The sequence below is a fragment of the Condylostylus longicornis genome, unplaced genomic scaffold (assembly GCF_029603195.1).
Source record: "Condylostylus longicornis isolate FDR11 unplaced genomic scaffold, ASM2960319v2 ptg000072l, whole genome shotgun sequence".
Classification (NCBI taxonomy): Eukaryota; Metazoa; Arthropoda; class Insecta; order Diptera; family Dolichopodidae; genus Condylostylus; species Condylostylus longicornis.
In genome coordinates, this window is record NW_026578040.1 from 1191041 (window position 1) to 1253024 (window position 61984).

Genomic DNA, 61984 nt, shown 5'->3' on the forward strand with positions numbered 1-61984 from the left:
GTAGTTTCGTTAAGAATTTTTTCTAGTTGCCCCCATTCTTCATTGACGTCGATATTTGCGCTTTCGTATTGTGACAATCTTCTGTTTATGGCCTCAGCAAACATAGTCCTTGTATCACCTTCTTTGAATTTTTCTGTGTTCCATTTTTTTTTTCGAATTCCTTTGTGTTTCGCTACATTCGAGATTCTTTGCCTCAGCCTAGTCTTTATAAGAAAGTGGTCACTATCGCAATTTGCTCCTCTACATGTATGTACGTCCATGATTGACGACATCCTTCTTTTATTTATCAACACATGGTCAATTTGGTTTACCATATCACTGCCAGGTATCTTCCACGTCCCTTTATGTATGTTTTTGTGAGGAAAATTAGTACTTGCTATGTATAACGAGGAGTTTGCTGCCAATTGACATAGTCTTGATCCATTTCCCGAGGTCTCTTGATGTAGAGAATGTTGTCCAGCAACTTCCGTCGTAAATGATTCAGTGCCAATTTTGGCATTAAAGTCACCCAAGACTATAATTGTTTCATAAGTCCCTATTTTGTCAATTATTCTTCCTAGTTCATCATAAAATTCATCTTTATCGTCATCTGATGCTTCTTCTGTTGGGGCATATGCACACACTAAAGATATATTGTTGAATTTCCCTTTAAGTCTAAGTGTGCATATTCTCTCGCTGATAGGTGTGAAGCCCAATATTGCTGACCTTGCCCTTTTTGACACCATGAAGCCCGTTCCAGCGTATCCGCTTCTATTTTGTCCGCTGTAGTATAAGGTGAAATTTTTCTTTTCTATTTTGCCAGCCTTCTTCCATCTTATTTCCTGCAGAGCAAGAATATATAGATTATAACGTTCCATTTCAGCAGCTATTTCTTGCATTTTTCCTGCCTGTAGCATCGTTCTTACGTTCCAAGATCCTATGTCCATATCATGTTTCCTAAAATCGTTAGCCTTATTTCGTTGCCTGGGTCTTGTACCATTTGGATAATATCCTATCCGATCATCCTGAAGTTCATCTTGCAAACTTTCCGTAGTAAGAAGTTTTTACAGAGTGGATTACTAGTCCAACGTCTAACCCCCATCTTTGGAGGACCGTGATGGTGCTCCTAAGTATTTAGTTTAGGGCGTTGTTGCTTATGGTTATCCCGCCAATACTCGGTCGTCATAGCCCCATCTGTTTTGAACAGGTCTTGCCACGAGAAGGCTGGGGTTGACATTTGGTCGTGAGAGGCTATATATTTCGCTTCGTAGACCCTTAAGTTTTTCATGTACATTTTATATGTACGGATTGATCAACTTTTGGGATAAATTAGGTCTCTGGAACTGCACTTTTTAGCGGGACCGATTTACATTTTTGACCATTTTAAAGAAAATATTCACCCGATTTGTTTGAAATTTCATATATAGGCTTCGCTTGCCAATCCGCGAAACCTTCTAACTTACTAAGGGCCTAATATACATTTTTTGCGTATAAAAAGAGAAATAATCAACCAATTTCATTTAAATTTAATATTTAAATTCTTCGTACTTCTTTTTTATTATGTCTACGGAACGGATTGATGGAATTTCTTGAAATTTGATATTTGAGTTGTGGTTGTTACCGAAACTAACTGGCGAGCATTTCAGGGAATTCGGGAAGCACAATTTACTTTTTTCTAGGTGTGTTAACTATAATCTTACTAATGTCCAAAAAATTGGGAAGAAGTATTGAACAGACATTTTTATAATATTCTGTAAGGTTTTCACTTAACTAGAACTAGACAATACACATTCCGGTCAGTTATGTGCTTTAAGCACATAAGTTTCCGTTCTACTATGCAAACTATTAGTTTGGTTTATTTGTGCCATGTTTTTTAGGGATGAATGTCAAAATTGATTTTATATTTTTACTTAAATTAATTTTTATAGGGACTCAATAATTTGCTGTTACAAATATTCAAAAATACTTAGTAATAAGATGTTATAAAAAGAAAATTAATTTGCCGGTGTGTGCTGGGAGTGAAAGATTGATATTTGTCTATGTTTTACCACAAACTTTTACTATTAAATGTGCAATGGAAGACTTGTAAAATGAAACAGTTTTTATAGAATTGATATGGCATGAAATGAAATTGTATATGGTATTATTTAAAATAACAGGAAAACACTTTTTTTTTTATATGAGTAAAGAATTTTATTCACATAAAATTTAAAATTACAAAGCATATAAAACGTTTAAATTGCTATAAACGTTTAATAGTAAATTTAGTTCAATATTTATTCTATATTTTGTTTTAATTTTTTTTACACATTACTTAAACGTGTTTAACGTGTTTTACTTTTAAAATTGGGATCTTAAGGAAATACAATATGAAGAACTGCATTTATGTGAACTCCCACACAAAATTTTTGAAAAGCATTAGACCAAAATATTACCAAATCAAACCGGGTTCAAACCATTTTCAATGAGTATAAAAACTGTATTTATTATTATATAGCTTAATATTTAATACTATAAATTAAAAAATTAATATTAAAGAAATCACAATTATATGTACATATAATCTATAATATGCATAACTAAAACAAAAATAATTATAGGAATATGTCGATAATTTTCAATATACAGTGTGTCAGCGGTCTGCGAGCAGATGGTACTTCTGAAACTGTAGAATGCGCTCTGGCAAATAAAAGCACCAAGTCACATTTTTGGACCCAACTTCTTGAATTATCAGGCCTCAGAGTAAAGTTTTCTGTAAATGTTGTAGGTCTTATATTAAATCCTATATATGAACTTCAACCTATTTATGAAATCCTTTGAAATATAATCTCAGTGTCAAAGACATTGATGACTGTTTTATTTTTAAAATCTTAATTTTATATGTAAAATTAAGATTTTAAAAAATTTTTTCCAATAAATTTTTCTTTAATCGTCATTTACTCATAATTGCATCTTACTAACTTATCATTCTTTTTACGGGAAGTGATGTCTGCTATTCTGGCCTTCATTTCCCAAAAAAATACATAAAAATTGCAAAAAGTTTCAGGAATAACATATTACATTTTTGTTTTAATAATATAATAGGCTGAATTGTCAACATAACTTTGATCATAATCAAATTGTTGAGTTATTTTTGTTTACATTTTCTATTGAATATTAAATTTTCGTGAGGACATTCTATTACCTGCCTGCGGAGGTACCCCTGAATCGCGAAAATTCTGTATAGTGTAAAGAAAAAACTACGGCTTATTATGATGTCATGGAACAGTATTCTCCACCTGTATTAAATAAATAGTTAAATAAAAAGTACTATACTGCAAAGTAATTTATTGGAGAAAATGTCCTTCCTATATTACAAACAGTTGGTTTAATTGTTGGTAATTTTTTGGAAAATGCTTAAATCTGGAAAAATGCTAAAAAGATAAGTTGTTTTCAATCATGTCTAATACTGTAAAACTAATTTTTAAATTTTGATGTTAAGAATAGGGTGTCAATGTCAAGGCCTAGATTTCTATTGTGTCAAAGTTTTTGTTCTTGTATAAAAGGAAAGTTTTTCTTCATGTACAAAAGGAATAAGCGTGAATGAGCATAGACTGTAAATAATTTTTCTCTTTCATTTTCCAAATGGAATAAGAAAGCTTTATATTTTCTTATTTATTTCCAATTTTCAAGCTGTTTTTTCCACCAAAGCTTTTTTAGATTCTTCACAATTCTGGCTTTTTAAGTTTATTTCTTATAACATAACATGTATACATAATGTATTTACAAGTGCACATCAAATTGTTGTAATAAATATGTATATATATAAATACATACATATGTATGTATATATATATCTATACATATTATGGCGTATTATTTATTACTCTTTTTAGATTATGCAGGTAACTGTAATAAGCTAAATTTAATTATCGCATTTTTTTAATAAAATGAATTTCAATTTTACCATAATTACTTATTTTACATAATGCTAAAGTTATATATGAATATATATAATTATAAAAGTATACATATGAATATATAATTGAGACATATGTACATTGTACATAATAAACTTATGTACGTATTTTATTTACTATTTTAATTCTTTAAAAGTTTTATATAAAAACTTTTAAAGAATTGAATTAGTGTGCTTAAACACGAGCATATTTTATATAAAATAAAAAGCATCTTTTACACTTATCCTTTAAAAAAAAGTTAAGGTGGATTGCAGAACTGCAAATGCTATCTTTTTTTTCCATGCCTATATGTAAATATATTATATATGCATATGTGCATGTCTATATAATTATGGAGAAAGATGCCTTGCAAATGAACGTTGCTATTTACAGAGGTGCTAGTAGTACAATTTTAGGGACTTTTTAGCCTTGATAAAACTTTTTAGAACGATTTCACCGATCGCATTGCATACAATATGATAGTATCAAATTTCGAATGTCGAATTTTCGGGACGAATGCCCTTCAATGGCATGGAAGCGTAAACAAACTATATTTCCCGAGATGTCGGTCTGTGTATATACGATCGTCTATCCTAAGGCATATTGAAAATGTAACTTTTAGAAAATGTCAGGTTTCGGGAACTTGACCATTACTATTTGCCGATTTGCAATTTTTATTATCTTTAAGAAAATATTCAATATAATTTATAACTTTTTGAATAAGCTTTTTTTACAATATGGCAAACTTTTCGAAACTAGCTTTTCGAAGATATCAGGCATTACGAGCTCGACTTCTATTATTTAGAATGCAAATTTTTCGCAAATTCTAAAAAAAATTTGAAAAAGTTAAGTATAAGTTTCACGTTTAAGCGTAAATATATCTAAGTAAATATATTTTTCCTATAGAACAAGATTTTGATGTATCATGAACTTTGTATATTTCTTTGACCTTACATGAACTCTGTCGAATCTCTATAAAGCAGTTTGCTTATATAGCAAGGTACACACTCTTGTGTATAATAAGAGTGTGTATTATTATATAATTAGGCAATTATTTAAAATAATAGTATTATATAATAAGGCAATAAAAGAATTAAGTGCAATTATTTCAACAAAACATATTTTTCATATTTTTAAATTAAATAAGATTGAAAATTAAATAAGAATTAAATTGCTAAAGGCAAATGTGCTTCTTTTAAAAAAATTTTTCTAAACGGATGCTATTTATTCTCATGCTTTAATATTTTTGTATGAGTACAAAAAAGTTTGTAAGTATATGTAATTGTGGTGTTGTGTCACATCTATGTAATTTTACTAGATATCAGTATTAAGTGGTTATATTTATATTATTCATAATATTATGTCTGCATAAATTGTTGCAGAAATATCAAATACTACAGTGGCTTTCTAGAACTTTATAGGGTGCAAAAGAGTTTGTTATATTTTCCTCTTTATTAAATTAACAAAAATAATAACTATTGATATATTTATATTTTACAGATATATTCACCCATATGCATCTGAAACACATCAATAATTGTGGTGGGACACCTATATCAAAAGCCTGGAGATTTATATTAGATTATGGAAAAGACAGAATTTATATTGTTTATATTGGAGATGAAATAGAGGTATTGGTTGGTCGGTTGGTTGACGTGCCCAAAAATGGCACAAATGTAACGATTTGCTACCATCCCGTGATTAACATGCCTTTTTGAGGAATCTGTCGAAATTCTCGATGCTAATTATAAATTATATTTTGTATAATTTTGCTTATACTAAGCATAATATGAAAGGACCCTGCAACAAATAGAATAAAAACACAATTTGGTTTATTTTGATACTCATTGAATTGATTAATGTGAATTTATCGGAGCAATGTCTACTTTCAAATATCTGCAGCTACCTAAAATTTTTTTAATAATTTTTTCTAATTAGTCAATTGGCATTCTAAACGAATTAATCTAAGTTAAATGTTATGATAAACTAAAAGCATTTTGCTTTTTTAGTTCTGTTTTAGTTTATGTACTTGTGTTCGTGGAGGAAAAGCTTTCAAATATTTCCCTGCAGTTTTCTTTTAACTTTTCTATAAACAACATCATTTTAAAAAAAATTCTCTGTTCAACAAATCAACTGATATAAAATAAAAAAAAGTAAATAAAATATAAAAGAATCAGGCATATTTTTTTAATATTTTAATTAAAAAAAATAAATTAAATAAAAAAAATATTCATCGATTTCAAAAAAACTTTTTTTTTGAAATTTTTTCTTCTATTTTCGAATTTTTATTTAAATGACAAAATTTAATCATTTAAAAAGATAAAAAAAGTAATAATTTAAACTGTAAAATTTTGTGCAAAAAAATTAAAAAAAATTATTTCAAATATCTTGTTTTCACTTTTTTATTTTCATTTTCTAACTTTTCTCGTTAAAAAGGAAAATTAGTGGAAATTTTTTGAACTTATAAAAATCAGTTTCCGCATAGAAAATGATTTTTTATGATTTTTCTTTTTTGTAGCTTTTTACTTTTTGAATTTCTAGTTGAAAATCGATTTGAAAGTGTTTCTTGAGTTCAAGGTTGGTTTTTTTTGTTCTATACGATTCTGTAGAAATCTGGTATTGTGTATATATAAGTTATTTTTGTACGAATTGTTAGAAATAAAATATACATATATGAATATATCCACATAAAGGCAAGGATATACAGTGTATGTATTTTTTTAAATCAATTATTCACTTTAATATACTTATTAATTATATTTACTTATTACGAATGTATGTGTACAGTTTTAATTCTGAAAACAAAAAAAAAACTTATGAATGGGGAAAAGCACTAAAAATTAGACTAAAAATTTAGTTTATTAGATATTTTAGAAGTAAACCCAAAAAAAAATAAATACTAAATAATTTTTCATGCTTTTCTAATCAATTTTTATTTTGAAATAGTTAAAAAAAAATAACAAAAAAATTCACACTTCGTTATAACTTTCATTATTTTTGTTATACTACTACTCGGTTTGGACTTTTCAAGATTTTTTACTCTCACTTTTAATATTCTACACTTTAATATTAAAGAATGACAGTAAAAAATGAGTAAAAATTCAGTTAAATTAAATAGTTTATAAGTGATGTTTTTGAATAATGTCTTATAACAGGAAATAAAAAATATTTACAAAAAGTTCGCAAGTCAAAACGATACATAATCAATATATACATACCTATTGCAATATCCTATTGTGTCCTTAACATTATAACATATATGTAGACTTGTATATTAATGTATAGTATTTATTATGTATATGTACAATATTACGTACAATATAGTAGTACAGTGGCTATACACATATCTGAGATTGAATATTTTATTTTCATGTTGATTTTAATTACACTGTTACTTACTATACGGTGGAAAGGTTAAATATAATTACAATAATATGAATTATTTAACAATACATTAAATATACCCAATGTATATACAATATGTATATTATTTTGAACACATTGTGTAAAGTTATTTTATAGTATTATAGTTAGGAATTTTACGTTTTATTACATACTTATTTTTCCATACAAAATATGTAGGTATCATACATAATATATACTTATTATACTCTATTATATTGTTTCTTGAATTTTTTTTTAATCAACATTCAAAATTAGTACAAAATAAAAGATATAGAATTTTTTTGGATTTATTTTTTAACACAAATTTTATTCCGTTATTCAAGTGTTTTCGAAAATTTAACTTTTTATTTTAAACGAATAAGTATTGGTTTGTATGGTTTAAATGAATAAGTATATTGAAATTTATCGAAATATGTGTACTCGTACATAAAAAAAAGTTAAAAAATTCAGGTTTTAATTAACACAAAGTATAATTTGCATTTTATTGCAAGTTTTTTTATTCTATGTATATAATTTTATTACATCTAAGATAATTTACAAAAGTATATCACACTATTATTTGAAAGAATGTTCTTTAACGAAAATATATTTTAGTAAGTAATTTTTGTCCTAGTTTATATGAGTTTCATTGAGTTTATAATTTGAATTAAGGTGAAATATTTCTAAAAAAAATTAATTAATTAAATAAATTTTGAAATGTGACATGTGCAAAATACATATACATATATAAGCACGATGGTAGTAATTAAATTAGATTTCATCTTATCTCTACAGTTAGTCAAATGAGAAAAATTATGAATATAATAAACAACAGAAGGTAGAAATTTATCTATAGACGGGAAGCCTCATTAAATTCACTACTAAGAGCCAATATATTCCAAACTAATAATCATATTGAAATTATAATTTTCGTTTTTAAGCCAATTATTTTAGATTCATTATAGAGTTTCAGCTTTATATTATTACACCCATTAGCATTGCATTACGAGTACAATAAAATTTATCACATAACTGTACACCTACACACATATATAACTGTAATAGTTTGCATAAGAAATCAATTTGCCCAAGAAATAATTGTTTAAAAGAAAATTACAAAATACATTTATAAATTTTTACGGTAAGGTCTTTTTGAGATAATCATATTAGAAATAGTTTAAGTACAAAATCGGGTGTATAGTTGTTTAACATTATACGAGCGGTTTTTAAGAAAATTTAATGAAGAAAATAAGATATTTGAAATTTCCTTTTACTATTTTTTTTACATAAAAATAAATTTTATTTCATAACTTTTAATATCAATAATTTTATTTTTCTTTTTATATATGACGTTTCTACAACAATCCATAATATCAATAATTATAAAGACCAACTTATTAAGCGCACACTAATGGTTTAAATTCCATGTATCATAAGAGAGAAAAAAAAACTTAAATAAAATTTACTTTAAGAAAATGTGGAATAGTAGTTTTGCTATATAAATTGATTTATGGATTTAGTAGCTCAATCTGATCACAATTTGATATATGCATTTTGAATCGCATATGTATACCGTCACAAAAGGAAATTTTTGATAAGAGAAAATGTTATTTTTGGAATGATTTTTTATTTCGTCAAAGAAAAAGGATAAACAATTATTCATAATTACACCCTATTTAGATAACTAACTACCTAAATATATAAACATATACTTATATTTAGTATATTATTAAAGTATATATAAATTAATTTAATAAAAAACCAAAGAATATCATGGTTGATTTACCAGCAGTATCATCAACAGCTCCCGCAGAAGGTGAAAGTTCAAAATTTAGGAAATTAATGTCAAGCGGTAAACCTGCAGGAATATTAAAATCGAAATTTTTAACAGTTTTGGGAAATAGCAATGAACTGCTTAATAGAATTTCTAATAAGGTATAATGAAACAAATAATTCTTTTTAAAATTACTAAATTTAATATATACATATACATACATACATATATAATTAGGCTTTGTATGTTAATGTCGTCCTCACAATTGTAAGATCTTGCAAAATAGTAGCTGTAAAAACAAATATTAACTAGTATCATTTAATTTAAAATATGTAAGTACATATGTGTTTCCGCGGATAGGGCCATAACTTTGTTTTGGTTTTGAATACATACACGGGACTTTGTCTGAATGAATAGTTTATGTACACAAATATTCCTACACTATTAGAACGATTTAACTTATTTTATAGTTTCGTGAATTTGTTAGTGTGGGAGCGACATTATCTTGTTCTATGTTAAGCAAATTTTTATTTTTAAAATAAATAAATGAGCGTTTTTGAATATTTTCTTTTAAATGTCGTATGAAACTGAAGGAAAGTCTTAAAATTTTTATATTTTAATCGGATTTTCCCACTTTTGTACAACCTGTATGACAAAAACAAAATGCAAAATTTCAAAATTCTAATAGCAACTCCTTGAAAATTCGTCAACTAAAACCCCATAACGTCTTATCTGGCCATTTTGAAAAAGAGTATTAACTATCAAATTTTTGTTAAGCCAAAATCGGGTGTGATTAGTTTGAAAACAAAATTAACAATAACGAATAAAAAAGTTAATTTTGGCCTTTGGCAAAATTTAATATTTCTTATTTTAAGTTAACTTTATCTTATGCTATTCAGCTAAAATTTTAAAATTTAAGTCAACTTTATATTAACTCAAAACTTTAAAACTTTTACACTCGATCTATAACTTCACGGGATCTTTTTTCAAAAACCTTGTTGAACAAAAGCTATATAGTTTTTCAACACTTTTTTAACCAAATGCGCGCATGAAAACTATATAACATTAATATTTTAAAAGACCTTTCTTCGGAACTGAGCCCATGGACTACCGATGTCAAAAACAAATTATCAAACAAAAATTTTGTTTTACAGAACTGTTCGATGATAAGCCGGATGAATACATTTTATGAATTTCCTACCAGAATCTTGTATGAGGTTCAATATTGGTTTGTGTGCAAAAAAAATATCCATATGTAGCAAAATTCAGATTTCTAGCTCTTCAGATTTCTAGTTCTAAAATGGGTAAAACTGATTTCTCAAATTGATGAAGGAACACGAATAAATCGAAATAGAATTTGATTGTGAACAAAAATATTTATTTATATTTCATGGGGTCCCAAATGTTTTCTTTTTGGTGTTACAAACGTCGTCGCAAAATGAATATAACTAATATTTAATATACAGACGAGTAAAAAAAATGCATTCGATTAAACAATAAAAAGATCAAATAATAAAAAGGATATCAACTAAAAATTTACTTACTTAGAGTAATTATTGTTAGAATTCTAAAAAGATCTCTGTACTGTACTTCTGTATATGTTCCATGCCACAATAATATTATGCTGTTCAAATTGGAAAAAGCATTAATATAATGGTGTTTTAGTAAGTTTTTTAAGATTAAATCTACAATCTAAAAGTGAGTTAAAACAGAGTTTGTCGTTATCTTTTCACTTTTATGGAAATTTTGAAAATTTGTAGTTTTGCAAATATAAGATGCCAAAATCGAAATTTCGTTAATTTAAAGCACCATTTTGCCTTCTTAATATTTAATTATGTTGTGCCGAAGTAGAAGAAGCATGTCCCTTAATGTCCGTTAATTCAGCGGTAATTTCTACCGGTTTGGCGGAGTTTAATAAGTGTGTATGGTTTCTATGCAATAAATAATCAAAAAATGGCATTTTTAAGACTTTTATGGTCTATAACTTTTAGAAAGGGCCTTCTTTATCCTCCTTCTAAAATTTTGTAAAAAATTTTTTCTACAGAAACAAGTTTTTACTAAACATCTGTTTAATAATTTGTTTAAATAATTTCTAATAAAACTGGTATTTTAGTGCGAAAAGTCACATTCAATAGAAATTGTCTGTTATTTATATTGAATATTCTTCTTAAATTTCTATGTACTATTTTTATTTTAAAAAATAGAAAATCACTTTTCTATTTTTTAAAATAAAAATAAAACGCCGTCTATTGTTCAAAAATATATTTTTAATTTTAAAATGCATTTTATATTATTGCCTTAAATTGTTAGCACGATTATAAGTAATGCGAATTTATACGGTTGCGAATATTGTTAAATAAGAAAGACAAATTTCGAAAAAGTCCTTGAAAACATTCATAATCAACATAATGGAAAAAGTACACAATATTATAATAGTAATATAGGCACACGATACTCGAATTATTGCACTTTTTACCAAAAGTTTATCAATTCTATTGTTTATTGAATTCATGGTCAATGTAACATTTATTATCTTGTATTTTTTGTCTTGAACTTAACCTTGGTAGAAATAACCTAGATAAAAATGCTAGTTTGATGTGTCCTTAATATTAACATTGAATCGGATTTCATGTACCTATACATACATACATACATATGTGTGTACGTAACATACATAAGACAACATGTGCATATGTACATAATAATGTCAAGGTTTAAAAGGCGCAGCAAAAATTTATAATTTCAGGGACAAAAATTGCAAATTAAAATGCAGATTTTGCTCGTTTATTGTTATGAAATTATAAATATCTTATTATATTTTTTATCTGACATTTCTCCATAGTTGCGTTTGTGTATACATAAAATAATTTCTATTTACGTTTTATTTTAAATAAAGTTGGGTCAAACTAGTGGTTTGTAATGTTGCACTTTTGCCTTCAACAAGTAAAAATACTGCTTTTAGAAACCATCTATGTACATACATATACCTACTGCACCATTAAAATTACTTTCATTCCTATACGAAACTATTTCAAGGACTGCATATGAACAATCAGAATGAACAATTTTTGCAGCCTTTGAAATAAAGCAAAAAAAGGTTAAGGCCCTTATTATGATCGGCGAAGTGGGTAAAGTAAAAATATAAATTTTTGGTATTATGATTAGGGAATTTTAGGCGAATGAGCATTCAAATTTGCCGAATGTAACAATTCTGTTTGACAAGCTTGGCGAATGAAACCAAAAATCAAAATAATACATGTTTTTTCTTTACTGGATATTATAGCGTGTATAGTGATTTAATGGAAAAATTAAAACTATCTGCAAAGTAAGTTCATAGAATTCTACAAATTATTGTAAAAAATATTGATTGTTTAATATTATATTAAGCGTGAAAAAAAGCGAACCAAAAACAATTCGAGCATTTAAATAAATTAATGGACAACAATCCCGATATTGCTAAATAGGAAAATTCAATAATTGTTTTTGCAAAAACACAAAAACAATGTAGATACGTTATGTGTGGTGTTAACCTCATTATTTTCGGTAGATTTTCTGATGTCTTGCGGTAGCAACATTTTGGATCTGGCAAATGAAAGCATTCGCTAATCATAATTTAAAATGCCATTCGCTTCGCCTAATCCACTCGACTCGCCTGGCCATTCGCTTCGCCGATCATAATAAGGGTATTAAAGAGGTGTTAATATAATGCTCGATTTTAAGGGTTAATTGTGCAATTATTTATTATTAGCTTTCTACATTTATAGAAATTTGAAAAAGCTTGCCGTTAAAATTTCAGACATTTACTAGTCTAAAAGAAAAATGGCATCAAAAATTTGGAAAAAACAGATTTTAGATAACGGTAAATTTTAACGGCGATTTTGTTTTTTAAAGTACAAATATGGTATGCCATGGTAAAAGAAGACGACCATTATAAGCAGTTATAAAATGCCGTTTTTAGGGTTTTAGGGGAGTATAAGTTCTAGAGGAGGGCAGATAGATAATAATTTTCTTCTACGGAAATAAGTTTCTAGCAAAGATCTATGTAGATATTAAATTCCAACTTTCTATCTCCAAAGGTGTAGAAGTTTTGTTAACATGCCCAAAGGCGAACAGACGGACAGAGTGAATTGAATAAGCACTTTTTTCAAAATTTTAGAAAAGTGCTTAAAAATTTGTTCATACCACATAGTTAAGGAAATCAGAATTAGTATGTTTTGCAAGCACTAACGTGGACTACAGTAAAGAATTATAAGATATAATACTGCAAAGACTACAGTACAAAATTATAATATAATGTATGGATTATATTATAGTTATACATATAGTTATAACCATATTTGTGCGGTACATATACATATACATATATGTGACTCTTATGTACGAAAACATTCTAAGAGTAAAAAAATTCGGCTAATCATTAAGTAATAAAAAATAAATTCCGTAATAAAAATATAAAATTAAATTAGTCATGTGTCGCACCACATCTTATAATTAAAGTTTTAAAACTATAAAAAGGAAAAATAATTTCTAATTTAAACAAAGCACAAAATCGTTGAAATAAATTTCAAGATAACTATTTTAAATTTCAGCTTGAAGAAACTTTAGATTTAAGTTCTGATTCAGATTATTGTGATGATGACGAAGAAGAAGTGCCTGGTAAGCAGTTTTATTTAGAAAATTTTAACATTTTGAATAATATAAAACTTTTATAATAGAGGATGAATCAGTTGATATGGCTACAATAGACTTTGACGCAAGACGAGTTAAGGCTAGAAGAGCTCATGAAGAAATAATATCAGGACGGTATCGTGTTCCGAACTTAATTCCAAGTAATTTCTTTTGTATAATATTTGATTTAATGTTACACTCTTTATTATTTATTAATACAATAAGTAATCATAATTTGTAGGAAAAACAAATAATAAAATAATTCCTAATGGCAAAAATCCAAAATCATCTTCTAGTAGTGATACAAGTATTAACAACTCAAGACGAAGCAGTTCATATAGCAATTCAATTGATTCAAAATCATCGATTGATGAAAATTTAATTCACGGAGAAAATATTCAATGCCTCACGAGATCTCTCAACCAAGAGGACGTAGGCCCAGGGGCTATGAATTTAAACGAAGCTCCTTCGATTGATGTTGTTGCAGCTGAACCAATAATTCCTTCTGTTGGAGATGATGAAGATTTGGAAATGAAGTTTGCTAAATCAGCTGCTATTGTGAATGTTTTTAATCAAAATTCACCAGTTACAGCAGAAGAATTTCAGAGAACTCTAAAAAAAACTTCAAATAGTAGCACATTAACAAGTCTTAATGATCCCTTACCAATGAGCGGTAGTATGGAATCATCAGATTTAAAAAATTGGGTACGTTCTGATTCACTTAATTCGGATCCATCCTGGGCGTCTTCAATTAGTTTAGACGGTGAAACGGAAGAAAGTTGCAAGAAATTTATGAAACAATTTGTGGAAATATTGTTTACTAATAGTTCAACAATAACGGCAGAGCTTAAATCAGAATTTGGCATTCATGCGAGAACAGAAACTGGTAGACTCTGGTTTTCAAGATATTTAAATGCCCAACGTGTAAAATCAAAAAGAGTGGATGAGACCACATTTTACTCGTTGGTACAATATTTTGCGATTATTCTGTTTGAATGCCATGAAAGCGAAGATTATTCACCTGCTAAGAGTCTTATGAATATGTGCTTTACATTTTATCATGATAGTAAGTAATTGCAGTAGTAGAAATTGGGTAAATCTTATAGTTTTAAAGAAATGAGTTCCTGAAAATATAATTTTTGCTAACTTTAATAGTGACTGGAGTGAAAGATGAGGTGGAGAAACAATTTTCTCTGCTATTAAAATTTCATACTCTCACTGCTTACTGTCTAAGAAAAAGATGAAGACAAAAATAAAAAAAAAAGGATTTAAAAAACCTTTACTTTCATCAGTGATTTGTTCATTTTAATATTATCTTTACTGTTTTTTATCTTTACTGTTAGTAAAATAAGCAAATTCCTATTTCGTTACGTTTATGGAGTTTAAGAAATGTTTGTAGTTTTGACATATTATGTAATGGTTGGAAGGAATGTAGTAGTAACAGTTAGTTACATAATATAAATTCATAAGCTAAAATACTCAACTTTAAAGTATCAAAAAGAACAAATGAAAAAACAAAATTGCAAAACTTTGCAGCATTTCATTCCTTTTAATTTCACTCAAAGGTTTTCGCGTTGAAAATTTTTCATAAGCACGGTGTATAGCGATATGCAGTGAAAATTGTGCTAGTGTATATGAAATTTTTAAATATAGATGTTACAAATATAGTTTGGTCGCATAAATTCAATGAAAAATTGTTTTGAATACTGCAGTTAAATCATATGAATTATTTTGTTTTCAAAGAATTATTAAAAATATATTACGTTTCTATCACCTTATGCTATTGTAGCATTAATGGAAATCTCGAATATTCTCATTTGGTATTTTTTTCTAGTTGAAGTTCCTGGCTGTGAACCGTATAGAGAATATTTGTTCACATATTTGCGCCAGCAGCCAATATGGCATACGTTACGTTTTTGGAATGCTGCCTTTTTTGATGCTTTACAGTGCGAACGAGCACATCGTCCAGTGCCTAAAAATAGTAAAAATAAGAGAAAACTAAAAAATCAAGCAAATAAAAAAAACGATGATGAGAAGTTTGATAAAAATAATTTAAAAAACATTGATGATACAAATAAAGAAGAAAGTGAAAACGAAAGTTCATCTGCATCGGAACATAATCAAGATGCAATTTTGCAAAATGAATACAAGGAAGATGCAATTTTTCAACAAAACATAACATTTGGGCAGCTCGGGTAGGAAAACTTATATTTTCTTATACATATTCTGTTTTATTTTTTACTCAATTTGCATTTGAAATTTTACATTTTTAGAACATTTACTTGTAATATGCACGCATTCGGTTTAAGTAGAGATTTATCATTGGAGTTCTTAAGAAAACAAGCAACTATAGCCAACTTAAGTAAAGGTAGTTTTATTTTAATTAATTGCGTTCTTTCATTATGTTTTGGTTTGGTTTTATTTAAACTTAATTTATTGAAAATGTTTTATATTTTAGATCAAATAAAATTGATTAGAGATAACATAAATCGTATGTACCTGGAAACTGAAAAATGGGGTGCTTAGAATTCTATATATAAGCTGCTTAAAATTTGTTAGTAAAATAAATTGAAATAATTTTTTTAGAAGAGAAAACTAAGGTGGAAATGCAGAAAATATTGTTGAAACATTGTTATATTTTATAAAAAAAAATAATTATTTTATTTATAACCTAGTTAGATCATGATTTTGCGATACTTTAAGAAACATTAAAATAAGTTTTTTTTCGCAAATTTTTAATGCTGATCTAAAGAAATTTTAATATTATTTAGGTAAACCAAAATATGAAATATCTATTTTTTCTGTTTTTCAATATTTTATTTAAATATTTCTATAAGGTTTCCAAAAATATAACTTTTATTATATACATATTCATAGACATATAATTTTTCAATTATCCAATTTAGTTAGAAAAGGTTTGTATTTAGAAGTTAAACTGTTGGAGTGTTTTACTTTTAAATTCGCAATTCTAAACCTATTATCATACCGTAATAATTATATGAAGATTCTAAGAAACCTACGAGTGTATGTAACTAGTTTCTAAACAATTTAAAGAAGAAATAGAGAATAAGTTTATGAATATTTGGAATTTATTTTGAAAACGCAAAAATTAAAATTTTAGGATTCGTTTTTTGTTTCTAAGCTAGGAATTTTTGACAACTGATTATTAAATTTTATAAAAATAAGTATATGTATATGAATTTTATGCATATGCGTGTCCATAAAAATTTATTAATATTGAATTTTAGAAATATTTTAATTAATTTTAAAATAACTACATATTTTGGAAAATATTTTGTTAGTACGCCTTTATAGGTATTAGTTTTTATAAAGGAAACAGAAAAATTGCGCATTTGGGATTGAGATTTAAAAAAGGTATGTGAAATTTTCTTTTAGCAAAATGAGTTTGTATATAGAATAGGTTTTTAAATTTAGTTAGATTAGTAAATTTAATAATAAAAAAGAAGAAAAGAGAACTTTATTATTTTCGTAATTGTTTTTGTAAAAAAGTTTATTGTAAATATTATTTATTTATAACATTGCAAAGCGATTTTTCAGGCTACGTTTTGACGTAACATTAAGTTCTAGGTATGCCAAAAATATCATATGCTACAAATATACATATTTCTGTAATAGTTAAGCTTTACTAAAATTTACTTTTACTGTAAATAAAAATAAGGAGTTCTTGCATTAAATGCTTTAAAATTATCAAAAAATATGGAAAAAAAATATGTAAGACAAATGAATATTTGTAAAGTTTAAGTGGGTACTATTCCCAAACTTACTTTTCGTTTGTTTTAGAATTATCATGCTTCTTACAAAATTTAAATTAATGAAGGTGAAGTGAATTCAGTCCCTAGACGGCGCAACAGGTACTCGCTTAAGTCCACTTCTTTAATTCATTTTAATATGAAAATGGTTTAATTTAATCCAAAAACGCTTTATGTATAATACCATTTTATATTTTTCGAATATTTAATAATTCAGGTTGATATTTTTATTCTTTCACTTGCAAACCAGTTAAAAATGGTAGATTTTACATATTTTTTACTAATAAATTGCTAAATACAGTATAATATAATTTAAAATAAACTGCAATTTGCAATAAATGAATAACAACATTTAGAATGTTATATTTTTTTCCCCAAATTTTTTTAACAGAAATCAAATTACCTACGTTCAATAAATAGGTTTCCTAAAATAGTCAGATACATTATATACCTACATCAGGAGCATATACATACAAAAACAAACTACGTATATCAATTTTTTTCAAAAATGGAATATTGTATAACAAAAAATAGAAAAAAACAAATTAAATAAAAATACACATATAATACAAAAATTTCAAAATTTAAAAAATAAACAAAAAAAATAAACGTTTTTAATGCTTTTAACTTCGATTATTAACATGTGTATGTACATATAATAAGAAAGTTGAAAAAATTCAATTTTATATTCATCGAAATTAAAAAATTTTCAAATTCTTAATTAATTATTAATTAGTAATTAAAATAATAAAAAAACAAATTTGCTTTAATATTTAACAAAACTGTTATTGTGATAAGATAAATAAAAAAAATTGTGTGATTTTTAAGAAAAGAAACAAATGATACCAAAAAAGACAAACAACACATATAAATAGAAAAGAAAAAATGAACATATTTTAAATAATAATTATATGAATTAACTTAAGAAACAAAAAATTATAAATTTGGATATATTTAATTAATATAAATATAAACTTAAAAATATTTATTTCATTTAAATAATTTAAGTTAATTCTGAATAAAACAAATAGGTACATATTTAAAAATTGAATGAGAAACAAAGTTATTAAGAAAGTAATACTACCTTTACATACATACAAGTGCATTTACTTACATATTATTACAACCTATATTAAGAATTTAATATAAACTTTTTATAATATAAATATTGTATATCTCGCTTTTTATTCACATTCAAAACGCAATTTTCTTCAGGTAATTCTCTTAATTAGATTTTCAAAACATAATTTTTCAATTGAATTTTCGCACTCTGCCGAAGGGGTAGTGGTGTTTTAAAATCAGAAAAGTTCTTAGAAAAATGTAAAAAAAAATACAACTGACAATTTTTTCATGCAAGTACTTCGTACTAATGAAGTTAGAACTGTATTTTCTAAAAACGGTTGGTTAGCCACTCACTTTCTTTTCACTTGGCGAATAAAATAGCGAGATACAGATACATAATCACACCCTTTTTCTCAGTTTTATCTATTATATATTTTGGCAAATTACAAATAATAGATTATACACAAATTACTTTAGAGAAAAAATTTTCCATTAATAACAATTAGTGTAATTTAATAATTAGGTATGTAATCTATTACATACTTAATTATTCAATTACGTGGATGAACTTTTGTTTTTGGAGCCAGTTCATAATATACATAGTTTGCTGAAGATCTATTGTACACATCAAATCTATAAATACGTGCATATTTTTATACTTTCTACGTCCAAGAAATTATTTGTGTAAATGTAGTATTGAAATTTAAAAAAGTAAGTATAAATGCTTTATATCTAGTATCTATGTATCATTAAACACAGAACAATTTAAAAGAAATGTTATTATTGGCAATAACACCACAAAAAAAAAAAGAATAAGCAAATATTACTTAGATTTCGACAATAAGTAAAATGAAATATAAAAAACTATTATACAAATATATTATTCAAAAAAAAGCCACGAAAATGGTACAAAACTAAATGACTAAAAATGAAAAAAAAAAAAAAACAAAAATGAAATTCGAAACAATTATACTAATTGAAGACTTGCACATTACTTGAAAAAAACAGTTTTATTGCTAATTCATAAGATTAACTTTCCCAAAAATTATTTCTTGAAGATTTTCTTGACTTTGTTTTTTAAGGAAATTTGTACAATATTGAATATTTCATGGTAATAATATTAACGAGTAATTGCCATTATATTTAAATTATAAAATCAAATTTTAATTAAATATGGATTAGATTTTAATTGAATAAATAATTGAATTAATTGAATAAATTTAAATTAATTGAATTAGTTTTTTTTAGTACAAGTACTTTTAAGTATAGTCGAAATACATTTCTAGTGGCCGCATTTTCTTCTCGCCTAGTAAGTAAATAGATAGCGTGAGAAAAAAGAATAAGCTCTTTTATTGCGCTAGTCATCAAAATTTCACAACTATATTATGACATAAATGTTTTTGAATTGAATTGAGTTGCAATATTTGTTTATGAACATTGTTGCGGTTCAATTTTGACTACATATATCAAGTATATATGTCTTGTTTTCAAAATTTTCTAATTTATTACCAAAAAAATCAGTTAAAAAATGAATTTGTTTTTTTTATAGATTAGAAATCTATAAAAACATTTACATTTATATAAATTAGGGGTTTTCATATATGCACAGAGTACTTAAAGTTCTACATTGGAACTTAAATTTCTATTAAAATTTAAACTAGATATCTTCACTACATTTCTGACATTTTTTTATTACAGAAAGTATTTCTGAACGATCCATATTCTCAGTGTGTGCTGCATACAACTTTCGAACGTGCTACAAGTTAGAACTATTCTAGAACTAAGTTGACGAAAATCCCCTTACTCTATTTCATTTCTATTTTCAAAAAGAGAACATAAATAGTATTCCTTTGCTCACAAAGAGAAAATTTTCAAAGTTGCAAAAAATTTCAACATTTACGAGAAACAATTATTATTCTATTAATATATTAGCATATCTTTTTGAGAATAATAATTTTCTAATTAATATTATGCAAAAATTAATTAATACAAACGATGATGTTTTTTATATAATAACCTACAGAAATATTTTTTGAAAATTTTTAATAATTAAATTAAAATTATATAAGATACATATATAATGTATACATATATTATATACATATATTATTACATATACATATATAATACAATCTTATTTATATTTATGTATATAAATGAGATTGTATATAATATAAATATGTACACATGACAATTTTTATTGCATTTGTTCTATTAAAAAATTAGCAATATAGTATTTAATTTTTTTTTATTATAGTGTGGCTAATTATTAATACTGTATTATATGTACCTACATAATATGTACATGAATTTAAAATAAATATTTATATGTCAAATATATGGTATATAATTATGTATGCCTATAAGCAGGTACATACACAACTTAAATATATTATTATATAATTATAATAGTAATTATAATTAAAATACTTCTGAAAAGCATTTGCTCCATTACTAAAAATCAGTATTTAAAAAAAATATATACACTATCTTGATTGCTAATAAAATATATTTTTAGTCATTAGATATCGATTTGACCAAAATAATGTTTTGTTCGGATGCTGAATTATCATATTCAAATATTTTGTATTAAAAATTCAAAATGTTCTACTAGTATTTAAGTCGTGATTTTCATTTTGTACACGCAGTATTGTACTCGTATAAATAGTCACAAAAGTTTTTAAATTAATCATTAAATTATAAATACAATTTCACTTTTATTTGTAATTTTTAATTTATTTATCTACTTTAAACAGTTAAAATTATATATTAAATTAAATTTTAAATAAAATAAGTACATTACTTATAAAAAATATCTACAGATATATTTAAAAATAAAAGAAGAAACAATTTATATATTTAATGAAAAGAAAGTGGAATTTTCCAGAATTTAGATTGATCTTTTATTTTCCAATTTTATTGAACTCTAAAAATCGAAATTGAGAACACACTTTTAAATTCGAAATTTAAAAAAAATTGCTTCTTATAAAAGAACCTTTTAGATTTTTTTTTAGAAAATCTTCAAAAGTTTTGGCATATTTTGTTAATGAAAACAAAGAAATTTAAAAATACAAAAGAAAAAAAATTGTTAACAAATTAAGACTATCAAATTTGAAATTAATTTCAGAATTTTTATTTTTGCTCTTTTTCTTTCTTGGATGACGCTAATTTAATGACTATTTGTTTAATTTCTGAATAAGTAACAAATTTCACTTTAAATGGATTTGTTGTAGTAAAATCCTTATGCTGAAGCTGTACTATTTAAGTTATTATCGGCTGGTTTGTCAATATTTATTTGAAAGGTTACTGAACCCATGCGATCGCGTATACTGCCACTGTAAATTATATTTCTTGCCCAAGCTCTGCATTCTATGCTAATTAATTGATTATAAGTTGCTGGTTCAATTTGTATTGCAACTAATGGACTTAAATAGTCGGGGACATTTTTATATGGATAATAAAAAGATGGGAAACCACGAGTTGGATAGTATGAAATATTTTTAATTAGTTCGTTATCAACGGAGTGTTGCCCCTTACATGAAATCCAAATTTGCTTTTGCTACAAAATAAAAAAGAAAAGAAAATATTAGTTTGAAAAAATTTGTGTATTCAAATTTTAGAATATAATAACAAACCTGACTTAATGGAAGTGATTTGATATGTTCTGCTAAATCTTTTGACATTTCTGAAGGTAAATCAGCAGCATCGTAATAGCTCGGTTCCCAACCGTAAATTTTATTTAATTTTAAGAAAACACATGGTTTTTGATTTTTATAGCCATAATGTTGTTTTGGAGAACATGGCCCAAAATTATCTATATCGACAGAGCATGATTTTCCTTCTGCTACTTTTGTATTAAAATCGCAGTGCTGTTGATTCAAGCCACCGTTTGGTAAATGTGTTTTATTTTTGTATTCTTAATGAGAAAAAATCATATTTTACAAAACAAACAAAAAAAAAAAACTTTTTCTTACGTTCTAAAAAATCATCTAATAATTCAATCCAATATTCAGATTCTTTTGGATTTTGTATATTTAATTTAATAATAGAACCACGTTCTGTTTCTTCAGATAATGGACGATAACCCATTCCAGGATTTTCACCAATTAATGAGTCGCCTAATTTATATTTAGGTTCATGATCACTTATTGTTTTGAAGAGGATCTGCAAACATATCGCAAACAGAGCGGCCAGTACTGCATAAAAAATGGCGTAAAATATTAAAATTTTAGCTGAAAGAAGACAAAAGAAAATGAAAATTAAAAATAAAACTAGAATCAAATTGGGTTATGATTTAAAGTAATAAAAAATTATGTGAAGGAACTTATTAAGTATTTTTTGTTAAGAAATTATTGAGAACTTCAAAATTTACCTTACTAGGCGTCAGATTTTCTTACTATAGGTTTTCTCACGAGAACGTATTAAAATTAAACTCAGCAATCTTAGTAAAAAACAATAAGCTCTGTTTTGTGAGTATTTACTTTTTGACCATGATTGTTATTTAATTTTTTAACAACTTGTATTAATTTTAAAAAATAACTCAGTTATTGAACATAGAAATATTTCTATTTTTCAAAAAACATAAGATATTCAAAAATATTACTAAATTATTTATTTTAAAAATTTCCAAATTTTTACAGAAACTAACATGGAATTTTTCCCAATAACCGATTATATTCACATAACAGCAGAACTTATTATCTTCTACTAAGAAAACAAGTTTTCTGTCTGAAAATACGGGGAATCATGAATAAATTCATGGAAATCAAAAGACACTAATTTTTGCCAATCGCCAATTTTACATTTTTCATCAGATTTAAAAAGTTAATCATATAGGAATTTTTCAAACTTAAATGTTTTTGCTAAACACACTAATCTTTTTGTTGACATTCTTTTCAGGCAAATCGGACTTTACAAAATTAAGCTCTACTGCGATTCACTTTCAAATTCAAAGTCTTCGACGTATAGAAAATATAGGACGGACATATATACATATTTAGTTTTGAAACACATTTTTAAGTTAATATGAAAAAATCTGTGTATAAAATATGAATTTTCTGCACGTTTTGAAAACACATTTTGACACATTTTACTGGAAAAATTATGAGAGATAGAGGAAAATTTTATATGGGTTAACTTTTAGATCTAATTGAAGCGCATTGAAAAAACCAAAAAAAGAAAATAATAACACAAATTTTCGAAAAATATCGAATTTTTAAGTCAATTAATCAAAATTCTATGAAACCAGCTGCCGATGGTTACTCTATGTCGCAGGGTTCCGACAACTGACTGTAACTCGGATACTAGTATAACAAGAATCATCCCTGAAATTATTTGCCAACTTATGCGAAACATCCTGTATAATCGTTTATTTGATAAAATTAAGTTTAATAATGTTTTAATGAATAAATGTTACATTTGCTATTGTTATATTTTACTTGTAAGTATGCATTCACATATTTTTAATTACTGCTCTTAAAAAATATCATATGCAAGTCAAGTATGGAAACAAATTTTCTCATTTGAAATTGATTTTGTTTAATTTCAAATAAAGTAACACAATTTCCAAATCTTTAATAAAGAATTAAGAGTATAAATAAAAAATATTAATGCAGGGATTCAACTAAAGTGAAACGTTAAAAACGATATATAATTTGAGCATGGAGAAAAGAATTTTTCATGAGAACAAATTACTTAGATATAAATCAACTCATATACTTCGAAAAAAACAAATTTTTATTCACGATTATAAACAAGAAGATGAAAGCTATCTTATCAATTACAATAAGAGGCACCGTGCATAGTTACAACACACAGAATAAGAATATGTACGTATTAAGAATATACAAGAATAAGAATATATAAGAATATTCACCTTACCAGATGAAACAAAAAACCGGTAAAGATTAAATTAGTTCAAAAGCTACTTTAAAAATACTTAAAACTTTTTAGAAATTAATGTATTTGTATACTCGTAAGCAATAATATAAAAAAGAGAATATGAATACTGAGTTTAGAAAAATCTGTTCACAAGATGTTGTTTACAATTATCCTTAACTCAAATAATTACAATTGCATTATGAATAGGGACAAAAGCAGAAATTTTAAAGCATGTGAATCTGTTTCAAAAAACCTAACTATGAATTGAAAAAAGTTGCTAATTGTTAGAAGAAAAGAATAAAATGATATTTTTATTTGCAATTTCTTGAAACTTTTAAGTTTCTTTCAAAAAATAAAAAATTGCCATGATAAAAAAAATAATAGCTTTTAATTGCTTTTTTTTTAATTTAGTTGCTATTGTTTGAATTAGATTGAAATTTAACTAAAATCAATAAAATAAAAGAAAAAAAAATTCCAGTTGGATGTAAAAACAACAAAGTCAAAAGATAGGTTTACATACGTTTGCTTTCGTAGTTGCTTGTTTTAATTTTGTAATGTTAAAATATTAATTTTTAAATATTTGTGATTTTAAACAGCAAGTATAATTTTTAAAAAATAAAATATTTTAACAGGTACTTAACAATTTTTTGTGAACGATTTTTCAAAACAACTTCAAAATGATTTTTTGCATTTTAATTAAATATAATTTTAGATTTATCAGTAGTAATCGATAATGCAAAAAAAAAAAACAAAAGCATTGTAACTTTTAATGTTATCAAAAGATGTCCTTTTTATACGAACGAATGTTTGAAGGGTATACTAAATTTGCCTTACCGTGTGTAACGCTAAGAAATAATGGTCTGAAATATAGACTCAAGTGTGTTTTTGATCAGTGTCGAATTGTGAGTCAAAAACCAAGTAAGCTTAGTTCACCAAATTTTCACAAATGGTTTACTATAGTAAATGTCAGAAGCCTATTTAAATTGGATATGATCGGATTCGAGTACCTGCCATAGAACTTCAAAGTTTATTTGACTATATCTTAGAAACCATAAAAATTAAAACCATTTTATAAATAGTTGTCCGTAATTTGTTAACAACATTGATTAGTTTTAAAATCTTTTGATTAAATACCGTCCGTTGACATTTTTACAAAACTTCTACACTATTCAAGATAGATATCTGAAATTTCATTCGTATACATAGATCTTTACTAAAAAATTATTTCTATAGAAAAAAATTTTTACCTATCTTCCCCCCTCTAAAAATTGAAGCCCTTAAAACCTTGAAAATGCTATTTGTCAACTATTTATTCCAGCTAAACTATAAGCAAAATTTCAAATTTTGCACACGCAGAAAAGTAGGGGCTGGCTTCTTCTACCGCGGCATACCATACTTGAATATAAAAAAAACAAAATGGCATTAAAAAATATAATATTTTTCAATTGTTTTTTTCTTTTATTTCAAAGATTGCATACAGTGCTCATCCTAAATGTATGTAATCTTTGAAATATATTCGTATATGAATAAAAATAATTTTAATATTGTAGTACATCGCTAGATTGTTTTTAAAAGCGCTATTTTTATTTGTTGATACATAGATCTTTACTAAAAAATTATTTCTATAGAAAAAAATTTTTACCTATCTTCCCCCCTCTAAAAATTGAAGCCCCTAAAACCTTGAAAATGCTATTTGTCAACTATTTATTCCAGCTAAACTATAAGCAAAATTTCAAATTTTGCACACGCAGAAAAGTAGGGGCTGGCTTCTTCTACCGCGGCATACCATACTTGAATATAAAAAAAACAAAATGGCATTAAAAAATATAATATTTTTCAATTGTTTTTTTCTTTTATTTCAAAGATTGCATACAGTGCTCATCCTAAATGTATGTAATCTTTGAAATATATTCGTATATGAATAAAAATAATTTTAATATTGTAGTACATCGCTAGATTGTTTTTAAAAGCGCTATTTTTATTTGTTGATACATAGATCTTTACTAAAAAATTATTTCTATAGAAAAAAATTTTTACCTATCTTCCCCCCTCTAAAAATTGAAGCCCCTAAAACCTTGAAAATGCTATTTGTCAACTATTTATTCCAGCTAAACTATAAGCAAAATTTCAAATTTTGCACACGCAGAAAAGTAGGGGCTGGCTTCTTCTACCGCGGCATACCATACTTGAATATAAAAAAAACAAAATGGCATTAAAAAATATAATATTTTTCAATTGTTCTTTTCTTTTATTTCAAAGATTGCATACAGTGCTCATCCTAAATGTATGTAATCTTTGAAATATATTCGTATATGAATAAAAATAATTTTAATATTGTAGTACATCGCTAGATTGTTTTTAAAAGCGCTATTTTTATTTGTTGATACATAGATCTTTACTAAAAAATTATTTCTATAGAAAAAAATTTTTACCTATCTTCCCCCCTCTAAAAATTGAAGCCCCTAAAACCTTGAAAATGCTATTTGTCAACTATTTATTCCAGCTAAACTATAAGCAAAATTTCAAATTTTGCACACGCAGAAAAGTAGGGGCTGGCTTCTTCTACCGCGGCATACCATACTTGAATATAAAAAAAACAAAATGGCATTAAAAAATATAATATTTTTCAATTGTTTTTTTCTTTTATTTCAAAGATTGCATACAGTGCTCATCCTAAATGTATGCAATCTTTGAAATATATTCGTATATGAATAAAAATAATTTTAATATTGTAGTACATCGCTAGATTGTTTTTAAAAGCGCTATTTTTATTTGTTGAAGGAAAAAGTGCTACATTACAAACCATTGGTTTGACCCAACTTTATTTTTAATTATTTCTACAAAATTCAAATATTCAATTTCAAGTGCAATTATTGGCAATGAAATATTAAAAAAAAACAATAAGTATTGAGGTAATAAAGTTATTTTTATTAAACTTTATATTCAATTATTACGCTTTGGTGATTGATTTTTCGTTTTTAATACAATATAGTTAAGGTAAACTTAAATTTTTATAATCATAAAATAAATTAAAATAAAATTTATAATATGTATAGTTTTTTTTTAGATTTAATAAACAATCTGGTGAAATACAGCTCTATCAATTGTGTTTTTGCTGAGAATATGTGGATTTAATTAAATATTCAATTTTTAGAATATATTTAATCAATATATAGTAGCTATTATTTCAGAATTTTGCAAACAATTACAGGAAGTTAAATTATTGTCGAATCAGATATTCTAATTTTATGTTATAAAATCAAACACCATTATTGAAAGGTAGAGCTTATAGATTAATTCAATTTTCTACACCTTTTTCTATTTTATACATACATACATACATATATATGCAGGACCATAATTAAAATTAGTTTATTTAAAATGTTGTATGGCGGGGCTAACGGGGGAAAGAAATTTAAAATTTATTTCATTGCTGAATTCAATAATTCTATAACCACACCATACTCATAGAAAATTTGAATTTGATCAAAACAATTACATGTTACTATTATACAAGTACAAATTATATACGTACTTTGTATACTTATTTCCAGATATGCGTGCACAGAGAAATTTCTAGCCAATGTTGTATAAGGCATTGGAAGACTCAAAAAAAATTTAATTTACTAGTTGCTTGATGATTTTTAAGCGTAGGATAAAATTTTTATTCGGCCATTTAAATAAATAATTGCAAATAATTGAAAAAAATGAGTTTTAATTGAACCTGTAAACATATACATAAGTATACATTATATATATAACTGGAAATTATTTTAATTAAAACTTTTACGCACATAAGAACTTTTTCATGTTCCAATATTGTTCATAGCGAATATATATGACAATCTTACCCGTATAAACTTTAACTTAAACTTTTAAAAATCGTATTTTTACTTTAATTTTTTTAACGTATTAATGTGCTATAAGTAAATTAAAAAAATTGTCGTATAATGGCAGTTAGGTACTATGTAACATACTTCCCTTAGGTACATTCTGTAACATACGTAATTTGTTTTTTTTTTATTTTAAAAGTATATGATAAGACTGAAATAATATAAAATTTGCGCAGATACACATCGCTTGCACAATTCAAATGCGATGTAAGATAGTCATCCTGCCGTAAAAAAATTTTTGCAGAATAATGAAGCCTTGAGACCATACTAAAGGCTAAACGATGATCTTACAGAATGACTGTGTTTGTGTTAAGTAAAAAATCTTTTATTTTTTTCAATGTCAACATTGCAACATAATCGTTGCAATGTTGACATTTAGAAAAAAATTTGTTCATTGTCTGAACTTTGTGTCAAACTCGAAAAAATATGTACATAACTACTGAAATTCTCAAAAGCGAATTTATAATAAGTGTTTTTACACACCATATAATAAACCCGCTTGATTAAAAGTTTATCAAATTCGAACAGAATTTTGGAAATTCAACTAAAATTTGTGTTATGGCGAATAGCAACATCGTTAATATTTAAGTAATGTAGAATTTTATATTTATAGTTATGTTTACACGACTACTCTTGCATGAAAGTCTTAATTAACGTTTGATTGTGCTTTTATCAATTTTGAGAAAAATGTGCCTTAGTATCTAAAGTATCTAACTTTTTTTTGCTAAAATATACCTTTTTGGCTGTGATTGTATGCAAGTGGTCAGTGTAGGTAAATTATTTGTAATTTTATTGGTAAATTTATTGTAATTTTTTAATTAAGCGAACGATATTGTTAATTACAATGAAAATATTTTTAAAATAAAAATTGAAAGTTTATTGAAAATTAATTTATGATAATAAAGTATTATTATATATATACAATATTATATCTAAAGTTTATTAAAAAAATAGTAAATCTACATTTTGACTTTTTTTTTTGAATTTTCAAGTTTAAATTATTTGTGCTTATAAAAAATTGATTTGAAAACAATATAATTATAACTATGGCATTAAATCCAGAACTAAACACAGTGAATACTGCATTGTCAAACAAAAACAAATTTCTTTTTACAATGCGGGATACAAATTTTGATTTTTTAATGCCTTTTAAATTAACGCTACAAATAAAATTATTAATGTCTTATCACCATCCCTCTTGAAATAATCAGTCTATTGATAATTTTCTAATCAAAGTTAATAACATCAAAGTTAACACAAAAATTAAAAAATCGGCTTATAAAAATGTCAATTTAAATGACTAACTAATGCACTCTGGCAATACTTGTAGTCAAAAGTTTACAAAAAACATCCAGAATTTTTTGGAAGCACGATTTATTGTTCTCTGCCTTTCGAAAACGCATTTTATTCAATTTGGAATACGTAATATTGTAATTATTAAGAATTAAATTAAAAATTGCCAATTATTTTTTTTTAAGAATCAAAATGAAGCATGATATATCGTCAAAGTCTACGCTTTTTCTTACAATACATAATACTGCCTGTACGTATACCTGAACATAATTAACATTCAGTAAAGGTGTTGAAATAAATAGAAACAACCAGGTAATTGCTTTTTCTGTATTGAAAATTATTATTAAAATTCAATAAAAAAATAAAGCTTTAACCACTTTAACATTGTCTAGGTTACAATTTAATGTAGTATCTACATACATTTATATAAACATATTATAAAAGGAACATATTCTCAATGAAATTATGTAAAAATCGGAAATTATTGAAAAATTATTAATTACAAAAGTTATTTTTTACAAAAACATTTTTTTATTCTTTTTTGTGGGATTTAAAATACAGTAATGTTCCAACATAACGAACGATATAACATCAAGGCCGTTCGTTATATACATCGAATCCATCTTTCCAAATGAGGGCATAAGTACATACTACAATCAAAAGAAAGTTTTTTTTTTAAATCACAAATATGTAACAAAAAATTAATGATTATTTTTTTTTGAAAATAATTAAAGTTTAGGCCGCAGAAAAAATGAATAATGCTGACCAAAAAATATCCAAACATGAATACATACGCCAATTTCGTTATTTTTGAGTCAAAAACACTTTTACAGGTTTTTACGGATGACCTCTCAGAATATTTAATCCGTTTTTCGACATCTCGTTTAGTTTTATAGATATTCAAATGTTACTTTGATTCACCTCCATTTTTAAATCTATTTGGGATGCAAATTGAACTATATCCAAAATTGTTGGCGTATGGATTAAATTTTCAAAAAATTTTTTTAGAATTTTTTTTACTGCTGTAATGATCTATGTCATGGATTTTTTTTAGTGCTGTAATGATCCATGTCATTGTGTATCGGCATAAATTATTTTTTGATTTATCCACATTATTTTTTATATTCATTACCGTATAGTGTATACAATAGGTAGGTTATGTGATGGCAACAAATTTTGCATATCGAGTTTTCGGTGGGAACACGCACCTCTCTATGGCAGGAAAGTGTAAATAAACTATTTTTTGCAACTTGTCGGCCTGTCAGTCTGTCGGTCTGTCGTACTGTGTATGTACGCGTGTATCTCAAGTTCGGCGGAACCGATTTTGATGAAATTAGATATGTAAGTTTATTTCGACTATGGCACGGATTGATTAATTATTGGAATACCTTAGTCCTCGGGAGCTGCACTTTTTAGCGGGCCTGTTTTACATTTTTGACCATTTTGAAGAAAATATTCAACCGATTTACTTGAAATTTCACATATAAGCTTCGCTCGAACGTCCGCGAAATCTCCTTACTTTTGGAAGGAATCAGCCATCAGCAACTGGACGTTTACTACGGACCAAACATATATTTTTGCGTATATAAAGAGAAATAATCAACCGATTTCATTGAAATTTAATATGTACTTAAATTTCTCGTATTAAAACAATGAACTTTTTCGAAAGAACAGGGCTCGAAAACTGATCTGTGGGCTGATTTTACATTTTTTACCATATCTACGGAACGAATTGATGGAATTTCTTGAAATTTGAGTTTTGAGTTCTGGTAGCACAGAACGAAACTCTACTAAGAGCCACATTTACATTTTTCTGGGTATATTTACTATAAACTTACTAATGCCTTATTAAGAAGTATTTAACAGACATTTTTATAATATTTTCTAACACTTTCACTTAACTAGACAATACATCTCGGACGGACTTAATCGACATGTCTGTCCGTCCGTCTGATTGCACGATAACTCAAAAACGAATAATTAAATCGACACCAAACTTTCACAAGTTTTTTCCTTTGTGCCAACGACGGCTGGTATTGTAATTTACGACGCGTTCGAATCAATTAGCTGCAATACAACTCAAAGAGGTTCTTTTAAATATTTCAAAAAGCTATAGAGATATTAATATCTAATGGGAAGATGTGTCCAATTATACTTCACATATTTTCTGAAAATTTTTAATGGAATTGTAAATTATTATTAATATTAAATATTTTTAATGGAATGGTTCGGCTAGTTGCCATACAACTATGAAAGGTAATTTTAAATTTATGGAAAAATAATAAACCTAAATTCATGAAATTCGGCAGTCGTGTGTCCAATTATAGGTCAGATATATTTCTCAAGTTTTGGTGGAATTGCTTGACAGGTTCGGGTAGCTGATATACAACTTCGAAAGTTAATTTTAAATATTTGGAAAAATATATTAAGGCTAGATTCATGAAACTCGGCAGTCATGTGTCCACTTACAGGTCAGACATAATATCTGTGAAGTTTCTATGAAGTGGTTTGACAAGTTCAAGTTAGTTATTTCCAATCAAAGTTATTCCCAAATATTTCAAAAACAAATTTTTAAACTCAGATTGTCAAAGTGCAGGGTATTATTCAGTCGATTTATACCGACTGAAACGTTTTTACTTGTTAATCATTTTAAACAAATCAGATTTATTTACGATTACGATTAAATTGTTTGATTTTATTTATCACACTTAATTTATGATTGAAGTTTTACTTAATATTTTTACCACTTCTTAAAAAACTCTAAAAAAGCTTTAAACACTGTTTTAAAAGTTTTTGAACAGAGAGAAATTAGTATCATATTTTAAAGTAATTCTTTCGCTGACAAATTCAAAACATTCATAGATTTCGTTAAAATACTTTTTAAAACGCCTGAGCAATGCAATAATTTAATTGCCGAGTCTTTTAATAACAAATAAAAATGTTTAAGTCATTCTTAGCTGAATGAATTATACCCTATACCTTGTTATATTTATGTCTAACAAAATTAAGTAATTTGTCTGTTCGTTAAAAATAGTTATCTAATCTATTTTATTTTGGTTTTTTAGTTTTCTTGTTTTTTTTTTAAATATTTGTTGATCACAACGATTTGATTTGGTAAATTTGTCTATTAATTATAATATTAGAAACAAATTTTTTGATATTTATTACATAGAGAGTACTTAATTCAAAAAATTTACCGGTTTGTTTTATATTGGAATGTTCGTAATATTGACGCACCGCTGTCATGCTAACAAAAATTTTTTTACTCATCTAACAACCCTGCTAAATCTGTATTAGTCGTTTAGCTTTTTGCACTTTTTTATTGAATTTATTTAAATTAATTTCAGTCAAGCTGACGATCTAAGGATAATTTAGTCAAAAAGTTTTGTTTTTTATGATTTTACATTGACGAAAGCAGTGCGCATTCCAATTCGTTTGGTTTTTTAGTTTTGTTGTTTTTTTTTTAATATTTGTTGATCAAAACGATTTGATTTTATATTATTGCAAGCACATAACCAGTTAACTATAGTTTAATATAACTGTTACTAGCTTTTTCTGGTTTTTTGTAAATTTTTTTTATAAATTTATATAGAAACATAACTATTTACGATATATATATACATATTTACATGTATATGAATGTATATATAAGTATATGTATATATTTTTTTTATTTCGTTTTTGTTTAATTTTCGGAATATTTTTATTAATCACGAGGTAAAATATTCGTGATTTTTACTTTATAATATTGAATTTTTATTCTATATACTTAAGCAAATTACAAAAAACAAAAATTATTTGAACTGTCTGTCGTCTATTGAAATTTCATGTCTGATAAATTTTTATTAAAAATAATGTCGCAATATATAAAATGTGCTATTCAGACAATATTAATAATAGTAGTACTCATATACGCACATATTCATATATATTATGTACATATACGTATATACTTATATGTAGATATTATGCTTTTATGTAGATGTTTTACAAGGTAATTAATTAGAGCAGAAAAATGTATTAAGAATAATAATTGAATTAATTTAAAAATTAAACATGAGCGTTTAAATAGATTTTTTTATAAATCAAACTAATTATTTTATGTTTGCATTGGAAAATAAAAACTGAGTAAATAATAGGTCCATATATACGTAGACAAGATACTTTTATACTAACAACCTAACGTTATAATTTTTTATTTCACATCAATATAATTTTGTATATTCACTGGCGGATTCAAAGAAGGGGCTTATTTGAATAAGCTTAATATTGAGTAAGAATATTTAAGTGGTCATATCAATAATATAAATATATAGTGGTCATAATAATAATATAAATATAAATATAAATGATTGGATCACTAAAAATTTGGTGATGAAACAAATGATTGCTGGCCTCTATATAGGTATTACTTATAAGTTTAATATAGGTATCACTTATAAGTTTTATAAAAATTTTTGATTCTTTTTGAAAAGTTACACCTAACTTTATGAGAGGGGTTACTGGAAAAGTATTGGTAAGCAATAATGGAAAAATACCAAATGTTATAAGTGAAGTTTTAAAAGAAGCGAGTAAAATGTATTCACTTCAGATAAGTTTTATAAATCCTTTTATATGTATATCTTTTTATAAAGATTGTTTTGGATGGAAACTTGTAAATTGTTGTTAATTGTACTGCAACATGAAATAATTAAATTTTTATGAACACTATCTTAATTTTTTATAGTTTAAGAATAAAAAAAATAACATAATTTAAACGAAGAAACAAGCATATTTTCAATTAATTTATAATAAGAGTTGATATTAATAGGCAATATCCTACTAATATAATGTTCTTGTGATTGTTTGGTTCAAAGACGATTGAATCGATCGCATGCAACCAATACATGTAATCATGACGATTACTGCATAAAGCAGTGAGGAGAACTATTTGCCGATAATTTCTTTATACCTCTTTAGCTTAGTTGGTGGAGCATCTGCTTAGAAACCAGTGGGTCATTGGTTCGAGTCCACTTCAAAAATGTTTTAATTTTTGGCTCAATTTTTTATCGACATCATTTACCTGTTCTGAAGTTGTGCGAAGGAAAATAGTAAAACAAAATAGTAAAATTGAAAGTTTTTTAAATCATTGAACGCGTTTCACTTTTCCTCTTATTTTTAAATTAGAATTTTTATTATTTTAATACGATTTTTTAATTTTTCATGGATTTTCTTCTATTTTTCCAAAATTTTGGCTGAACTTTTCATTTTAAAAAACCAATTGATTAAATGGTGTTTAAATTTGGTATAAAAAATGGGATACTTACTCAGTTTCTTCTTATCTGGTGAGATAAGCAAACAAGTTCTATGTATATTAAATCCAAAAATTTTTTGTTTTAAATTATATTACTTAAATTAGATAATCAAATTGTAAGGTATATAATATTTTTAAAGTTTATTTCTTTTTTTAAAGAAACCACTACAAAGTAACATTTCACATAAAGCAGTTAAAACTTTTTTTTCCAAATGAGATGATATGTGAACAAAATAAAAAAAACACAAAAATCCGGATAAGTTTATATTATCTGTTTACATAATTTTGTACTCGAGTTGCTAAGTACAATAAAAGTCGAAAATAAATTATTCGTATTATTTGGTTACTGAACTTCGGATAATATAAAAATAATCAATAAAAAAAATAACCAAAAAAACTAATAAAAAATAGTGTGTATATGTAATTGTAAATTATAAATATTGTACTTTCAATTACCTCAATTTCAATGTTATGAGAAGTTTTACGATACGATAATTTAAAATGTAAATAATTTTCAGTAATAATTATAAATAAAATGAGTTTCAATAATTTTAAAAACGTGCTTTTTAAGTATTGTTATTATTTACGTGCAGTTATAAACTTATTTTGAGTCGATTTTAAAATTGGCGAAACATAAATTTTTATTAAACGTGTTCACGTTTAATAAAAATTGCCCTCAAATGTTTTTTTAATAAATACATATATTTTAAAATGTATGCATGAAAAATTCATACTTTAATTTTTTTCCAAAATTTATTTTCTTGCTCTGCGGTTTGCTTACTCACGTACTTACTTAAAGTAGTAAAATTTTAATTCGCTTAGCATTAGTATCGAAACAAAAGTTTTTGTTGATGATCGTTTTCTACACAATAATAATGACTCCTGCGTCTTTTAAAGGGAATCTATACAATTCAATAGGTGCATTTGATAATGTCTTCAATAATCGGTCGACAACAATTGCATATGACAGTCACCGACTGGCAATTAACAATTTATGCTTAAAAAACTTTTGCACTTTCGTGCACAATTTTTATATACATATATAACCGGTTGACAACTGGCTTAGCAAATTGTTTTTGAGAAATATTCAATTCTTGACCCAAGTGTCATTAAATAAAATTACTTGTATTTTTCAAAATTATCCATTACTTATGCACAAAAAAACAAAATCAGCAGTTGAAATTTTTTTGACAAAATTAACAATATGCCAGGTTATTTATATGCCAATTAATAATATGACAGGTAATTCACACTACTAATTATGTGACATTTGTTTTTTGCATTATCGCTTGCAATAAAAATGTAGACATCTGTTGACAACATTAAAACTTACAATTCTTTTGTTAACCTCAATGTGCGAAACATTTATTTATATTTGATTTATTGAAATTATATAATAATAGGATGAAAAATTCTTGAAATTTAATTTCAATTAAAAATTAAAATTTCAATTTTAATGCTTATTTTATATTGTATGTTCAAAGAAATAATTAAAGTTTTATCAAAGGTCATTAAATTTTCAAGTTAAATAAGCTATTTTGAAAAAAAAAAAAAAACAATTAAAATCTTGTAGCTAAAGAACATTATTTTTTCATTTTTCTTTTTTTAAAGGTTATTTTTTTTTCAATAATGTTTATGTAAATACGAACACTAAAGCATGACATAATGTGTCTGTAAATACGCATACATATTTAAATTTGTTTACACACCCGCAACTTTAAAATTGGTTGGCTAAAATATCCTAAATTTTTTGGTAAGTAATCGACCGCAAGGCATTGTCTAGTTTAGCGAAAATGTTGCACAAAATATTCTTCAAATACTTTTTCCAAATTTTAATGATGTTACTACCTAATCTTTGTTTTAAAGACCTAGAAAAACGTTAATTTGTCAATTTTAGTTGATTTTTCGTACCATCCGAATTCGCTATAATCATATTATCCCAAATTTTAATCGCTAAAATATTTAACATATGAATACCAAAAGTTGATCAAATCGCCTCATCCTTGAAGAGATATTTTCGTAAAATAGCCGAAGTGCGGTTTCACCAAAAATTCAATGCCATACATTAAACTGCCTTGTAGTTTAATGTATGACATTGAAATAAGTTCCTTTTGGTAAGATTATATTACGTTAGTTATGCGCATACACATAATGTGCATCATAAGTAGTGTTACCCTCATAATTTCTTCTGCTAAAATTTTTGTTTCGTGAAATAATGTTGTCGTAAGTTAATCAAGCAGGAATTTTCACAAAACACTGCTTTTTTACGACTGAAAAATATAAAACTTAAAAGATATTAATTTTTGAAGTCTGCTGGTATGGTACTAAAAATACGAAATTGAAAAAATTTTTGCAAATTTAGAAATTTGAGTTGTTTTAAAAACTTTGAAAAAAACCATTTTGTGAATACTTTGAAATTACTAAAGTTCGTTAGTGTTTTGGCTCTTGTTACAACACAAATTATGAAAATTTTTTAATAGTTTGATTAAAAAAAAGTAAAAAGTGGTAGGTGTAATGTAGATTTTTTCTTCTTTTGAAGGTTTTGTCAAAAGAAGAGTTGAAAAATCTTCATTTTGCAGGTAAATTTCATTTTTGATAGGTTTATTTACACATAATTTTTTCGAAAACAATGACGATTATTGTTGAGAGCTAGGCTACATAATGAAAATTTAATGAAACTATGCAATAAAATTTTATATTAGTATGTTGACACCTTTTATTTTTAAAACTATTTTTATCCAGGAATATTTCGTGGTATATTTAAAGACAATAAGCCTCAATAATCTCAATAGTGATCCTGATTTCAGAACAGTAAAGCGACAAATTAATTTGTTTAAACTAAGACTAAAAAACTGCAAAATTATACTCTCAAGTGCATTTTAAATCGAAACTGGCGTATAAAAAATCACCTCGTATATTTTTTAAACTGAAAAAAAAGTAATAAAACCAGTTTTGTATTTTTTGTTATGAATTAATTGGAATTTTTATTTACGTTTTTTCCCTTATTTTTATTTTTTGTCTCTTTTAAGCATGATGAAAAAAATAAAAAGGAAAAAAAAATAACTTAAAAAAATCTGATGTGAACAGCACATCACCGTTCGCATTCTTGCATAAGAACATTAAAATGTTTTTTAAGCATTTATTTCAAATTATATGAGATGTAGAATGAACACTTTGGTTCCTGTACCTAGAAAAATGGAGATTTGAATATTAGTAGAGGTTAGTTTTCAGTGATCCGATTTCCCGTACGCAGTTAATGTTACACTATTAATCAGAACTCAAATATAATCTCAAATATTAATCAGAACTCAAAAAATTTGTTCCCGAAATATTTAATTAAATTAATACTTTAAATTAAGTTGATTAATCAAATTAGTTTTAATGAAAAAATATTTCTGAAAAGTTTACTGGTTCATTCTTTTAATAACCAGGTCCAATTTTATGGAAATTGGTTGATAATTTCTCTGTATATAAGCTCAGTCTCATTTTCGAAGTAAATTCAGATATAAATTTTCGTAAAAATTGGTTCAGTTTAACTTCAGCTATAAGAGAGCACCGACAGGCTGACACACACTAAGATAAACAGAGAGACATCTCTCAGAAAATAATAACGATTTCCTATCATGGAGAAACACGAACACGACATGTGGGATTTGGTGCCATCACATCACCTCTTTTATTGTATTCAAAGCGGTCGGTAAAAAGTGAATAATTTTTTATTATTACTTGTACTTCTAGAGAAAAAATAAAGTTAAGATTTTTTTATAAAAGTTATTTTAAATTCTTTTTTGAGTTTTATAAAATTCTTAATAAGAACCTTGAAAAATCTTTATTATTAATTTTTATTTAAATAAAAATTCTGGCATTTCAAATATTATTGTTAATTGCTGAATACATATTAGGTGTTTTAAATTATTTAAAACTGAATTATTTTCTTACTTTTTTTTGTTAAATAGTGTTTGATGTACATATGCAGTAATTTTTCTCTTTTGAATAATAGTTGAATTCGCATATACAGACATATATATGAGTACATCTGTACATAATATCTACACCTATACATTGCTTTTGAGTCATTTAGTTTTGTAATATTGAATTGATTTCTAATGAAACTTAAATAAACCGGTAAAATAATTAGGTACGCAAAAATGATTTTAAAAAAAAGTTCATTAATAGTCATAATTATAAAAACAAGAAGAGAAAATGTGGTTATGTGTGTGCAAGTATATACTTATATACGCACATAAGATATTTATTAGGTAGGTATGAAATGGAAATCAAGACGTAATTATGACACCTTTGAAACTTCTGAGTAGAAGTAGTGGTGAGTTTCTTTTCTGTGTCGAAACGTATAGGTATAATATGTAAGTATAATCAAATATGTGAATATATAAAGAAGACAAGGTAAGCCCCAAAATTTAAAAGAAGCCTTGTCTTAATAAAGAAGTTTTCATATAGGTTACATAATTCATGAATGAATTGTGAAGATCATCAAAGTATGAAGTAGGAAAACGACATTTTAAATATTTTGTTATTAAAAATTTCATAAAATTCTTAAGTTTTTAAGGTTATTTCTGAACTTTTAAACGTAAGTTGTTCTTGTATGAAGTTAGAAACAATATCATACAAATGTTAGCAGTGTACATAAATATGTAATTTCAAATGCGTGATACAACTTTAGACCTACTCTATTTCAAAAAATTTATAGTAAATTTTTCGCAAAATTTTTAACTTTGTCATAATATATGTACATATTTTTGTCTCCCCTATAAATAAATTTATTAATATCCCATTTTTTTGTTCTATCAAATACATATAATTATATTTATAACTTATAGGTGGCCTTAAGTAGAAATTTTCTTATGACGCAAATTTTTGTATTCGAAATGTTTATGTCATTCCTGCTTTATGGATAAAACACATAAGCCTAATAAAATCTAATAAAAACTCTAATTCTTCTTTTTATCTTTAGTACGTATGAGTAAGTATATATAAATTTACAAACACAACCATTTATTGAAAATATTTTATAAGTAAATGCTCAGCATGCGGCTAAAAATATTGGAAAAAAATTAGATTAGTAAAGGAAAATTGAAAAGAGAGACATTTTCCCCAAAAATGTTGTCTCTCATTATCTATGTATATGCTACAAATAATGTACGAAAAATTTATATGTGTGTATATAAATATACATAATAATAGCAGGTTGTATAACTAGTAATGAGTAAATTTTAATTAAATTTTATATTTAAATTAGGCTCTTTATAAGTGGGATATTTTTTTTATTTATTTATGCATACAATCAAAAATTAGTCAGAATATTGAAGGAGTTGAGAGGGGTGTTAATGAAAAATTGTAAAAGAAAAAAATAAAATTAAGTAGGAACACATATGTGAGTTTTGGTAGAAGCATATGGGGGTGTTTATTTAAAATTATAAGAAAAAATAATAATTTGCTTTGTCTAGTCTTTGGCAATAATAACAAAGATGTTTTCTACATGAACTTTAAAATAGTTACATACGTATACATATATATAAAATATACATATACGTTTTAATATTTATATTTTTCTTAATGATTGCTTCGACTGTAATCGGGTCATTAACGTTATAATGTATGTATGTACAAATATTGTAGTTATAAAATACCAATCAATGCTACTTACTAAAACTAAACTCTACATAATAACAGAAAACAAATCATTTTCACTTCAAATTTTTTTCAAAACCTTTAATTTTTCTATACTAAAAATTATAGAAAAGATATTTAATTCGAATTAGCATTTACATTTGAATGGGCATATTTACTTTGACATATAAAAATAAAAAAACGGGGAACGGGGTGATATAGTAAGAAACAGTAGAAAAATGAGACGCAGTGTAAATATCCGTAATTATCCAAAATCCGCAAAAAAAATCTAGTTTTTCTATTTGATTTTTAAACATGCGTGGTAAGCCTCACGTTATAATCATATATAGCGTTATGCGCCGAAGAATCTAAATGAAAAACTTTTCGAAATTAACTCTCTGGTCCCGAATCAAAACTCTGTTAAAAATTGCTTCATATAAAAGTCCTCATCATTCAGTTTATGAAAAAAATTTCAAAAGTGTACCTACTCGTATTAATATATATCGCAAAATTTGAACATTTTTTTAAATATTTTAGAAAAACTTATTACGGTTATAGATGATCCAAAATAAAAAGTGAGAAATTATGTGTATTTGTAAATGTTCCGATTATGAAAAAATGTAGTCGATTCATGATCTGCAAAATAAAACATTTCAGTAATTTAAGTTGACAATGTGTTACTGTTTAACTAAGAATAATGAGTAAAAAGAAGAACCATGATCGTATACATAAGGTAAACGTTTATAATTCGGTCCAATGGATATAATTCGGTTCTATTGCGGTTTTTCTATAATAACTTAAAATATTTTTTTTGTAATTAAATTTATTTGTTGTTATTAAGTTGATTTATTTTTTCTAATCTTAAACGGTCTTATATCCAGAGACAATTTAAAAATTTTTAAGCAAATGCGCTGCTAAAATTGTTTGAATATTTATTAAAACTAGAATTTTGAAAGATTTTTTATTGTATAACGTTAGGAACACCGGAATTGAAACTGTATTCAACTAAAAAAAAAAATTTATTTTTTAAAAATGTTCACATTGGAATTCAACATAAGGTTTTTCCGTGCTCATCGTTGTGGCTGATTCATTGGGAGTCAACCTGTTAAAATATCAATGGGTATACATTACTTATGTTTATAAATATATAATTTAATGAAGAAAGGAAAGTTGAAAATTAGATCAGGTAATAAGTCGTTAACTTGCTAAATATAAAAAATTACATCCAGCAGTAATCAATCAATAACAGTTTTATATGTCATGTCGTTTTACTCTAGCACATGTACATTTTGGCATGAATATACTAACGTTCTGCAAAAATATATTCTTATTGATGTAAAACACTCGTGATATGCAACCAAAGCGGGGTTGTTAGTCCAGAAGAACAACGGATCGTCAACACTAAGTGTTCAGTATTTTGCATGTAAAACCGAACGCACATGGAAATAGATAATGCCAAAAAAATGGCCAGCAGTAAAACGGGATTTCAGGCTATTTCAACGAAAATAGTAAACTCTGCGGTAGTATTTTCGCTTCATTCTGGGCAGTCTTATTTATACATGTAAATATTATACTCTATATGACTTAGGACATTTCGCCGGTAAAAATCGCTATTTTCAATTAAGAGTTTAATAACTTGTTATAGATAATATCGTACTTCGCAAGCATTATGTATACCAAAAAAAAAAAAGGAAAATGGAACTAAAACCTAATAATGCAGGAACAGCATATTAGGTACGTATTTAAGGTAGTACCAATCAATTTGTAATACTGATGTACTATAGAAATTGGTTGGTACTACCTTAACATTTTCCGAATACGAAAATCGTTTCGCGAAAATCGAATTACTTAATACGGTCCCAGTAGGTAAGAAGGAGCTCTCGGTCCTTACTATGTAATTCTATTTCCGTGTCCGCCAAAGAAAATAATTATTAGATTGGTGCGAGAAAGGATTTAAGTTAGCCAGGCCTGATTCAGGCTTTCATTATCGAATTCATAAATTTTCTTAATAATATAATTTTACGAAGTCGATATCCATACTCCATATCATGTTGTATAATTTTTTTTTAAACAACCATTTTTTTGTGGCCATAAATTAAATAATGACTAACATAATATTATGATAATTTTACGCACCTTGATTATCTACTACTTAATTTTTTTTGTTTTATTTACACATAAGTATCGTTAAATTATTCCTTTGACACAGCAAGACACGCAATTAAAATGTCCTTTTTAAGTATTAAATTTAGAAACATACAAGTTAAGAATGTCATATTGTGTTTTATTAAAAAAATTAAAATGGAAAATTCCTCTTAGAAATAATCATTTAAAAAAAATAAAAAAAAATTTATTGCTTCAGACAGTTTTGTAACTTGTGTAATTTTTTATGTCTTTTGAAATTTTACAAACTAGATTGGAACAAAGAGAGTAATATTAGAAGTATACATTTCCATTTCAAGGGGTGAATCATTTAAAAGTATGAAAGAGCTCATACTTCGCAGATTCAACTGTTGGTGTTACAAGCTTTTTGTTGCTTGTCACTTAAAAAGTAATATGGAAAAAAAGTTAAAACTTTCGTAAATAGAGTTATCTAAGAGAACAAATATAATATAAAATTAAATACAATAAACTTTACGTTGATATGAAAATTCTATTTAATGAGTAAATAGGTTTACTAAGCAAAAAAACACCACATCAAATATTTGAAATTCCTCCCTTGAATAGCTCCAATTCAACTTTCTTTTCAACTTTCTTTTACAGAACAGTGTTGTTAATAAAAATCTTAAAATTTTATTTGTTTACTAAAATAACGTTTCATAAAAATAATAAAGTCTACTTTTCAGAGTGACTATTGTGGTTAAAAATTAGTAAAAGTTGATAATAACAGCACTTTTTACATTTTTTTAGGGCCACTAAAATTTTGACATAGAAAAGGTTTTTATGCTATATCGCCTTTACCGTAAAAGGTAAAAAGCTTGAGGACTTAAATTAAAACTTAGGAAAGTGAAAAAATTCTGTAACAAAAAAAATTTAAATTTCTAAAGCTTTCACACAAAATTGTGAGGATGAAGAAAATTAAAAAAATACAAAATGGAAAAAGTTAGTGTTTTTCCAAAGTTGGAATGTTTGGTAATCCGATAGTATACAAAATACAAAATTAAATAAAAAGTTGCATTCAATCTGTTACTAGTCCTTTCAAAAACTGGAAGTTATAAGTAAAAAAGCTTGAGCAAGTAGAAATTTCGTGAAAATTTGTTAAAACCGCCGTATCTCGGAAACCGTTTTTGAGTTTTGACAACTAGCTTCAAACAACAATTTTACCCATTTTTGATGCCCTAAACAATGATATGTAATATTGTACTCTTAACTGAATCACCCTGTATATGGGTTGGTTTATGTAAATGATGATGATTTAACAGTGATGTTTTATCAAAATTTTCTGAATGCATTGAAAACCTCTACAGATAGTTAAAATTATTTACATCACCTTTTTCCTTTGTTAAGAATGAGTAGTAGTAAAATTCTCTTACGTCACTAGGCGTATTGTATTATTTTTTGCAACCGCAAAAAGAAAATTTCAAACAAAAACAGAACTTTGTTTATTTATAGTGTTTATTATATTGGATTATACATACACAGCTTTATTTAAGATAAAACTCAAACTTATTTGTATTATTCGTAAAACAATTTCAATATCAAAGTTAAGGTGGTTTCATTTGAAACTTTGTAATGGAGATGCATAGGTTATCTCAGTTGATAGATTTGCACCGTTGCACTTATGTAATCTTTTATGTTGAAAAGGATTCAAAACGTTAGAGTTTTATTGTAATTAACCTTTTCGAACCCAAATTAAAATTTATGTAGAAAAAATTTCTTTTAATTTTTAATGAAAATTGTTTTTTCAATTTAAAAAAATTTGTTTTTGTTAAATATACGCGTAACACGAGTTGCTAAGCTCATATTGTAATTATTTGCGTTCGATTTACGTGTTCAACACATAGAACACTTTCTTCTATCTCTCATAGTTTTGCCAGTAAAACGTGTTTATTTGTTATTTATTTTTGTATGAAGTGGCGCAACAAAAAAAAAATAGATAACATAAAATTTCGAGAAATTTCGGATTAAAAAGAAAAATTGATCAAAAAATCAAGCTTGAAATTTTTTGCCACCTTATATGAAACACCCTGTATGTGTTTATATGTGTATGCAGTACACAGTTGTAACTAAAACCTTTTAAAAAACCATACTTTAAATTTGGGGAACATAAATTGAATCGTATTGTTTGCTTGTACAAGAAATTAGGGACTTGAAATAGTTAAATGAGGAGAATCCTTTCTCTTTTAAAAAAGTAACTACATAATACGAGTATGTACATATGTATATATGACTGTATACGTTTTTAATTGAGTTCTTTCTTTATTTTTTAGAATATAAAGTTCAAACTAAAATGGGATTCATAAGCTTCTTTCAAAAAAAAACAAAAGGGTAAAAAAGGTATTAAAAAATAAAACAAAAACAAGAGTTGAGAGAGGAACCAGTTGATATTGTCGCGTATTATTTGAACAGAATTTTATTTTTTATAATTTTGAATATTCCAAAGCATATATTATAATATGTGCATGAATATTTGTGTCTCCATGTGTGTCCACATATGATTGTATACGATTATATTATACGAGTATCTGATATACCAGGGATTATTTTTATGCACGTGATTTCAACGTGATCGTAATTTTATCAAAACTGAAAGTAGAAATTCTGCTGTACATCAATTTCCTTTATGACTGTTATGATAACGAAAAATGACTCCTCGTTTTGAAATATTTATAGAAGGACATAGTTAAATAGCATGCATACAATAAAACTGAATTATAAGTAATATACTCTATTTATATGCAGGAAAAAGACATCTAGATCAAGTGTATTAAATAAGACATCTATATTATCCACATTTTATGAAATTAGAAACGCAAATGTTATCAATAGTATAATATGCATATGTATGTACATATGCAATTAAATACTTTTAAAAATTGCAATTGTGTGAGTGCAAATTAATAAGTCAAACGATCTAACCAACGGGTGCTTATAAATATTAGTTGATATAATTATTTAATATAAATAGAAGTGTTTATTTAAGTGAATCTACGTAATATGTATGTATGTACTTATGTATGTTTATAAAAATATATTTTAGTAATTACATAAAGTACTAAAATATATTTTTATAAACATACTCGTGCTCTGTTTAATAATGGAGACATTCTGATCATGTGAAATACGCAACATGTCGGCTTCGTCAGATAGAAATGTATATGTAGTTCCGTTTTCGAGAAGTCGACTCAACTCCTTTTTAGTCATTTTGTGCATTTTATTGTATATTTTGGTTATGTGATGAATTTATCAATTTTCGGGTACACTAAGTTTTAGTAATTGGATGTTAACTGCTCGAACTCTAATAACATTTTTAATCTTTTTAAAAAAATAATAATCAGATTTTTTTGAAATTTGACAAATTTATGAGCTCTGACTGACAATATAATGAACAAAGTTTTCATAAAACTCCGGGATCTACAGAAGGAGCCTTTATCAAATCAAATATCAACTGAATACAGTAAAATTTAATAATCTGGCAAAAAAATAAATGTGCCAAGAATATAAGACGAAGTTAATAAATTTGCTTTTTAAAGGTAGATTTTTTGGATTTATTAACCTTTTTTTCCACTGGATTAGGATAAGTATATTTCAATTATCCATTATTATGTAATTCAAATTTTTCATCTATTGATGTCATAAGTAAATTTATTCTAAACAATATTTTTTTTTTGTTTTTTATGCTTATTATAATTGGGATTTTTCCTAGAAGAGATGAATAATGAGTAATCCAAAATGAAAAATAAGAGAAAAAAATATTCATGAATAAAAGGCAAATTAAAAAACTCTCTTTAATTAACAAATATGAGACATACATACATATGTATGAATCTACGTATAAATATATAAGTATATATTGTATATAATTGTTGTATAAACATGTAGTCAAATTGAAATCCGAAGCGTCTGTTGTGTTTTCACTTATAGTGTTATATTCACTTATGTAAATCAGTTGCTTCAAAATGATCGCATAAAAGCTTGAAGTACATACCTCGTATGTAATTCAAACTTAACCTAATTGAAAATGAAAATTCAAACCTAACCTGCAAATGTATTGCATTATTAGTATGTTTTTGTCCTTAATTTTGATCCGTTATACTTAAACATGATCGCTAATGAAGTACAATTTTTTACTATTTCCTTCGATAAAAACTAATTTACTTATTTATTAATAAGTATACAAAATAAAAAAAAAATAAAACACAGTGGCACAGTGGAGACAGAAAGAAATCGTTATTTAATTAGTTAATTTAATTATTTAGTTTAAGTATTTAGTTTATGTAATTTTTACCTAGATTAAAATAACGATTTTTCCTGTATACTGTCTAGTTTACAAGCAAATTATTTACGAAACGGGACATCGCGCAAAAATAATTATTAGGAGGTAATTTGAAGACTAACTCAAAGGCTTTCAAATTATGACAAAAAAATGGATAAGGTAAGGTTTTTTTAGAGAAAAATTTGTATTTGTAGATTTTTTTCCTCAATATCTTTTTAAGTCTAAAACAAATGCCTCAAACGACACACTGTTGATTTTTTAAATAAAGAACTACATTTTAGCTTTCAATTGCATATTATTTTTTTTAAATTGATTAATAATTATAGAAGTTATAAACATTTAAGTCAATACATTTTCTTGTTGAAACTAATAATTTTCAACTGGGATTTTGGGGTTAAATACTCATTTATAGCTCCCCAGGAGCAATTTTTTTCATTAAATTGTCTCAAATTTGCGTCCCCGAGAGATTAAACCATGCTACAGATTCACCCTGCATTTAGTAAATTTATTTTCACGCAGATCTTCATAAAAAAATGTAAGTGTTACTTTGTACAATACATATGTACATGCACATACCTAATAATTAGATTTTTTCATATATGATTAGGTATATAAATTTGTTATAGTTGGAAATAGGTTCATTACTCAAATTACATTTACTTATGCAATAGAACTCTCAAAAAAATGCAAAATGTTTTCTATACGAATAAAAATTATTAAAACGAATTCAGTATGGTAATTAACTACACATATATTTTTTACATACTCATTACTTTTACGGATCGTATTGCATATAATAAGAAGTTGAGGTATTGTCAAGATACAATATTTCACATGTATAGTTTTTAACGGCAATAATTTCTACCACATCGTAGTAGAAATTGAACTTTCACTTGGAAATAATTTTACAATTTCCCAATATCTGGGAAAGTAACTAAAGAAATTTGTTGAAATTTAATATTTCAATTGTGTTTGTCAACGAAACTCACCAAAACAGGGAAGCCGAAGAAAGTAAACCTCTCTTAAAAACTAAATTTAAAAATAAAGTCGCAACCAAAAAAGTCACTAACTTTCATAGAAGTGTCCAAAGAACATATTACAGTAATACCTGTTTAGCAGCTTCCCACTTAATTCCGTTTCTCGTTTAAGTGCGTCAACTTTTTTAGAGCGTTTACTTTCTCTACTATATTCAACGTCAAAAAAATTCATAAATTGCATTTCTTATAACTGCGTAAATCGTTAAAGTACATCAATGTTTTAGCATATTTGTTCTAAAATTAATTGCTTTACTGCCTCAAACACAAAACAAAAAAAAATTTTCATAGTTTTGTGCATACGTCTAATGTCAAATAGAAAATAAAAAAACATTATAATTACATATTTACTTCAATATTTTGAATAATTTGTTAAATATTATTGAAAACCTACGTAGTTAATTTTATTTGCTTAGTTAAACGGGTTTAGTTAAGAGCTCTAATCGATTAAATGCTTACAAAAATTGGATTTTTTTGACATTTGGGTGTTACGTAATAACATTGTGCAACACTGGGTAAACATTTAAACCAGAAGAGATTTTTATAAATACAATACTGTAAAGTAATAGGTGCAAAGAAATACTACAAAAACATAACTCAATACGAATGTAAAAATAATATTTGTTTGACAGGTTTATAAAAGCAAAACAGTTCATGTATACGTACTTATATAGGATTATGCTCATAACAATTTTATTATATTTTGATAATTTGCCAATAAGAACAAAATAGATTTGCAAAACTTCTTTCGGACACAAATATAGAACAGTTTTCACTATACATCGTTTTTATGAAAGGGCTAAAAATTTGTTTAAACTTATGTATATTTTTCAGAAAATATACAATGCAGTTGGTCATGTGCTGCTCACATCAGATTTTTTATGCATACAAAAATTCGTAGGTACTTACATATGTATAATTGATTCGCCATAACTATATTATTCATACAGCTATTTAAACAAGAAAAAGTTAAACACTAATACATACAAAATAATAAGAGAATAAAAGTAAATAAATTCAATATAAATGATTATGAAAACAAGATATTAATTTAAATAAATAAAATAATAATTTTTTTTCTTCGAAGTTTTAAAATACAGTTTTATTATACACAGTAATTCTTATCGCAAATACCACATTTCAGACGTACATATGTATGTATGCATAGCATTTTTCTATATTTCGCATACAAAAAAATTTATTAATATAATGAAAAACAAAAGATATTCATAAATTCTAGTTTGGGTAAAGTCTGAGAGAGGCTTTGCATATAAAGTGATTGAAAAATAAAACCACAGGATCTTCGTAACTCAAAATAAGTTTATCATTTATAAAGTGAAAAATTGGATACGAATTGTAGTATTGCTAAAACCTTACTTGTATTTTGAATAAAGAGTTAAATTTTAATTTTTTTTTATTGAATGCTTGCTAACACTGTTTTATTCGTTTAGTTTATGTATGTTAAAGTTTTAATTTATTACTTTAATGGTTAAAAAAAGTTAATTGTCAATTTTTATATATACACATACATACATACATAATTTAAATTGACTAAATCAAACACTGAATATTTTTGTTTTTGGCTTTTCAATCTTAGAGTTGACAATGACAACGTCTGTACTAAGAAATTGGAATTTTGACACAGTAAACAAAAACACATGCCTGATTGAAATTTGAGTTAGAGGTAAACATATTTTTCAATAAATTTCATGTATTTTGATATTTAAATCTAATTTAGAAAAAAAGGGCTCTTAAATCATTTTTAGTCTGGATATTTTAAATTTTGATTAAAATTTTTTTATTAAGGTTATTGAATTTTAGTGTTCACCTTTACATTTTCATAAATAATAACTAATTGTTTTTAAATGAGTTAATTGAAAATTTTGGTTTCCAAAATGCTTATGTTTTTTACAGATTGTGACTTTACTGTAATTTTTTTTTATACTTTTTACCCTGTGGCATATTTCGTTTTAACTACATGTACATATGTATATGTATGTATATTTCGTTTTGAGCACGTATTTATGACGTATGTACTTATTTAAAAATGATTAAAAAAAAAGCGTTAAATATATTGAGAACAACACAAATACAAGATGTAGAATGCTTATCAGTGTTATACATAGCTTGATAATATTGTTGATAACATTATAATATTGTTAAGATTATTAAAAAAAGACAATAATAATTAAAGAACTATTGTATCATGCATGTTTGTACAATATGTTGAAAAATTACGAGTTTCTCTGTCATAATGAAAAAGAAATATTTTACAGAAAAGTTAAAATTTTCGAAAATCCAAAATGTCATTTACTGAATTCTGGTTAAAATGGTTGAAAAATTGTGTGAGCGGAAGAAATATCTTTAAAAAAATACTAAGTACTTACATTTTATTATTTTTAATATGCAAGTATTTGTTCTGAAATTTCCGTTTACTTTGTACATAAATGTTTTGACTAAAAAAAATTTTCTGACCGACTTTATTTTTTTTTACTCATTTCAAACTTAAAATTTTCAAGGACATTTTCAAGCAATTGGAAAATGTCCAAACTACAAAATTAAAAATAAAATTATTAAAGTATTTATAAAAATACATATATAAGTAGTTTTGAATATACATATGTAAATATACATGTGTGACGTGGTCACTTTACCATTTAATTAACTCATTAGTTTTTAAAATAAAGTAATTATGCAGTTTGTTATTTTACTGATCATATAAACAATTACTAATCAAATTTTAATTTAAATTTTGATTAATGTTATATAAATCAAGCTGTCAAAATATTAATTGGTTGATATTGAGCCTCAGTCTTCAAAGAAGTCTCTTAAATTTTCATTGAGTAAAGTATATACAGTTCGCTCGCTACTGTAAATTTTTCCACAATATTATGAAATATTCCTTATGGATTAATTATAAGTATTTCTGTACGTACCTACATTTAATTAGAAATATACAGCAAAAAATTTCTTTAACTATACTTATAATCAATTTTGAAATTTTTATATTACACAAAAATTAAATGGATAAAAATGAAATAAAAAATAATAAAATTGCTTACCCCAACTTGACGCAGTACGTCCTAGGCAAGTACCATCTTTTGGATTATAAAGAAAATGTTTGAATGGTACTTTCTCTTTTGGCTGTGGAAATTGAAATTCATATGTTGTTGTTGTATTGCCAACAGGTTGACCATTTCTTGCTTTTGATTTATGATCCGTCATTTTTCTTTATACTAATAATATGTAATATACCGTTCAAAAATGAAGTGGATATTCTAACATTGAAGTAATAAAAAAAATAATGTACTTTATATTTACATATATGTATACGATTATTTTAATTTGTAAAATAATTGTACTCATATACATACATATTATTAAAAAAAAAGTTAAATAATTTTTAATTCGAAAATAAATTTAATAAATTCTGTTAAAATTATTTTTAATACTTTTTCTCATTTCTTCAAAATTCAAAAAAAGAAGTTAAGTAAAAAATTGACTGCAATTTATTTACAACTCAGTTATTTTATTTTTTTTATGATGGTGTGTTCACGAGGGTATTCTGGTTTAAATCATTAAATTATATTTTTAGTTCCCAATCAAAAAATAGATAAAAGAAGAGAAAATAAAAATTCGAATAATAATTTTCAATATGTTTCTTTTTTCTTTAATTTGAAAATTTTATTCTAAAAATATCTTTATTTTGAAGCTTTCAATTTTTTGAATTTTTAATTTTCATTTGCTGGAGAGAGAAAAAGTTAAATTTTTAAAATCATATGTAGGTACTTTTATTCCCATATGGATTTGTTTGAATTTAAAAAAAAAAAATAAATAAAAAATTTTTCACTTTATGCCAATTTATTTTGGGTTAAAAAATAAAAATTTGAAATTTGAAAAATAATAGAAAAATGCAAATCACAAATTATTATATTTTTAGTATAATTCCCTTAAAATGACGTATAAATAGTTAAAAAATTCTAACAATTTCAAATTCTTTTTTAAAATATTTTAGTTTTAAAAATTTTACAAATAAAAAATATTTTTTCTATTACATACATACATATATTATATAATTTTAAAAATTTTCTTTTTGTGTAAGTAAAGTTAATTTATTTTTAAAATTATTTTACAATCTAAATTTTTAATTACTTATTAAATTTTTTTTTATAATTTTAGGACGTTTTAATAACAATAACAAAACAAAAAAACGCGATATGCTGTTTCGAAAAAAAGAAAACTTCTAAAAAAGTTCTCCAAAAATATTCCTCCGTTTATTTTAATTGAAAATTTTCCCTCCGCTTAATACCACGAATACCAACACGATCGACAGGCTGACTGACTGCGAATGTGTAACTGAACTAAAAAAAATAAGATTGTGTTATTTTTTTTCATTTGTTCCTTTACTTTTCTTGTTTGTTATATTTTTTTTTTTACTGAATAATAAGTAAGCAAAATCGACTACTTATTCGACGACGGTGTTGTTCTTTGCCATGTTGTGTTGATGTATTGTTTAAACGATACACTTGTATGCACGTATGTATATATTACTTTTTGTATTCAAATATATTTCAAAATATTCAACAGCACGTAGTGGATTTGTAGTTTTAGAGAAAAAGTATAATGATAAAGAATGTTTTTTTTTTCAACTTTTTAACTTTTTTAGATTTTGTCGCTTTAAAATTTGCTAATACTCGTATTTTATGTAAATTGCAGATATAAAAATGTTTTGTTACTTTCAATTACTACAAAGAATTGCGTTGCTATACTGTAGTATTTGAAAATCTGTAGACTGCAGTGTTGTTGAAAGTAAAAATATACTTGTTGTAGTTTGTGGCTTTAATAAGTTCAGTTGCTTATTCCCAACACATATAATATCATATATTATTTTATATAACAAGTATGAAGTTGCGATATTACAAATATTATGACTGATATGCATAAAATTAGATCTGTCACTAAATTTTGAATATCACATCGAATTAAATTTAATTATTTTTTAGATAATAAACGCCTCTTGGGACAATAACATTACTTGAAGCAATTTCAATTTCGGAAAGGGATCCACTTCAATTTTTATTGAAAGATAGAAACAATACTGCAATTACTATGTACATACATATGTATATATTATTATGTTTTTTTTAAGTCTAACAATTTCAAACGTGATATATGTACATAGTTATATATCTACATATGTTTATGTACACATGCATGCATGTTTTTGCTCCTTTGTACTGGCATTCGATTCTTAGGATATGTTGGTTTTGATTTTTTGATGAATACTGCAAAGTATAAAAAATTCAATTTTTGAAATAACGTTTTTTATATTGGAAAAGTGTCTTTAAAACAAGTAAAAAGTTTCAGTCGGTCTAAACAGACTCTATTCTTCACGGTACTGCGGTTTAGTGGTTTGGCTTGGCAAAAAGTACTACAGTTATGAAAACAATCTTACATTTATATTTGCTATTTTTGTATCAAGTGTAGCCGAAAAAGTGAACGATAATACATTAATAAGAGTTAACAGTTTAACAAAATAGATTTTAGAAAAAAACACGCATTCTTCGCAGTATCAAATTTGTAAAGCGTAAGTAGAGAAACAAAATCTAGTTATTTTTAAAAGTTCTCTTTTTTGATGACTAAATTTTCTTTAAATAAAATTTTTATTTAACTAATACTTAACTGAAATTTTTGCTTATATCCACAGTGTTTAGGTACTTAATTATCTCTTCATCGAGACGAAAACCTTTACCAACTGAGAACCTGTATCTTCAATTTTTTTCCAACAAATGAAATGATATCTATGGAAGAAACTTTATGTTTGGAAAGAGATTAATGTTTTTAGATTTAATAAAGCCTATAATAATATTTTGGTTAAAACAGAGCACAAATTTCTAAGAAACCATTGCTTTTTAAAATAGCTATATTGTATAAATATTTTAATATAATGTGTCGCAACACAATCTATACAAAAATATAGTTGGATGAGGAATAGAAATGTTATGGAATTTTTACAATAATGAGTATGATGTCATTTTAGCAATGGAAAGGCTTGGTTTTACTCTGTATTGTTCGGTTATTTACTTTTTGCAGGTATGTATGTACTTGTATTGCATAAAATTCAAATTTATATGTACAAAAATTTTGAACTGTTCAACTTTGTATAAGATGTACATCGCAGCTACTCATTTTATAAATCACAGGATCACAGTAAAATATCAAAACTTAATTGTATATTTTCCTTTCAAATATAAAGGGGCGAAATTTTTACAATATCAACATACATTCATAATAGCTTGTTATGTATGTATGTACATTTAAAATATGTAACATATACGAGTCTGTTCAGAAGTTTTTAGTTTTAAAGTAGGCAGTTTTGTTTTCTTTTAATAGGCTTAATTCACTACTACTCTTTGTAGATTTCAAATGCCTCACAACATTCGGAAATAAAAATGTCATATCGTATATAAATTCTATAATTCTACGTCGTATTTTTAAAACTTCAAACTGTACAATTAATATAATTTCTTAAATTGACGAAGAAAATTTCATTTAAAAAACGAATAATTGAATTTGTAAAAATCGTTTATTGATTTTATTTTCTGAGTTAGTATGAAAGAAAAAATTTCATGCAAATAGCCAAATTAAAATTAAATGCAATATAACTTCCTAACTGGTGGTATTGAGTTGCTAAGTTAGTGTAAGACCACTCGTAGTTAGCAGCAAAAGGGTTAAATAATAATGTGAACGTCTGTATTATGCAAATGAATTCTTTGAACTCTAGAATACGATTTTGTCTAATTTACGCGTAACATTTGTTCTTCGTTTTTTCGAATTACTTTTTGAAAGTAGTACGGTATGGTTATTTATGCACGTATGTATGTATATGAAAAATAATTATGAGGGAATTGATGAAATAAAAAAAAAGGAAAATAAAAATAAAAATCACGAATAAACTTTTTTTTGCTGACCTTGTCATCTTTTTCCATACTTTACTATTAAAGGTACAGTTCTTTTATTGTTCAACATTTGAAAAACAATCCTAAAGGCTTGGCATAACAATAATGCATGCTATGAAATTATCAGTAATAAATAAATTCATAGAAATAGAAGTAACTTAAAAATAATAGGGTATAATAGGGTAATAATTTTTTAATGTAAACATTTAAAAAATTCAATTTCTTATTCCCGTATGTTTTCCGATCGTCAGGGTCGACCAACAGACGAATCTTAAGTAGGTTAATTCGCTCTTAAATGTTGTTCAAGCCCCATTATTTGATTACCTATCTAATCGTAAAATTTAGGAGTCACATTATGATATTTTAATACCATAATTGTATGATGTCCACTTTAAAATTTGAATTTTTGGCACCTTATACAGATTTCCGAAACTGCAAGCTTTCCTAAATTTTTGTAATTTCTGCTAACGGTAAATGCCATGCCATTAAAAAATATAGCTGTTTTTCCCAACTCACGCAATTAACCTTTAAATTCGAACATTATGTGAAAGTCTCTTTAAATCTTTTTTTGTTTTATTTCAAAGATTGCATGGATTGCTCATCCTAAATGTATGCAATTTTTGAAATATGTTCATATATGAAAGAAAATAATTTGAATAATGTAGTGGTTATGGAGATTGTTTTTAAAAGTACTTTCACTTCTTGAAGGGAAAATGCTACATTAAAAACCATTGGTTTGGCAGAACTATATTTTTTTCATCTTTGAAAATCAAACATTTAGAAACCATTACGAAGATTAATTTCCTGTGTCTATTTAGAAAATTATAATATAGAACGCAATACATACTTCTTTTAAAATGAAATTCTTGAAACAAAATAAGAATGTTTTTTTATGTTAATTTGAATGTAATGTGATGGTAAAAATTGAAATAGTTAGAGTATCTGTTGAACGTTTTCCTATATAATATTCCAGTTTGGTTTAACAGCATAATATGTTTTAGGTAAGACCCCTTTCCTTTTCGAGAAGAATTTTACAATAGTTATTTTATTCAATACAGACCTGATGGCGTCGCGACAATTTGTCTCCTTATCATTGTTTCCCTCATTAGCATCTCATTTCATCTTTCATATAAGTATTATCTTTTTCCATACTACTTTCCTTTTTAAGCTTTCTTTATTCAGCATAATTCTAATAGCTTAGATTTGTGGATTTCTTCTGTTAATTTTTTATATTGTATATAAGGATAAAAAAAAAGATTAAAACTGAAATAAATAAGAAATAAGAATGGATAACAAGTTTCATATATGGGCTGAAATTGTAATTGTTTGAGTTTAATTATCATTTGTAGAAAAAAAAGTAGTTTTCTTAAAAATTTAAATATGAAGTATGCGCATGTATTATGTATTTCTGATTTGTTGTAGGAATCTGTTTTTACATTAAACTTTTTACGTATTTCAATAATAAATACATCGAATGAATGTAAATTCCTATTCTAGATAATATTTCGAAATTTCATTGATCCTAGTAAATTACGTTTAAAGGTAGCTAGTGTTTTATATGAAATAGTGTGAAAATCAGCGTATAAGTTGTAATTTTGTATAAAAAAACATTATGTTATGAACATATGTCTGTATAATCTATCATTACATTTCAAATTTGATTAGTTTTTTGTATTTTTGGTAACGAAAAGGTTCAACGTTATGATGCAGCTCTAAAAATTTTGTACTTTTATTGGTCACATCGCGTATTATATATGTAAGTAATATCATAGTAAGGGGAAATTTCACACTTGAAATAGTTTTTGGAAAAAAGTTAAATAAACTTTTCGAGATAAGGTTCCAGCATCTGAATCTTTATATTAGAGTGAATTTCAATTCAGATGATTTAAATAATATTAATAGGAGTATAAAACATTGAATTACAAATGTTTGTCAGGACATAAAAAATATGATCTTCTATTAGGGACAGGTCTCTTAAAATTTAATATTTGATTTCCGTGTAGTATTTTATTAGAAAATCTTGAGTTTTCGACACGTATAGAATAAAAACATATTTTTAGATTTCAAATTTTGAAATAAGTTTTTCAAGAGATACTTTCACCTTTGTTCAAAATTACGTATAGTTTTTGCTATTGAATTAAAATCAGATTACAATAAAAGTTAAGCGAAATTATAATCACAATATGTCTAAATAAGTACATACTTTTAGGATTTGTATTTTTCGTTTCGCATAATTCGCATGTTATGTCAAAATATACTTTTTTATGTAAATTTACAAATAAGTAAACTAGTGTCTAGTAGCTGTCTAGTGTCTTCAATTTCTGTTTTGAAGACAATGTTGTAATTTTTTCAAAACAAGCGTTCTTACTTTCTATGAGTTTATCATTGACATTTCAAAAAATAAATTTTGCTTAAAAAATATTTTCAAAATGTTTTTAATTTTTCTTTATTTTTTTTTGTGTTAATTTAAATTACGTCAGATTTTTAAGCTATTTGTACATGCTACACATATACATATTTAGGTTTCTATAGAAAAGAAATTTTGTGTTTACCTTTAAAATTTGTATTTGGTTACAAATTAGCAAAGTTACGGACTTAACAGAAATTGTTTTAATTTGCACAATGACATAAATTACATATTAACGATTTTTAAAAGTAGATACTACCAGTTTTGTGCAGTTAGATATAATAGAAAAATATTAGGAAACAATTTCAAGATAGAAGTACATATGTACATATTAACATATGTGGGCACAAATTCCAAGAGTGGTAAGTATTTTAATTCATTTTAAATTCTACAATAAATTTAGTTAATTAAATTTGTTTATAATTACAATTAATCATGTACATAGTTATGTATGTACATATGTATATACATATTTGTAATATTTTTACAGTGCATTTGTATTTAGAGGTTCATGTAAATTCATGTAAATTTTAGAGGTTCGCGCAAATTAACATTTGTCTACCCATGATATACATACATATATAAATGTATATGTACATAGTTAATGCACGAATTTGGTTTGATATGCAACCTATGCATATATGGAAAAAAGGTACTGGGTTAGAAGAATTGTAATTTTGATGCTTAGGAGAATTGTAAAATTTTGAAATAATCGTATTACATTCCTTTATTCTTAATTTATTTACATAATTAAAGATATCTACATATGTACATATATGTACATGCTCAATTATTAAGCCTCAACGGGCATATCAATATACGTGTGCGTTCATATACATTATTTGTATGTATGTATATTATGCAATTAAGTAGATAATATTTGTTTTTTTAATGTAAGTAATTATTTACATATATTTTTCTTGCTGAAATAATGGATATTTATTAATACTGGAATCGTGCGTTTACTAACCGAAAATTTATTTTTAATGGAAAAGTTTTATCTATAATTTTTTTTCTTGAACTCAAAATCATACTTTAAAAACCAATGATTAGATAAAATTAATCACAAAACGCGTCTTTGACAATTAATAAAAATAAGCAAAAACATAATAATAAGCAAAAACAGAAATAATAAGACTTCAATAAACATTTTACGTTTAGTTGAAAACATAAATCTTATATACTTTTGATTTAATGTTATTGACGTCGCTTTATTAGATCTGAAAATCCTCTATATATTCGTATTAATTTTAAAACAGAAAATTCGTCAGAATCTACCAAAAGTAGACCATGCTATTTGATTATAGAAAAGAACGCAAATTTTGAATTCCTAATTATCTTTCCAAGACAATCTGCTATCCCATTTTCCTGTACCTCGCTGTGACCAGGAACTTAGCACACAGTCGCCCTACACATATCACAAACGGCCTTAACTGCCTTAGCTGAGTAGAATGCAAAGGCTCCGATTGCTGCCCTACCATCCACAAAGATAGCCAGATTGCAGCCCTTTCGCTGGTCTAATTGCAGCCAATTCCGCGCACTGAGCTCTGTCAAAATCTCCATCTAGAAAACCCCACAGCCATCAGGCTTCCGCTCCCTTACTATAACAAAGAACGTAACTAAAACTCTTTGTCTGAAGTTGCTAAATATTACAAAATTAGCAATATTTCTGCCTCCATATTAAATACATATTTATTCTGTAGTGGTATACATAACTGATTTGTGAATTGTGACATATAAAATGTAGCTATATTCATTTTTAATTGAGCTTGTGAGATTTTTCACGTGTACAAACAAAACATTTCTAAAATTACTGCGTAACACCGAAAATTTAGCTAAATATTATGACTGTTTCTGTAACAGAACATCACTTACTACTTTCACTCTAATTTTTTTTGTTTGTGCAGTAATAAAACATTATTCTAATAGCTAAAGTATATGCTGACAATATGGCCAATTTATATGTGCAGAGCCTATATATAAAATCTGGCAAGACAAAATGCTTAAGTTAATTTACGTAGTGTTGACTGAAATGAATAATTGCGAAAACAATAAAATTTTATGCTGCATCGGCAATACGAGTAATATATGTCTCTGAGAAACGAAAACTTTTTGTACTTTTAAGCAGCATAAGATAAAAACAAGTAAAAACGTTTCAGTCGCTATAAACCGATTGAATTATACCCTGCACCTTTCGTTATTGTGTAGCAATTACTCGAACCTCTGAAATCATTCTATAGAAACTTCACGGACATGTCTGACCTATAATTGGACATCCGACTGCCAAGTTTCATGAATCTGACCTTATAATTTTTCCAAATATTTAAAATTAACTTTTGGAGTTGTATGGTAAGTACCTGAACCTGCCAAACAATTCCATCAAAACTTCACAAATATATTTGATCTGTAATCGGACACACAACTGTCAAGTTTCATGAATCTGACTTTATTATTTTTCCAAATATGTAAAATAAGCTTTTGGAGTTTTATGGCAAGTACCTGAACCTGTCAAGCAATTCCATCAAAACTTCACAAATATATTTGATCTGTAATCGGACACACAACTGTCAAGTTTCATGAATCTGACTTTATTATTTTTCCAAATATGTAAAATAAGCTTTTGGAGTTTTATGGCAAGTACCTGAACCTGTCAAGCAATTCCGTCAAAACTTCACAAATATATCTGATCTATAATCGGACACACAACTGCCAAGTTTTATAAATCTGACTTATTATTTTTCCAAATATTAAGAATAAACTTTTAGACTTGCATGGGAGCTACTCGAACCTGTCAAGCAATCGCACGAAAACTTTAGAAATATGTCTGACCTATAATTGGACACACGACTGCCAAGTCTCATGAATTTGACTTTATTGTTTTTCCAAATATTTAAAATAAGCTTTTAGACTTGTATGGGAGCTACTCGAACCTGTCGAGCAATTCCACCAAACCTTCAGAAATATATTTGAGCTATAATTGGACACATGACTGCCAAGTTTCATGAATCTGACTTTATCATTTTTCCAAATATTTAAAATTAGCTTCTGGAGTTGTATGGCAGGTACCCGAACCTGTCAAGCGATTCCTCTAAAACTTCAGAAATATATTTGACCTTTAATTGGACACATGACTGTCAAGTTTCATGAATCTGACTTTATTATTTTGCCGAATATAAAAAATTTGCTATTGGAGTTGTGTGGCAGCCACCCGAACCGGTGCAGCTATCCCATTATAATTTTTAGAGCATGTGTAGAATATAATTGGACACATGTATACAAAATTTTATATTTATAGCTTTATTAGTTTTTGAAATATTTAAAATAAACTCATGGAGTTGTATGGCAGCTACCCGAACCCGTTGGCCGACTTATTCCAATAACAATAGGGTTCGTCCTTGGCACAAAAGAAAAAACTTGTGAAACTTTGGTGTCGATTGCATTATTCGTTTTTGAGTTATCGTGCGATCGGACGGACGGACGGACGGACATGTCTAAATCGACGCAGAATTTTACGCTGAGCAAGAATATATATATATATGTCCATACCGCAGATGACTCCTTCAAGTAGTTACAAACTCAGTTACAAACAAAGTTAATATACCCTTCACGAAGTTCAGGGTATAAAAATAGCAACTAATGTGAAGAATGCTGTACAATAAAACAAGGCAGAAAATGCAATTTTGTCGACTATCTCGATTTCAACCAGTTTTTATCGCTAGAAGCATGTCAAACTATGGCAATACATATGTATCTGTGTTGTAAGGTTGTCTCGTGCAATATGCTAATATTTTTATGATTTATGATTCTTTTTTTGTGTAAAAAATAATTTAGGAAAAATTACCAAACATTGAGTTAAATCTTTTGTTTACAAAAAATTTTTTTGAAGTCTAGTAGTGATAATAATTTTTAATTAACATTTATTTGTTAATGAATTTCCTATAATATTTTGCAGATTCGATCAAGTTAACTATAGAGTTTAATCATTATTCTATTTTCAATAAATTTTCACTCCCTCAGCACTCAGTGAAAACAAAACCATTTTGAACTTATAGTTGCTGTTTTACAAGTAAAACGTGGAAGTTTTAAAACTTTTTCAATTAAGGTGTTTGGAATTGCTTATTAAAATTCCAACCTTTTTATAAAAAAACACATGTCCAGTAACAAATCGAGAAGAAAACTAATACTGAATTCATTCTTATAATCTTGGTTTCCATTTGATTTTGTTTTCTACTTAACTCTCTTCTATTTAATAAACATTATGAGTTTTTATTCGTTTCATTCTTTTTCTTTCACTTATTTTTACCCTTTCTATTTTGTTCCGATTGAATTTAAATCTTAAATTTTATTTATTCTATAGAAAAGCTGTGATTGCCAGAGCACAAATTTATTAAAAATTATTTATTTTTATTTTCCGTTTGTACGAATTCAATTTGGCATCTTATGAACTATTCTATTTACACTATACTCTATAGATAAAATATTTAAAATTGATATTTGATTAGGAATTATTTTCGTCAATCATTTATATTACTTAAAATTTATATCGAGATTAGGCAATGAGGTTGATATTTTTTCAAGATTGTAGT

The 61984-nt window shown here is 25.9% G+C and overlaps 2 protein-coding genes and 1 long non-coding RNA gene across 7 annotated transcripts; 2 read left to right on the top strand and 1 right to left on the bottom strand.

Annotated features, from left to right (window-relative positions):
- Nucleotides 1-6003: 6003 nt before the first annotated feature.
- Nucleotides 6004-18353, top strand: LOC129612493 (uncharacterized protein KIAA0513). Of its 2 annotated transcripts, none has more exons than XM_055526129.1 (8): nt 6004-6070; nt 8690-9236; nt 13665-13731; nt 13791-13904; nt 13985-14809; nt 15578-15938; nt 16017-16111; nt 16202-18353. In XM_055526129.1, exons 2-8 carry the CDS (start codon nt 9075-9077, stop codon nt 16267-16269), a joined length of 1692 nt encoding a protein of 563 aa, XP_055382104.1. In that variant the 5' UTR covers nt 6004-6070; nt 8690-9074; the 3' UTR covers nt 16270-18353. The 2 variants fall into 2 exon arrangements, with proteins under 2 accessions (XP_055382104.1, XP_055382103.1); XM_055526128.1 differs by lacking the exon at nt 6004-6070 and adding an exon at nt 6099-6245.
- A 3069-nt stretch (nt 18354-21422) lies between these two features.
- LOC129612494 (sodium/potassium-transporting ATPase subunit beta-1) lies at nt 21423-52399 on the bottom strand. Of its 3 annotated transcripts, none has more exons than XM_055526131.1 (5): nt 52096-52399; nt 51095-51310; nt 22550-22807; nt 22211-22491; nt 21423-22134 (listed from the first exon to the last, which is right to left on the bottom strand). In XM_055526131.1, exons 2-5 carry the CDS (start codon nt 51255-51257, stop codon nt 21817-21819), a joined length of 1020 nt encoding a protein of 339 aa, XP_055382106.1. In that variant the 5' UTR covers nt 51258-51310; nt 52096-52399; the 3' UTR covers nt 21423-21816. The 3 variants fall into 3 exon arrangements, with proteins under 3 accessions (XP_055382106.1, XP_055382108.1, XP_055382105.1); XM_055526133.1 differs by having other exon boundaries at nt 52092-52399; XM_055526130.1 differs by having other exon boundaries at nt 21424-22134; nt 52185-52398.
- On the top strand, nt 29672-35482 carry LOC129612495 (uncharacterized). Of its 2 annotated transcripts, none has more exons than XR_008697236.1 (3): nt 29672-29770; nt 29827-29953; nt 35094-35482. It is a non-coding gene; the product is annotated as an uncharacterized LOC129612495 (long non-coding RNA). The 2 variants fall into 2 exon arrangements; XR_008697235.1 differs by lacking the exon at nt 35094-35482 and adding an exon at nt 30034-33230.
- Nucleotides 52400-61984: the final 9585 nt, after the last annotated feature.

Excerpts from the sequence above, each read along its gene's own strand:
- LOC129612493 (XM_055526129.1), top strand. The coding sequence starts at position 9,075 with ATGGTTGATTTACCAGCAGTATCATCAACAGCTCCCGCAGAAGGTGAA. Across the intron at positions 13,732-13,790 it reads TGACGAAGAAGAAGTGCCTG|AGGATGAATCAGTTGATATG; the intron begins GTAAGCAGTTTT and ends CTTTTATAATAG. Across the intron at positions 15,939-16,016 it reads ATAACATTTGGGCAGCTCGG|AACATTTACTTGTAATATGC; the intron begins GTAGGAAAACTT and ends TTACATTTTTAG.
- LOC129612494 (XM_055526131.1), bottom strand. The coding sequence starts at position 51,257 with ATGACGGATCATAAATCAAAAGCAAGAAATGGTCAACCTGTTGGCAAT. Across the intron at positions 22,808-51,094 it reads ACGTACTGCGTCAAGTTGGG|CTAAAATTTTAATATTTTAC; the intron begins GTAAGCAATTTT and ends GTCTTCTTTCAG. Across the intron at positions 22,135-22,210 it reads AATCACTTCCATTAAGTCAG|CAAAAGCAAATTTGGATTTC; the intron begins GTTTGTTATTAT and ends TTTATTTTGTAG.